The following is a 70,754-nucleotide window of genomic DNA, read 5'->3' on the forward strand; positions in this document are numbered from 1 at the left end:
GCAAGGGCCCTGCTAAACCAGCACCACAGAAACCTCAGAAGGACCCAGGTAAGAGGAACCCCCTCCCCCCACCCGAGCCCCCCCCTGCCCCTCCGGTGTCGGAGGCCGCCCCCCCTGCCCCTTGCTCTCCTGCCCCCCCTGCTTCTCGCCCTCCTGCCCTCCCTGCTCCTCGCCCTCCAACCCCCCTCCCCCCTGCCCAACCCCTCCCGGGCCCGGTTCCACCCCCCCTGACCTGTCCTCACAGGAGGATTTCCCGCCCCTTCCCTCTGCCACCCCTGCCTGCAGCTCTGCGACAGGGAACAGGAAGCGGAAGAAGGAGCAGGCAAGCCCAGCGGCGGAGGACCCCTCCTCCTCCACCAAACGGCCTGCTGTCCTCCAGAATGCCGCAGGTTCCGACACCGTGGTGAGGACCTCGACACGCTGGAGGAGGAAGAGGTGGAAGAAGAGATGGCTCTGACCCGGTCGGAGCCAGATCTCTCCACCGACTTCGATGAGGTCCTCAACCAGATCGGACTGAGCCAGGACATTGGTCAGGCTGCAGAGGTCACCCCCCCTCTCCACGGTAGGTAAGTACAGCCCCTGCCGACTAACCCCTTCATCTCCTTCCCATGATGGCTGAGATCTCTATCTTTTCCATTAATGTGAGGAGCATCAAGGATGCGTCTAGGAGGCAGACTGTGCTGACCTTTCTCTCCACACAGCAGATTGATGTCTACATGCTTCAGGAGTACGCCCTTCCCCCTCTGAGGAGGTACACTCATTTGTCCTCCCAGTGGACCCACGTTCCCTCCTACTGGTCTGGGGGTGGCGATTGCAAGTCTGCAGGGGTAGCGGTTCTTATCAGGGGAGGTCGTTTCACTGTTGACTCCGTCCATGAGCTCGTCTGTGGCCGCCTTTTGGTCATAGACGGCTCGTGGACGGGGGAGCCCGTTAGGCTCATCAACGTGTACGCCTCCCCGGAGAAGAACGCGCGGCTGGAGCTTTTCCAAACCCTGCGGACGCAACTCGTCACAACGAGAACAGTAGTGATCGGCGGTGATTTTAACTGTCCAATAGAGGAGGACGGGCACAGCTCCAGCATGTACGCTAAACTCAATGCCACCTCAAAGCTTCTCCGGGAGGTGATTGCGGAGGCTTCCCTGCAGGACGCCGTGGGATCCGTGGGGCGCGGCTCCGTGAACTACTGATGGAGCCGCCCCGATGGATCTGTGCGTTCCAGGATTGACTTTGTGCTCACCTGTAGGGCAGTCAAGCACCGCGGGTTCTCCATGGTTCCCTGCTTTTTCTCTGACCACAGGGCCATTCACTTTCGGGGTGACCTGGGAGAGGGCTTTGCCCCCGGCCCGGGCTCCTGGAAGCTGAATTGCACCCTGCTGGACGATGAGGAACTGCTAGAGGAGCTCAGGGAAACCTACGGTGCCTGGAAGGAGGAGAAGTCTTTCTTTCCCAAGGTAAGCGACTGGTGGGAGTTTGTGAAAGTCAAGCTGCGCAGCTTATTTCAGGCCAGGGGACGCCAGCAAGTGTGTGCCAGGAGGAGGGAACTCAGGAGACTGCAGCGTCAGCTGCAGTCCCTTCATCACTGTGGCTGGGACGTGAGGCAAGACCTGGAGGACACCAAGAAAAGCTTGAAAAAGCACTTTGAGGAAGAATCCAGGCACATTGTCTTCCGTGCCAAGGTGGAGCATCTAGAGAAAGGTGAGAAGTGTAACTTTCTTTTTCAGGAAACTCCACTCAGGACACACACCCCTGTCGGAGCTGCGTGACAAGACCGGAACACTCCAGAAGGGGAAGGAGGCAGTGATGGAAGTGGTCAGCGACTACTACTTCGACCTCTACTCCCCCAAAGAAACAAACGCGTCAACAGCCGACAGATTCTTGTCAGGTATCTCTAACACTATAGATCCTGCAGGTTTGTCGGCCACCAACGCCCCCTTGACGTTGGAGGAACTGCACTCTGCCGCTAAATCCTTTAGGCGGGGCAGGACCCCGGCTGCGACGGTCTCCCAGCAGAGCTCTATGTAGCGCTGTGGGACCTCGTGGGCCCGGACCTGCTCGAGCTGTACGAGGAGATGGTGGTGGAGGGCAGGATGCCTCCTTCATTGAGGGAGGGGATGATCACGATCCTGTACAAGCGTAAGGGGGAGAGATGTGACTTGAAAAATTGGCGTCCCATCTCTCTTCTGAACGTGGACTACAAGATCCTCGCCAAAGTCCTGGCGAACAGGCTGAAGGCTGTCATCGGACAGATCATCCACCCGGATCAGACTTGCGGCATTCCTGGCCGCAGGATTGCGGACAGCCTAGCGCTTGTCCGGGACACGATCCAATACATCAAGGACCGCCGTGTGCACGCGGCCCTGGTCAGTCTTGATCAGGAAAAGGCCTTTGACCGTGTCTCCCATGGGTTTATGTGCAGAGCCCTGCGCAGGTTTGGTCTCGGGGAAATGTTTTGTTCATATGTTGACATCATGTATAACGATATTTGCAGTTCAGTGCAGGTGAACGGCTGGAAAACTGACCCCTTCCCGGTCCTCTCCGGGGTCAGACAAGGCTGCCCTCTTTCACCTCTGCTTTTTGTTTGCTGTATAGAGCTCTTCGCCGAATGCATCAGACGGAATCCAGAGATCGGGGGAATCACCGCACCGGGACCAGACAGAAGGGAAGTGCTCGCTCTACATGGACGACGTGACTGTGTTCTGTGCCAACCAGCGCTCCATCGACCTGCTCGTCCAGACCTGCGAGGACTTCGGCCAAGCTTCGGGGGCAAAAGTCAACTGTGGGAAGTCGGAAGTCATGCTCTTCGGAAAGGGGTTCCTGCCTTCTTCTGCATCCATGCCCTTTGGCATCAAGACAGACTTCATGAAAATTCTGGGAGTTTGGTTTGGTGTCGAGGGCGCAGCCCTGAAGTCTTGGGAGGAGAGACTAGCAAAGATGAGACTGAAATTTGGACTTTGGAGCCTCAGAGACCTCACCATCGAAGGAAAGACACTGGTACTCCGCAGCGAGATTCTCCCTGTGTTGCAGTACCTCGCCCAGGCCTGGCCCCCACGGGTCAACACCTGTAAGGCCATCACCAGGGCGGTGTTTCACTTCATCTGGGGCTCCAAGATGGACAGAGTGAAGCGGGCAGTCATGTTCAAGGAACCCCTCAAGGGCAGTAAGGGCGTGCACGACAACGCCACCCAACTGAGGGTGTTCTTTGCTTGCAACTGCATCCGCAGAACTTTGCCCAAAAGGATTATGGACTCTGGCGGGAACGCAATGTCACGCTTCTTCCTGTTGCCTCTCTGGAGGTCCCTCGGATGGGACAATTGGGACAGTTCCATCCCCTACAACTGGGACACTCCTTGGTACTACTTGGATACCTTCAAGTTAATCAGGGAGCAGGGGCTGCAGGGAGTCAAGCCTGACTTGTGGAAACCAAAGACCATTTACAAGCTCATCAGAGCAAGCGACATTTTGGAGTCGGTTCCAGGCCTGCCTTCAGACACCTGCAAGGTGGTCTGGAGGAATGTTTCTTCAAACATTCTCACCAACAGGCACAAAGACCTGGCATGGATGGCAATCCAAGGGGGGTTGCCTCTCAGGACATTTATGCATGCCAGGAACCTGAGCAGATACAGACACTGCCCCTTCTGCATCATCCATGAGGAAACGTCTCATCACGTTTTCTGGGAGTGCTCTTTTGCTCAGGCCCTGTTGGGGGCCCTGGAACCTGAACTCAAGGACTTTGTACCACAGACAGCCATCACTCACTTTGGGGTGTTGAATGGACTATTCTGTGGAACTTTTTCTCTGGAGGACATTGACGGCACCTGGCGGGTGCTGTGTTGTTTTAAGGACGCTTTATGGTGCGCCAGGAAGCGCCTCATCCACCAGAGGGAGAGGATGTCCATTGAGGACTGCCGCAGACTGATCCTCAGTCTGCTCAGAGACTATTCCTTGATGGACTTTAAGGAGGAAGAGGACGTCTGAAGATCTCCCCTTCCCCCTACTCCCCCTTGCGTGTCTTTGCCCCTTCAATAAAGCTACGGGCCTGTGTCCCCTCCTTTTTCCCCTTCCCCCCCACACACCCGATGCTTATTGTAAAGTGTAACATTCGGTTTTTGATTTTGCATGACTTTTTGATTTTAGGAAATGTACTTTGTATTAGGATGCTATGGTTTCGGGGTAAGCGGCAGTATGCATGACGTGTTGGTCTGGGGATTCGTCCGCCACGCACAGCACGTCAGGCATCATACCGCCGAATGAATGTACTTATTTATTGTTTGAATGTATTATTCGTATTCTTGGAACTGTTTTGCAATGTGGTGCGCTGCGTCGCAGTATAGGGTGAGATGTACCCCGATAACGAGTATCATGTTGTTTTTTATACTTCTGTAATAAAAGTATCTTTTCAATCAAAAGTGTTGAGGGAGGTTTATTATAAGGTATGCTAAGTGGGATAGATGTCTGTATAGCGGAGATGCCACTACAAATTGCATCAATCTTGTTTTTGAAATGATTTGCAATCTCTTAAGCAGTGAGTGAGGTACTGGGTGGAGAAAGTAGAGAGTTAAGAGATGAGACCAGGAGGACTGGATGACAAGGTATTAATAAAAGTGACAAAGTAGGCTTGATTGGCAGCATGGAAGGAGGAATTGTATGTTAGGAAAGCAGATTTATATCAAGTGAAAGCTTGCTGAGATTTGGTTTTACGCCACAATCACTCCAGTGCACGACTATATCGCTTAAGATTTGGGGCATCGTCAGTCTGCCACGGTTGTAATGGTCGGGGCCTGATACTTCGTGTAGTTAGGGGAGCAAGTGAGTTTAATGCAGATGAAAGCTAACTGTTGTAGACAGCAGTGGCCAGATCAGGGCAGGACGGGGGGGAGATTCTTTCAGAGACGGTCAGATGCAGAATGGAAAAGAGAAGGGTTTCAGTTGTGAAGGTTTTGGTGGGTAATTGTTTCTGTTCAGAGGGATAGGTGTTTGATCACAATCTCATCACCTTCAGTGTCATCTTCAGAGAGAGGAAAGGGGTGTTTGTTTTCTCCAATCTTGGCACTCCCTACAACCTCACAAGGTCTAATGTATTCCCATGAGAGTCAATGGAGGACCGTGTCCATTGTGTTAAGGTAAAAGATGAGGTTAGGTTGAAGAGTTGGGATGTAGCCGGGTTGTTCACATTAATAGGGATTTTAAAATCTACAAGGTTGATAGTGGGTATTTCAGAGGGGAGAAAGGGTATCCAGGCAGAGAAGTCATCAAGAAAGTGTGACACCGGTCCAGGAGGCTGATAGACCACTGCAATCCTCAGAGAAATGGGAGAAAAAAAAGCTGAAAGCAGAGTCTGGAAAGAAAAGGATAGAGAGGGAGGGTTAGGGAGGACTTGAAAAGGTGCTCAGTGGGGATAGAAGCAAACCAACTCCACCTCCTTTCCTACCACTGGGTCTGGGTGAGTGAGACCAGAGAAGGCCTCCATAGGAAAGTGCTGCAGGAGAAACAGAATTTGCTGCTTGAAGTCAGTTTCTGTAATTGCTTGTAGGTTAAGGGAGTGGGAGACACAAAGGTCATGGACAGAAGTGAGCTTATTACAGACAGAGAGGGCATTCCAGAGTGCACATGGAAAAGGGAGGGTGGTTTTTAGGAGAATGGAGATTGAGATTAAATTGAGTGGATCACAGCTATTCCTGGAGGAAGGAGGGTGCCTGGTGTTGGGGGTGAGATACTGGAGGACTAGGGTTTGGGGAGATATCCCCAGAGGCTAGGAGAAGCATGGTGAAGAAAGTATCATGGGAGCAGGATGTATGAGTGCACATGCCTTCCTATCCTGGTGTTGGGTCAGCTGGTGAGTAAAGTAAAGCAGGAGATGAGAGCAGTAGTAGGGAGATGGTAGGAGGGTGTGATGTATAAATTAAGGTGGAGGAGAGGGATAAAGAAAGGAGATTTTGAGAGCAAATGATAGTAATATGAGTAGAGGTGGCATATTAAAAAGGTACATGGAGTGGGAATCAGACTTGTAAACGATTCTCAGGGTGTTTGCCCGCACTCCATCCAGCGTGCAGTAGAGTTCTTCCTGCTGCTTGAGTTATCCTGCTGTGTTCAACTACTTCACACTCCAGAGAAAATGCCCTCACAGGACAGAGCCATCTGTGACGTCCCCCATAAACTGGTCTACATTTATAGGGAGATGATCAAATGTGCAACTCTTCTCCACCCTGATTAGGAATTAAGGATCACATTTGGGGGGGGGGGGGAGTTTTATCTAAACCAGACAGGACAAAGCCATAAACCATGATTGATTCTCTGATCACAGAAAGGCCCAAGGAGGTGAGAATCAACCACCACAAACAGACTAATTATCCTGAGATTTGCAGAACGTCGAAGCATTGCAGGGAGACAGCTTCAGGTGTAGATGAGACAGCAGCATTTATCCCAACCTACTAGCTGCTGGTAACAGAACCACCCATGACGTCATTGATAAGGACATGGGGCCCCTGCACAGCATCCTTGCCTGCCCCTGTCAGCAGTGAGGTCACATTAGCCGAGACCGAAACCCGGCAACTGAGGGAGAAAATAAACTATTTGCTTTGGAAGAATAAAAAGAAAGTCCCAAGTCCCCTCCCCCATCGGGCGCCCCCAATGTACAGACGGCGCTGCGTTGTGTAAACCGGTTTAGTTCCTTACATGTTGTAATGGGCGCCTCCAGATTGCGCTGAATTGTAAAAGGCGCCGTGAGGGGGAAAGGCGGAGAAGTCCCGGTACAGAGCTCTGTGTGGGGGGAGGTTGTGGCTCTGAGAAGAGCCGTTGGTTGGCGGGTTGTGTGGAATGTCTGTTGCGGGGGGTCTAGGCCCTCTCTCCGCGGATGCGGCGTGCCAGCTGGATGTCTTTGGGCATGATGGTGACCCTCTTGGCGTGGATGGCGCAGAGGTTGGTGTCCTCGAAGAGTCCGACGAGATAAGCCTCTGCGGCCTCCTGCAGAGCCATGACGGCGGAGCTCTGGAAGCGCAGGTCGGTCTTGAAGTCCTGGGCGATCTCTCGGACGAGGCGCTGGAAGGGCAGCTTGCGGATGAGCAGCTCGGTGGATTTCTGGTAGCGGCGGATCTCTCGGAGAGCCACGGTGCCGGGCCTGTAGCGGTGAGGCTTCTTCACTCCGCCGGTGGCCGGGGCGCTCTTGCGGGCGGCTTTGGTGGCCAGCTGCTTGCGGGGAGCTTTCCCTCCGGTGGACTTACGGGCGGTTTGCTTGGTACGAGCCATCTCTACTCCTCTCTTGCCGGGAACTGCGAATAAAATGCGCCTTCTCTCTGCTCAGCGATTTATACACATCTCTTCCCTCTGATTGGAGAACTACGCCACGCCCCTTATAATGATTGGGTTACATAAAAAGAGCGGGATTTTCAAAATACCCTCCAGGATCTGCACGTTATCTGTGTAGGTAGAGAAGCCCGCTGTGTCAGGGGTGGGGGAGGGGAGGTCCTCCACATCATACAATGCTCGGAGCTCTCCTTACTACCAAAGAAGAGAAGATTAATCAGAGATCTGCTAATAATCAGAGATCAGAGACTCCCTGTACAATGTAACAATTACATCCATTGACATCGGACTGGATTCCTCCATAATACAGTGAATGGGATGACAGAAGATCCTCCTCCGATCTCACGGATCCGATGATTCCTCTGTTCGGGACTAAGAAGCAGAACGTTTGTCGCCCATCTCGGTCCATCCAGCACAATTGTGGACTAACAGGGACAGTCAGAAGGGCTGCAATGTATTGTCTATAGAAGAGCGAGATGACAAGAGACATGACTTGTGTGCGGATCTGGGAGGAGATACAATGTGATTTCTGGCTTTTCTCTCCGAATCCCACTTCCAAGGACAATCAGATCCCGGCGAGGACAGTGTGGACTTTGATGGCACAATGACAATCTATCGCTGAGGATGTGAGGAGGCGGACATCTAGTCTGCAGCAATTCAGCCCATTCATTTTACATTTACGAGTTTATTTGTAACAAACATTTTATGTGTCTATTTTCAGAATGTTTTTTTTTTTAAATTCCCGCCAAGATCTGCGTTATCTCTGTTAGCAGAATATCCCGATCTCTCTGGGAGCTCCTTACTGCCAGATGGGAAAACATTGATAAGAAAGATGTTTATTAGAGATGAGCGAAGAAATGAAAAATTCGATTTGACTGATTCGGCGAATTCGTGGACAATATTCGATTTGAGTCGAATAAATTCGCTGTGAATTTAACTTAAAAAAGGGTGTTTCTAGGCTTCAGAGAGACTTAATATTAGTGCAGAACACAGTACCTTTAATTTAAATGCCCTTGGAGTCTGCTGGGGAAGAGAAATAATACTGTCACTCAGTATGACATGCAGATGAGTGCCGTCGATCTTAGAATCACTGCACACTTCACTCATTTGGCCAGTCACGGGGCCAAAACCAGTGTTTGGAGCCACAGTGTGGCGCTGGAGGCAGCAGCAATGGGAGGCCATACAGCAACCTATGACAAAATGGAAACCAGCAGGAGTGTGAGGAGACCTGAAAGTGGCACATGGCAAAGTGGGAGCAATGGGAGGCGGTTCAGGGACCCAGGTCACACTGTGGGCCCAGCAGCAGCGTGACCAGGCGGTACGGGGGCCCATGGCAGATTTGGGGCCTGGCAGCACCTATGGGAGGCCTGTAACCTGCCAGCAACCTATGACAAAATGGAAAACCGCAGGAGTGTGAGGAGACCTCAAAGTGGCACATGGCAGAGTGGGAGCAATGGGAGGCGGTACAGGGACCCAGGTCACACTGTGGGACCAGCATCAGCGTGAACAGGCGGTACGGGGGCCCATGGCCGATTTGACCTCGTTCATCCCATAGTCCTGCCGACTCACGAATAGCGTGGCCTCCTCAAAGGGCCTGAGCAAGCGCAGGTGTCACGCATGAGCTGACAATGGCTGACATCTAAGTTACACAGGGAGTACCTTTATCCGCTTTTAACATCAGGAAATCTGTGATGGCCTTTCGCTGTTCGTAAAGGCGGTCTAACATATGTAGTGTTGAATTCCACCTTGTTGCAACGTCACAGCATGAGGAGTCGGTACGGGGGCCCATGGCAGATTACGTGCCTGGCAGCAGCAATGGGAGGCCCGTAATCTGCCAGCACCCTATGTCAAAAAATTGAACACACCAGCAGTGTGAGGAGACCTCAAAGTGGCACATGGCAGAGTGGGAGCAATGGGAGGCGGTACAGGGACCCAGGTCACACTGTGGGCTCAGCAGCAGAGTGACCAGGCGGTACGGGGGCCCATGGCCGATTTGGGGCCTGGTGGCACCTATGGAAGGCCTGTAATCTGCCAGCAACCTATGACAAAATGGACAACCGCAGGAGTGTGAGATTTCAAAGTGGCACATGGCAGAGTGGAAGCAATGGGAGGCCGTACAGGGACCCAGTTCACACTGTGGGCTCAGCAGCAGCGTGACCAGGCGGTACGGGGGCCCATGGGCGATTTGGGGCCTGGCGGCACCTATGGGAGGCCTGTAATCTGCCAGCACCCTCTGACAAAATGGAACCCTGGGCTGGGGCAGGCAGAACCGCCGTATCTTTATCACGATTTTCCCAGGCCACCGAATGGCGACGCTGCATATGCTGACGCAACGCTGTAGTCCCAACATGGGCCCCCTGGCCACGCTTGACTTTCTGGCCACATAGTCGACATACGGCTACGTTTACTTCCTCGGGCGGCTTGACGAAAAATTGCCACACCGCAGAGTAGGAAACTTTGCCTCCGCTACTCCTCACTGGCTGACTGCTACTTCCTCCGTGCACACCGGCACCACTACTGGCCGTGGTGGTAGGCTGCAGTGGAGCTGGTGCTCTACTCCGTGGCCGTTTGCCTCCACTGACACTGCTGCGACCCTGCTGCCTCCTGGCAGCAGCAATGGGAGGCCGTACAGGGACCCATGAGAGACTCTGGACTTGGCAGCAGCATGAGGAGGCGGTATATAGGGGCCCATGGCAGATTAGGGGCCTGGCAGCAGCTATGGGAGGCCCGTAATCTGCCAGCACCCTATGTCAAAAAATTGAAAACACAAGCAGTGTGAAGAGACCTGAATGTGGCACATGGCAGAGTGTGGCGATGGAGACAGCAGCAATGGGAGGCCTTACAGGGACCCATGAGAGACTCTGGACCTGGCAGCAGCATGAGGAGGCGGTATATAGGGGCCTGTGGCAGATTAGGGGCCTGGCAGCAGCTATAGGAGGCCCGTAATCTGCCAGCACCCTATGTCAAAAAATTCAACACACCAGCAGTGTGAGGAGACCTGAAAGTGGCACATGGCAGAGTGTGGCGATGGAGACAGCAGCAATGGGAGGCCGTACAGGGACCCATGAGATACTCTGGACTTGGCAGCAGCATGAGGAGGTGGTATATAGGGGCCCATGGCAGATTAGGGGCCTGGCAGCAGCTATGGGAGGCCCGTAATCTGCCAGCACCCTATGTCAAAAAATTCAACACACCAGCAGTGTGTGAGGAGACCTGAAAGTGGCACATGGCAGAGTGTGGCGATGGAGACAGCAGCAATGGGAGGCCGTACAGGGACCCCTGAGAGACTCTGGACTTGGCAGCAGCATGAGGAGGCGGTATATAGGGGCCCATGGCAGATTAGGGGCCTGGCAGCAGCTATAGGAGGCCCGTAATCTGCCAGCACCCTATGTCAAAAAATTCAACACACCAGCAGTGTGTGAGGAGACCTGAAAGTGGCACATGGCAGAGTGTGGCGATGGAGACAGCAGCAATGGGAGGCCGTACAGGGACCCATGAGAGACTCTGGACTTGGCAGCAGCATGAGGAGGCGGTATATAGGGGCCCATGGCAGATTAGGGGCCTGGCAGCAGCTATAGGAGGCCCATAATCTGCCAGCACCCTATGTCAAAAAATTCAACACACCAGCAGTGTGTGAGGAGACCTCAAAGTGGCACATGTTTGAGGCATGATTCATGGCGGATTTAGTCAGTTGTGTCAGGAACTGGTGGTTTGAAATCCAGACTAATCCACGCCTGATTCATTTTCACAAACGTGAGTCTCTCCACACTTTGGGTGGACAGTCGTGTCCTCCGCGGAGTTACAATACCTCCTGCCGCACTAAACACGCGCTCCGATGCCACGCTACTGGCCGGGCATGACAGCCTTTCAAGGGCAAATTCAGCTAGTTGGGGCCAAAGGTCAAGTTTTGTTGCCCAGTAGTCAAGGGGATTGTCTACCTCGGTTGGCAGGGTGCTGTCCAAGTAGGCCCAAGCCTGTTGTTTGAGGTCCTGCTCCAGGTCCACCTGATGCTGCTGCTGCTGCAGCTGGTTAGTAGTTTCCTCACTGCGCTGGTGAAGAAAGCTACTCATCATCGACTGCAGACTGAGTCAGCCGCTGCTGGTGGAGCTGCCACTGCTCCTACCACCCCACCCCTCCTTTGCTGCCATGGCAGCGGAACGCGAGTGCACAGGGCCCACAGTGTCTGAGGATGGACGTTGGCGCACAAAGGCAGAGACCAACTGACTACATAGGTGGTTTTTATAGTACGTTATTTTGGCCTCCCTTTCAGCAGGTGTGAAAAAGGCCACCATTTTTGAACGGTAGCGAGGGTCCAACAAGGTGGACAGCCAAAAATCATCCCTCTGTCTGATGGTTCTTATTCGGCTGTCGCTACGCAAGCAACCGAGCATGCTATGGGCCATTTGTGCCAAGGAATGCGAGGGACTCCCTGACTCCATCTCCACAGCATACTGCCACGGTGCGTCTGGGTCCTCTGTCTCCTCCTCCTCTACCAGATGCTCCTGCTCCTCCACTCCTGTCCGCTGAGTGGAAAAACCACCCATTTCACTCAATAATTCCTGAGCACCAATGTCCTCCTCTACCTCCTCCTCTTCTTTATGTCCTGCCCCCACAGGGGTCATGTGGCGTTGAGATCTGTGCGCCACGTCTACCGCACCCTGACCAGCCATTGTTAACAGCATTTGTTCAAGGACGTGCAACAGAGGAATGACGTCGTTCATCCCATAGTCCTGCCGACTCACGAATAGCGTGGCCTCCTCAAAGGGCCTGAGCAAGCGGCAGGTGTCACGCATGAGCTGCCAATGGCTGACATCGAAGTTACACAGGGGAGTACCTTTATCCGCTTGTAACATCAGGAAATCGGTGATGGCCTTTCGCTGCTCGTAAAGGCGGTCTAACATGTGTAGGGTTGAATTCCACCTTGTTGCAACGTCGCAGATCAGGCGATGATGTGGAATTCCGTTCTGCCGCTGCAGCTCAAGGAGGGTGTGCTTTGCGGTGTAGGAATGGCTGAAATGCATGCAAAGTTTACGTGACATTTTAAGGATGTCTTGCAGTGGGATGGTGGATTTTAGGAACCGCTTGACAACCAGATTGAACACGTGAGCCATGCATGGCGCATGGCACAACCTTCCTTGACGCAGAGCAGACACCATGTTCTTTCCGTTGTCGGTCAACATGGTTCCGATTTTCAGTTTGCGCGGAGACAGCCATCTGTCGATTTCTCTGTTCATTACACTCAGAAGTTCCTCCCCTGTGTGACTACGTTCGCCAAGGCATACCAGGTGCAGAACAGCGTGACACCGTTGCGCCCTGCACATGTGATATGCCGGTCGGGTAATGGGACTTGGCACGTGGGTGGCGGCTGAGGACACGGCGGAAGAAGAGGTGGTAGAGGCGGACATCTTTTGTGGACCAAGGACGTGCAAACGTGGAGGCAAAAGCGGCGTGACCTGTCCAAGTTGCTGGTGCGGCTGTGACGGCACCACGTTCACCCAGTGGGCCGTAAATGACATGTACTGTCCCTGACCGTAGTTACAGCTCCACACGTCGGCGCTGCCGTGCACTTTGGCAGAGACCGACATGCTCAAAGACTGGCCCACCATGTCTTCTACATGTGAATGCAGGGCTGGCACTGCCTTTTTGGCGAAGAAATGACGGCTTGGCACTCTCCACCGCGGCGCGGCACAAGCCATCATTTCTCGGAAAGGTGCTGAGTCCACCACTTGGAAAGGGAGGGACTGCAGCACCAGCAACTTGGACAGGAGGACGTTCAGCTTTTGCACCGTCGGGTGCGTGCTCGCAAACTGTTGTCTCTTGGAAACGGATTCCAAGAAAGACTGCTGACGGAATCCGTGAAGAGGAGTAGCAGGAGAAGGAGCATCTGAACGAGCGGAAGATGCCAACGAGCGACAACTCCCCTCAGCAGAGGTGTTGGAGCCTTGACTGGCTGATGGAGGGCGATTGACGTCGGGTGACGGAGCAAGTAACGGAGCGGGTGATGGAGCGGGGGCTGGGGCGGGCAGAACCGCCGTATCTTTATCACGGTTTTCCCAGGCCACCAAATGGCGACGCTGCATATGCTGCCGCAACGCTGTAGTCCCAACATGGGCCCCCTGGCCACGCTTGACTTTCTGGCCACATAGTCGACATACGGCTACGTTTACTTCCTCGGGCGGCTTGACGAAAAATTGCCACACCGCCGAGTAGGAGACTTTGCACCCGATACTCCTCACTGGCTGACTGCTGCTTCCTCCGTGCACACCGGCACCACTACTGGCCGTGGTGGTAGGCTGCAGTGGAGCTGGTGCTCCACTCCGTGGCCGTTTGGCTCCACTGACACTGCTGCGACCCTGCTGCTGTCTCCTGGGCAACCCACCGACTGTTTCGCTCACTGCCAAGCTGCCACCCTCTTCTCCTGATGATGCGGAAGAAATTGCCTGATGACGACAAGGCTGCCAAGTGCGATCAACCTCCTCATCATCAAGTAGGGTCTCCGCCTCACTACTAGCCCCCTCGGCTGCGTCTGGGTCAGGAGACAGACCTGTCTCTAGACGGGCTACCGGGCCACTCTCCTCGCCACTACTTCTTCGCCTGGCTGCTGAAAAGGCGGATGTCTCCCCCCGTTCCTGACCGCCCTCTGTTAGCTCTTCCTCACTGTACAGTGGGGCTGAGCCCACAGCATGCGATACTTCGCTTGGTGAGGGAACACCAAAGGACAGGGGCAGGTAGAGGACACGTGATTTCAGTGGGCTTGGTCCCGGGCCATGCCAACTAACGGTTGTGTCTGACGTACCCACCGACCGTTGGCTGTAGGTGTCAGAGGTGACCTGGGAAGAGGAAGACGACTGAGCCAACCAATCGATGACGGCAGGGTTGTCGGTGGAGACACGACCGCTGGATGACACTGGGAGCACTGGCCTCTGGCTGCGAATAGTGCTGCCTCGACCCCTTCCTCTGCTGCCACGTCTGCTCGCTCCTAAAACATTGCCTCCTCTGCCACTCCTCTGCATGTTGTCTGACATACTCTTTAATTCAACGATTCTGTGTCCCTGAGTAACAATTCTGTGTCTGTCCCTGATTAACAATTCTGTGGCCCTAAGTAACGGTTCTGTGGCCCTCAGTAACAATTCTGTGTCCCTGAGTAACAATTCTGTGTCTGTGCGAGTAACAATTATGTGGCCCTAAGTAACAGTTCTGTGGCCCCCAGTAACAGTTCTGTGTCCCTGAGTAACAATTCTGTGGCCCTAAGTAACGGTTCTGTGGCCCTCAGTAACAATTCTGTGTCCCTGTGTAACAATTCTGTGTCTGTGCGAGTAACAATTCTGTGGCCCCAAGTAACGGTTCTGTGGCCCTCAGTAACAATTCTGTGTCCCTGAGTAACAATTCTGTGTCTGTGCGAGTAACAATTCTGTGGCCCTAAGTAACAGTTCTGTGGCCCTAAGTAACAGTTCTGTGGCCCCCAGTAACAGTTCTGTGTCCCTGAGTAACAATTATGTGTCTGTGCGAGTAACAATTCTGTGGCCCTAAGTAACAGTTCTGTTGCCCTCAGTAACAATTCTGTGTCCCTGAGTAACAATTATGTGGCCCTAAGTAACGGTTCTGTGTCCCTGTGTAACAATTCTGTGTCTGTGCGAGTAACAATTCTGTGGCCCTAAGTAACAGTTCTGTGGCCCTCAGTAACAGTTCTGTGTCCCTGAGTAACAATTCTGTGTCTGTGCGAGTAACAATTCTGTGGCCCTAAGTAACAGTTCTGTGGCCCTCAGTAACAATTCTGTGTCCCTGAGTAACAATTCTGTGGCCCCAAGTAACGGTTCTGTGGCCCTCAGTAACAATTCTGTGTCCCTGTGTAACAATTCTGTGTCTGTGCGAGTAACAATTCTGTGGCCCTAAGTAACAGTTCTGTGGCCCTCAGTAACAATTCTGTGTCCCTGAGTAACAATTCTGTGTCTGTGCGAGTAACAATTCTGTGGCCCTAAGTAACAGTTCTGTGGCCCTCAGTAACAATTCTGTGTCTGTCCCTGAGTAACAATTCTGTGGCCCTAACTATAGTTTCTGTGGCCCTAAGTAACAGTTCTATTGCCCTCAGGAACAATTCTGTGTCTGTCCCTGAGTAGCAATTCTGTGGCCCTAACTAAAGTTTCTGTGGCCCTAAGTAACAATTCTCTGGCACTCAGTAACAATTCTGTCTGTCCCTGAGTAACAATTCTGTGGCCCTAATAACGTTTCTGTGGCCCTAGGTAACAATTCTCTGGCACTCAGTAACAATTCTGTCTGTCCCTGAGTAAGAATTCTGTGGCCCTAACTAGCGTTTCTTTGTCCCTAAGTAACGATTCTGTGGCCCTCATTAACAATTCTGTGTCCCTGAGTAATGGTTCTCTGTCCCTAAGTAACGTTTCTCTGTCCCCAAGTATCGTTTCTGTGGCCCTAACTCTGTCCCTAATACAGAGCGGTCTGCCTCTGTTCAATGACTGCAGGCAAATGAAGAATTCCAAAATGGCCGCTATTTATAGCTCGACCATTACACAGTGCTGGCTGGCTGGCTGCTGATTGGCTGATGCGATCACATGTCATTGAGGAATGCATTATGGGTCAGCACGCCTTCCCAGACATCCCCGCTCCGTCGCCGCACATGTCCGCCGCCATTTTCGGAAAAATTTTGATTCGCGCGTCCGAAGTAGGCTATTTTTCCGATATTCGACTCGAATTCCACTTCGGCTACTTCGATTCGCTCATCTCTAATGTTTATAATTATATATTCAAACGTCTTATCAATGTAAGAATTGCAATCTCTGAGAGAGGACTATTTCTGTCCATAATTCAGTAAATTAGATGACAAAGTAAAGGGGGAGGGAAATAAATCGGCCCAATTAAAATGTAATAGCTTCAATTGGCTAAATTTTAATTTCCCGCCGGAGTTCTATGGACCGTTACCGACAATCTGCATCCATTTACCGTTTTATCTGGGAAGATCGATCATTCCGAGCATTGCAGATATTCATATGAAATGTTTTATTTGTACTCAAAACCCGACAAGATGGAGTTCCGTTTACTAATTTTGTTGAACTTCCAGCACTATGAATAGGGATCTCCGGATACATTTCTTTGAACGACTTGTAAGAAAAGCATTATTGGCTGATGGAAACAACGCCCACAACTGTGATTGGCTCAGGTTCAAAATCCAGCCCTATTATACCTCCGACTCGGGAGAACAAAACACCAATACTTCCAAAGCAGATTCATCGGTCAGTAATGTATAGTGAATCATGTAAAATCTTTCAATTCTTTTAGAGACTTAACTAAAAAATCCAGATTGTTGTGAAATGACCGGTAGAAATAAGTAATCCTGACCCTCTCAGATACATATGTTCAATGAATAGAGGAAATTACATGTCTGAAGAATCAAATCTGTTTCCGTTGTAGCTAAAAATCAGCAAAATGTTTGCAAGTTTCTAAATATGCAGATAGCGGCTTCCATCCTCCGCCAGAAGCACAGATTGATGATCTCGAGATTTCTATCGATAGCCCTTTGTATGAGAAGGTGGGCGGCCCTGAGAAGAGCCTTTGTGACGATGAGTGTGGGGGCGGTTATGAAGATTTATCCTCCGAATCCGTAGAGGGTGCGTCCCTGCCGTTTGAGAGCATAGACGACATCCATGGCGGTGACGGTCTTCCTCTTGGCGTGCTCGGTGTAGGTGACGGCATCGCGGATGACATTCTCCAGGAAGACTTTCAGCACTCCGCGGGTTTCCTCATAGATGAGGCCGGAGATGCGCTTGACTCCCCCTCTGCGGGCCAAACGGCGGATGGCGGGTTTGGTGATGCCCTGGATGTTGTCCCGCAGCACCTACCTGTGGCGCTTGGCGCTGCCTTTCCCCAGACCCTTCCCTCCTTTACCGCGACCAGACATAACGATTTTTCTCTGCTGCAAACACCGACTGAGCTCTGGGCTGGGCCCGCCTTCCTTTTATAGAGCCTGAGCGGACCTGATGGGAACCATCCTGGGAAGAGGCGGAGTCACACCCATTCTTTACACACAATACAATTGGATTCATTTCTAACCATTATACACATTCTGCGGTTTTCAAATATATAGACATCTCCAGGAGAGAAATCTCTTCATTCTTCTCAATGGTTTTCTGTTTCTTCCTCGGAGATTACACAGAAACATTCATCTTTCACATTTCAGAACACAAACCATCATCACCAGTTACTATTGTTAACAGCAATTTAATATTGATAAATATGACTTTGAAATAAACAACACAAACATTTATACCGATGCCCCACGTTCCTGTTTAGAATTCCGAGCGGACCTGAAGGGAGACTGATGGAAAGGGGCGGGGTCACAGCCATTCATTCCTCTGCAGAGAATTTCATTGATTTAGACCCTTGTAAACATTTGGATGATTTTTAGTGACTAATTTGGAGGAAGAAACCGATTTGGTTCCTCAGACATGTCATATGTTCTCTCTGGATACATTGTCCGTATTTCTCTGGCAGTCTCCTTATTTCTACCAGTCATTTCACATTTGTTTTTATGAATATTCTGGATGTGATATGGGGGGAGGGGGATCTGTAACTGCTACATGTCTGAAGGAGGGACACATAAATATCGGTCAGTGACATGATCGTATACAGATCTGATCATGAAATCTACAATACTTGTATTCACAATGTGTTACATGATTCGGTAAATATGGAAATCCATCTCCAGACTCATCAATACATCTACTTGGGATGAAAGCGATGATAATACTTCTCGGATAAATGTCTCATCTGATCAATTCTCAGGTCGGATTTGGCGGTATAATCGGGCGGAATATTTGTCTGGAACGATCTACACAATCCCGGCGGGCAGAATGTGATGACAGCGATTTGAAATCTGAGCCAATCACAGATGTGGGCGGTTCCTTCATCAGCCAGTAATGTTTGTCTTACGAGAAGTCCATAGAAATGTATCCGGAGATCTCGGTGTCGATGTTTCTAGTGCAGGAAGTGTTTTCTTGTTCTGTAGACTTTTCATTGATCTCTTCTCTACAACTAAATCAACAGACTAATAACTAGATCTTGTCGGGTTTTGTATTCTGAGGGATTGGAGGGAAAACATAAATCTTAATAAACGTTCTTTATATGAATATTTGCAATGTCCTTATAATGATGTTTGGCTGATCGCAGAGCCTGGAATGAATGGAAGGGTTGATCGATCTTCCCAGATAAAACGGTAAATGGATGCGGTCGGTTCTCCGTATCGGATTTGGCGGTAAGAGGGCGGATTGTCTGTGACGTCACATAGAATTCCGGCGGGAGATTTGAATGAAGCAATTAGAAAGTTGAGCCAATGACAGTTATAGACGTTTCCTTCAGATAGTAAAACATCTTTTTTTCTGTGTGAAGGAGGCGATGAGATCTGTTTCCCTTTCAGTTGGGAGGATCGTTGTTCGGTATATATTGAACGATCTCTGATCTTCAGGAGAAACTCATCACAACTAAAGGAAGGCGGATAAGATCAGTCCCTGGAATAAGATGTCATTTCTCAGAGTCTCACACTGAAAGCATTTTCTATTATTAATTTATAATTGTCATCATAATTAAAGTGTATAATATATTATCATAAAATAATTATAACATTTTAACATTTAAATTATAATAACACATTTTTAAAAAAAGTCAGTTATTTTAGATTTTGCAACAACATAACTTGAGGATAAATGACATGGGGGAAGACACATAGCTCCATCCTATAGCAGAATTACTCCCTGAGGGCTCCCTGCACAAAATCACATGCATATATACATGACTTGTGCTCCTGCATTGTTCGCAGGCCATGGGCGCGCACCTGCCGATCCAGGGGTGTCACGGTTCCGTGCCCCACCAATCACTCAGCAGATTTAGGCCAGTGATATCTGGCCTGGATTTGCTGATTGATCCCTGCCCTAGCAGTGATCTTCCTGTACTTGTGAGTACACTTACACAGGTACAGGAAATGATGCAATCTTCTCTCCCTGGGCACATTCTGTTCAAGAGAGAGAAGAAAGCAGATCCACGTGGGTCAAAAGCATTACACTTTTACAGTAAAAGCACAACTAGGTCACATTTAACCCCCTGATCTCCCCCCTGTTAACCCCTTCACACCTCTGTCACCAGTGTCTTTAGTACAGTGTACAGATTGTTTTACTGATCGCTGTATTAATGTCTCTGACATCTTCAGCTAGCATTAGCGTCCCTCCCAGATAGCGTCAGATTGCCCACCACTACATCAGTCATCACATTTAACCCTTAATGTACTATGTTCACATGTTATCAGTAAAAGATCATCGGTTATCAATCATCGACTCGTTACTGTGTGCACATCAAAGGTTATACTGCCTGTAACCCTCTGTAACCCTTTCATAACTGCAGAGAAGGCGGGACAATAGTGTCTGAATGGATAAATATATTTGATCACATTAGAACTATACCTGCGTTCACAATAGTATAGTGTCCCCAAAAATACAGCGTTAGCAGGATCAGCCCCACCACCTTCCAGCACCTGCGTTTAGCCCCTACTCCTACCCCACTTCTCCCCCAGCAAGTGCAGTGTAAGTAAATCACTGTCACTTATGCATTGCACAGAAAACTGCAGTGTTAGCAGAATCAGACCTGATCTCTGTTAGCACATGCAGGTATTTTTTTGTAGCGGTTCAAGCAGTTCCTGACAGCCAGATGCTCTTTTTCCCATGAGTCACACTTGGTACCCATAAATTTAGTGGTCAACATGTCCAACAAATGGTACTTTACTGAAAAGACCTACAGAATTCTGAGCATGTCAGATGAGAGCAAAAGGGAAACCTCACTGACCGATTCTGCCTTAGAATACACATCTGTAGACAGAAGCGGCACCCTGACAGATAGCTCAGGCGATGGAGTAGAGGTCCCTTTTAAGGTCAGGCATACCTGACCCCATTCCAAGGTTGCTGAGGTGGTACAATCGCATGATGACTCTCATATGCAGCAGACTGCCAGTACTAGTGCCTCTCTAGCATTTGGTGAACTGGCAAACACTAGCGGCCTAGTACATCCTGGTCTTTCACATACCAGCACTGCAGTATCACTTGGTGAAGTGGCGAGTCCCATAAGTGCAGTGGCGAGCACAAGTAGTGTCCTGCATCCACCAAGAATTTGCACACAGACCCTTAGAGCCGCTTGTGTCCTTCCAGATCCTGATTGGCAGCGCACAAATTCTGCGACACCCATACGTTCCCCATTCATTTCCCAACCTGGAATTCAGGTGGAAACAGCAAATTTAACTAATCCCCTTGCTTTTTTTTATGGAAGATCTGTGTGCATTGATTGTGGATTAAAGTAATTTATATGAACAATAATTTATCGCCGCCAACCCATAATCAAACCTTGCCAGGATATTTGCATGGAAACCCATTACGGATTCCAAATTTAATTTTTTTTTTGGGGGGGGGCTTAACCCTCATCATGGGCATTACTAAAAACAATGAATTGCGGCTGTATTGGTCCACAGACCCGATTCCTCATATGCCCGGGTTCTCTTTTGCAATGGTCAGTCATAGATATGAGAATATAATGCGATTTATGCATTTCAACAACAATACACTCTGTTGTCCTTGGGGTGACCCTGAATTTGACCGGCTCTACAAAATTTGGCCCTTCATAATCATTTTAACCACACATTTGCAGATGACTATACTCTCCAGCAAAATATATGCGTTGATGACTTCCTTGTTAATTCTTGTGTCCGCCTTCCATTCAAACAATTTCTCCCCAGCAAGCGTGCCAGATATAGGGTAAAAATATATAAATAAATATAAAAGATATACAGGCTATACATGTAATTTTTGGATTTATGAGGGAAAAGATAGTCACATGGGGAGCAGTGGTAAGATTAGATACTTGGGGGCACGGTGTCACCATTTCTCCATATAGGGTACCACTTATATGTGGACAAATTTTATGCAAGCTTGCCACTATTTAGCCATTTATACAATCTTGAAATTGGCACCTGTGGCACCGTGCAATCTAATTGCCAGGGCTTCCCCCAACGGCTTGTAGATACCCTTCTTAGAAAGGGGAAAAAGCCTGCTTGAGAAATGATGAATTACTTGTAGTAAAGTGGAAGGACAAACGGGATATTTTCGTCCTGTCTTCCATTCACGCAGACAGGACCATCCAAATTTCCATAACAGCTAGTGTTGTTGAGAAGTCCCTGTCACGGATCGAACGATCGCCACCCTCAACATGCGACAATCCCACGACCATGACCACCAATACGTCACGATCGCAGCGTCAGACTCCAGACCTTCTCACCAAACTCGTGACCGAAGGACTGGCCAATCTAAAACCGTGATGTGACGTGCGTAACAATGCCACACCCAGCTGTACCCTGCACAACTATTTTCCAGCTAATGGACAACAATCTATGTACCGGCAGCCTGAATGCGCTTGTTACTGGGTCAGGTTAATTACGCAACTAACCCTTCTTCACACTGCCACCACCTCCTTTTTTATCAGAGAAAGAGGAAACTCAGGGTTCAGCTATAACACTATAATGATTGAAATAATTGTCTGTATAAAACAGTCTGCAGGCCGGTTATACAGAGGTTAAAACAAACAGTAGCGTCTCTTCAAAGGCAGGGATTCGTGAATTGCGATTAAGAGCTATAGGAACAGGTCAACACTTTCAGAAGAAAGATTTATTACTAAAAGGGTCAAACAGGTGCAATAAAAATATTTTCAAAGAAGATGTAACTAAGATATATTTATATATACATAGAAAACAGCGCAGCACAGCAAAGAGATAACAGGGAGAAGTTAAAGGGTTCAGTTACTTGCCATTTAAGCCTTTGATGTAAGAAGATCCAGGTTTTTTAGAACAGAATGGTGCTTTGATCTCCTGCTGTTACGATGGAAAAATAGGAGATGTCTTCAACTTAACACACTGAGGCCTGCTAGCCTGTTTTTTCAAGTCCCCCAGCAGGGGGGTGGCTCTGAGTAAATGAACAATACTCTGTTTAGGGAGGGATTGGCAGACGGAACCTAAAATTAGAACCAGCATCTTTCATAATTCATATTCTGGCCTATAACTTCCCAGCTGCACAAGCAACAATCTCTCTGGGAGTATTTTATTATGCAGATAAGTCTAAGGATCATGTAGATATGAATTATGAAATTGTACGTTACACGGTGTACAAGTTCTATGTTTTGGCTCCCCTGATGATCTGAGGTGGACGAGTGACCCATCAAAATGTACTTCGGCACATTGGCCATCTGACGAGGTACCCGGTTTTTATGTAAGTCTTCCAGATTTCAAGATATTAATTATAGGGGAAAAACTGATTTTACCAGAAGTTATCTGATCCTGCCACCTACGCTGAGCTAGGTTTTATGAGGTTACAATTCTTTCAATTCCTGGGAAAGCTGCCTTATCTCTGTTACGAGGTGAGAGATTACACAGGTTCTTGGGCAGAGAGGCTCTGTCTCTCTGGGGGACTTTTGTAGCTCTGGGCCCCTTGCTGCTCTAGCCTGCCAGTGACCCACAACCAGATGTTGCTGTGGCTGAACAGAGAGGAAAGTGGGGAGAATGCAGGAAAAAATATTTCAGGAAGGTTAGTCCCTTCACCAAGATGGAGGTTGAAACCAAAACCGCGTCCATCTCTGAGGCGCGCTTTTGCGACAGTCTCTATAACCTTAACATGGGAGGAGTGGACTTCAACGACCAGATGATAAAGCCGTACTAAGACACTTTTTTGTACCAGTGTCTGGCTTTTCAGGAAACTGTTTATTTATTTCAATTGGCCCTATATAACGCTTTTGTGCTTTACAAAGCAACTGGTCAAAGTTGATCCGTCCTAAAATTCCAGGAAGAGATCATCATGGCCCTTTTGTATCCAGAAGGTGCTGTGGCCCATACTCCTAACACAGTGAGCCGGCTGCATGAGAGACATTTTCTCAATGCCATTGCTGGTATCCCAACCCAAAAAGGCACCCCAAAAAAGATGTCATGTTTGTAGTAGACGTAGAATTAGTTGTGACACCCACTTTTTTTGTCCCTCCTTTCCTGGCCAACCTGGTCTCTACCTCATGGACTGCTTCTGTCGCTACCATACACTAGTGTACTATTAGTATAGGGTGCAGCATGGCAAAGTGTAGGGCACATATATGCACAGAGTCTCAAAAGATGTTAGGTAGTGAGGAAACTGGCTATAACATTTTGAAAGACCCTATCATCTAGTTAAAATAAAAAAAAAACCAAGTTTAAAAGAGTTAAAAAAAATAAAAAGTAAACAAAACCCCTTAAAAAAAAAAAAAAAAATAGTTGTTTATTGTTGTCAATTTATTGTTTTACTGTTATGGTTTTATTGTTACAGTTTAATTGTTACCTAGTGCAATTTATTTGCAGGAATGCTTTTCAGGAGCAGCACCAATTTGTTTATTATGACAGCAACAGGGTCTTGCTCTCAGAATATACATAAGTAAGTGTGTGCAGTGCTGTTGGATGAGATTTGTCATCCGCAGTTAAAAAGAGCATACAGGCGTGGTCTGCCGCGGCTGGAAGATGGCCGCATAGTGAGGGGGCTCCCGCCGGCCGGATCCCTCTGAATCGCCGCACAACAGAGCGGGGTGAGAGAGAGCTGCCACAATATGGGGAAGAATGACCGGACCTCATCCGGTGCCCAATCGCGCTCCCCACGGAGCCAGGGTGTGCAGGGGAGACACATACAGGAGCTCTTCCGCTCCCAGCAGCAAAGGGAAGGGCCGCAGCCATCTCCTTCTCCTGCTGTTTCCCCCTCCCCCCCCCCTCTCTACGGCTGCTGACACACTCCACCCTCCCTGCTCTGACATGCAGGCAGCCCCAGACACAGTGCCTCAGCATGATGTCCCCCCTGCCTCACAATCTCTGTCCCTACGAGATCTTCAGGCTGTGGCAGCTGACATTAAGGCCACCCTGACAGCTACACTCACTGCAGCATTGGGGGATCTGCATAATGATTTAAGGGCCTTGGGTTCGCGATTGGAACACGTGGAATCCGCATCCAGGCAAACTGGCTCCACCATCTTTGATTTACAACATCAGTCAACGATACACGCTTCCACTATCAGAGAGCTCCACAGGCATATTGAGGATTTAGATAACCGTGGCCGCAGGCGTAATATCAGAATCCGCGGTCTCCCAGAATCAGTAGAAAATACCGATATTCCCAAGGCAGCAATGGCCATATTCAATAACCTCCTTGGTCGCCCGCCAGTAACCCCGATTGACATCGAACGTGTGCACAGAGCGATCCGCCCCAGAAGGGGAGATGCAGACCCACCCAGGGATATAGTTTGCTGCCTAGTAAGTTTTCAGCTCAAAGAAGATGTCCTCCGATGTGCTAGAGACAGAGGGCGCCTTCTATATGAGGGGACAGAAATACAATTGTTTCAGGACTTATCCAGCACCACCCTACGCCAACGGCGCGCTTTACGCCCTCTTCTGGATACGCTACGTTCGCGTAACATTCCGTACAGATGGAGGTTCCCCTTCTGTCTCTCTGTACAAGTTGGTGGTCGTTCTTACAACCTGCGAACCCCTGAAGAACTGCCCTCTTTCTGTGCCTCCATAGACATCCCACTGATTGACCTGCCTGATTGGTTCAGCTCCATGAGACTACCGCTATCCCAGGATTTGGTAGCCGAGGATAGTGCTATGGATTGGCGCGGTCAGTCTTATCGTAGAGGGCGGATGGCCCCATCGACCCCTCCGAGACCCCTCATAGGGGACACCACGACTACCTTTAGCCCGACGGCCTCTCCAGCGCACAGGAGGCCACGACGCAAAACCTAATGGTCCCTGTCCTTCCCTCAACACTGCTTCTTCGATGCATACACTGCTGAGTGTTTACGTTCTACTGCGACTGCGCACCTTTTTTCGTCCACTCGCCCCACATGTTCCAGTTGCGCACTGGCGCTCTATGATCAATGCTCGTCGGACTCCTACTTTACTGCCTTTCCTACTTATCCGTCAAGATTACAGCCTGCGATTCATGGGACTCTGTCACTATCCTATACGAAAAATTTTGGGCCTCCACAGTTCCTTCCTGCCTTCCAAGAGGTCGGGCGGTGACCACATTCTAACTGACTCGTCCTCTCACAAGAGGGAACAGTTTCTGGGCTCTGCCTTGCTATTCGTCACCTAGTTCTCCGCATCCCACAGCGAGTCCTCCGCCTCCAGTTGGTTATCGATTTGTGCCGTCTCCCAGCCTTCTATCTCCAATTACCATCCGGATGCATCCTGGGCAATGAAAGTCCTCCAGCCTCGTCTTCCTGGCAAGCTCTGAACTTCGAATATTTGAAAGAAATCTTGCGAGCCAGAAGACCAAATAATATATATAAACAATCTATATGTTGGATCGCAAACCTCTAACACATAACTACCAATGTGAAAAACGTGAAATAAAAATATATATAGTGTTGCGCTCTCAATCCTTCAATCAATATATATTAAAAAATGTGTATTAATAAACATAGATACTTATACTTGTGAATCTTTTTGAATCAACTCAAATAACCAGTGTACATGGGGCAATGATAAATAAATAAACAAATAAAAAAATAAAAAATTTAAATAATATAAATATATAATGTATAATTATATATAATATATACCGTATTTGCCAGCGTATAAGACGACTGGGCGTATAAGACGACCCCCCTACTTTTCCTGCTAAAATGTAGTGTTTGGGCTATACTCGCCGTATAAGACTACCCCTCTTCCAATGCACACCAGTGGGAGGAATAGTGTCCCATCATTGGTATCAGTGGGAGGAATAGTGCCCCATCATTGATGTCAGTGGGAGGAATAGTGCCCCATCATTGGTATCAGTGGGAGGAATAGTGCCCCATCATTGGTATCAGTGGCAGGAATGGTGCCCCATCATTGGCATCAGTGGGAGGAATAGTGCCCCATCATTGGTATCAGTGGGGGGAATAGGTGCCCCATCATTGGTATCAGTGGCAGGAATAGTGCCCCATCATTGGTGTCAGTGGGGGGAGGAATAGTGCCCCATCGTTGGTGTTAGTGGGGGGGGGAATAGTGCCCCATCGTTGGTGTCAGTGGGGGGGAGGAATAGTGCCCCATCGTTGGTGTCAGTGGGAGGAATAGTGCCCCATCGTTGGTATCAGTGGGGGGGAATAGTGCCCCATCGTTGGTGTCAGTGGGGGGGAGGAATAGTGCCCCATCGTTGGTGTCAGTGGGAGGAATAGTGCCCCATCGTTGGTATCAGTGGGAGGAATAGTGCCCCATCGTTGGTGTCAGTGGGGGGGAGGAATAGTGCCCCATCGTTGGTGTCAGTGGGAGGAATAGTGCCCCATCGTTGGTATCAGTGGGAGGAATAGTGCCCCATCGTTGGTATCAGTGGGAGGAATAGTGCCCCATCGTTGGTGTCAGTGGGGGGGAGGAATAGTGCCCCATCGTTGGTGTCAGTGGGAGGAATAGTGCCCCATCGTTGGTATCAGTGGGAGGAATAGTGCCCCATCATTGGTATCAGTGACACCAATGATGGGGCACTATTCCTCCCACTGACACTTGCTGACCCTGTTCTAGTACGGTGCTGCTGCAGCCAGCATATGTGGTTGCAGCAGCACCTCTACACAGAGCACTTACCTGCTGCTCCGGCACTCAATTTTCGCGGGGCCGCTCGGCTCCGCCCCCTCGCCGGTGATTGGCCGCCTGTGTGCCTTTCCTGAGCTTCAGTTCTGGCGGCCAATCACCGGTGAGGAGGCGGAGCCGCGCAGCCGCACGAACATCCAGTGGCCGAACTGAAGGAGACGCCGCGCTTCCTGGTCCGGATCGTCGTGGGACTGGATCCAGGTAAGAGACGTCAGCCCCTGCAAACCCCTGTACTTAATGCCGCAGCCCCCCTAACATGTGTACCGGCGTATAAGACGACCCCCGACTTTTGAGAAGATTTTCAAGGGTCAAAAAGTCGTCTTATACGCCGGCAAATACGGTAATAAATGTCCCAAAAAGTGACTTTGTGCTGAAAAAATCTTCAAATGGCATAAAATCGGTGACTGCTTGTGACTCCTCCCTCAAGTGAAGATATGCGCTCACCTCATAGGTAGCCTGCAATTAGGCTATTAAAGCTTGCGGTTCACCTCCTTTGGAACCTGCTTGTTACGAACTCCTATTACAAGAAATCCATGGAATGCGACATATATTATGGAATAAATCTCCTCTCCTAGGGTGCCACTCCTCTATCTTCCTGTCTCCATGCGGTTCTCCATATATAAAAAAGATCCTGACATGGTGCTTTATCGTTTTTAAAAAAGCTTGCCTTTTATTTGCTTTCAAATGTGACACTCACATGTATTCGGATAGTGGTAGTACAAATGTAATCTCAGACTGCCGCTGACTGCCGGAGCTGTGCGCTCGTGGTCCGGCTGACGGACTGACTCCCTCCGAGTGACGTTCACAGTCCCACCCCTACGCGTTACGCCACTGGTCACGTGGCTTCATCAGGGGGATTTGATTCAGTTGGTTATCGATTTGTGCCGTCTCCCAGCCTTCTATCTCCAATTACCATCCGGATGCATCCTGGGCAATGAAAGTCCTCCAGCCTCGTCTTCCTGGCAAGCTCTGAACTTCGCCCTCACGTCTTTGCGGACGTCCTGCTGCTCGCTTGGGGCTGCTTTGTGATGATTTGTTCACCCCCCCCACCTTCTCCGTGGACATTGGAACGCCTGGCCTTCCCAATCCTTCGGAAGTGATTACTGCTCAATTTGTAACGTATATTTTATATTTTCTGTGTGCATATGTTAGTGTCTCTAAAATTCCACCGGGGGGTGGTCTGAGGGGAGGTGGTTATTGTAGGCGGGGACGGGTAACTGCTTTTTTTTTTTTTTTAGGGGAGTGTTATTGTTCGTATAGTCAGTGGAGTTTGGTTGGGTGGATGAGCGCCACCTCTCCCCGCTACTGGTTAGCCATTTCAACATGGGACCATATCATTCTCTCCAGCCCGGCTTTCACTTGGCCAAAATGGCGTACCTGAGGGCCTGTGTGCCTTTGCTCACCCCCATGCTCACTTCCCTCCGCCTCCTCCTCCCCACTCCTACGCCATTCCGAGAGAGGTGATGCTCACCCCCTTTGCTTCCCTGAGGGCGCCAGCTACTATAATTGTGTGTGGGGGAAGGGGGAGGGGGGTTTCCTGTGTCTTATTTAGTCCCCTTGATACTTATATTTTTGTGGGTATGATGACGGGCCTTGATCTTAGGGGGCTTCATTGGTAACTGCTGAACAGGGGCTTATTGACGTTTTATCTGTTCTTGTCATGCTCATTCATGTTTTGATAATGTTGACTTGTTATGTTTTTGCCTTGTGATGCGGTTTGCCTGTAATATGTGCAGGGGTCTTTCGCTGTTCTCCGTTTAGCGAGGTGCCCCTTTACTGTCTTGCGCTCACCTTGGTTTAGGCTGTCCTTCCCAATGCGTTCGCTCTGTATGTGCCTTTACACTTCTTTAATACTAAGTGTAGCTAGACCCCTTGCTCGGCAACATTTCACTTGCGATACTTCTAATAAATCTGCCCAGGTCTTCTTCTTCTGCATGTTACATAACACTTCATCCCCCACGGAAGACCGGTACCCAAACCTTCTCTGTGCTCCACCCCTGCGGACTCCTGACACCACTTATCTCTCTCGAACTCCGCCCCCTTATTCTTGCCTTTTTTTTTTTTAATTTCCCATAGGGGGCTACCGGCCAGCGGATGTGCACTTCCTGGTTTTACGCCCACCTCGTTCCCCACAGAGTGAGCTCGGCGAGCTTCCACTGATCCTTTTCTTTCGGCTTCTATCTTTATCTTTTTTCTGAGCTTCTCTTTTATCTTTGTGCTTCTCTTCCTTTTTCCCGTCCTTTTCCCCTTTTCCTGTTTCTCTTTCTCTCACGTGGAACAGCGGGTCTGTTCCTCCAGCCGTATCCTATCTATAATCTTCTTTTCCACCCCCTCCCCCTTTTTTTTTTTTTTCTCTTTCCCCTCCCCCCTTCCTTTTCCCATCCCCCGAATCCTCGGCATACTGAAGCATCGGACTCAGGCTTCGCCTTCCAGCAGTCATGCTTTCTTCCACCTCACAGCCGGGACAATTGTCTCTGAAACTCCTTTCACTTAATATCAAAGGTCTGAACATACCCGAAAAGCGCTCCATGCTCCTCTCTTACTTACACAAACAGAAAGCGGATGTGGTCTTTTTACAAGAAACGCATTTTCGCCAAGACTCCATTCCAAAGCTTTACAATTTCTGCTTCCCCACAGTCCTCCACGCCACCAACCCCCTGGCTAAGTCTAAGGGGGTTGCGATACTGTTTGCCAGACACCTTCAGTTTCATGTAACAGATTCCATGGTGGATCCTGAGGGTAGATACCTGTTTATAAAGGGAGTATTCGCTAACAGACCTATCACATTCGCCAATGTCTATGCCCCCAATGTTCAACAGGTCTCCTTCCTGCGCTCAATCGTCTCTGACCTAGCCGCTTTCCAGGAAGGGTTACTGGTACTTGGAGGCGATCTGAATGTCCCTTTGAGCCCTCTGCTAGACTCCTCCTCGGGTAGTTCTTTTTTACCCTACAAGTCCCTCAGGCAAATACATATCCAATTACAGCTTCTACAATTACATGACACCTGGCGTACACTTTACCCCACTGTTAAAGATTATACTTTTTTTTCCCCACCACACAATAAGTATTCTAGGATAGACTATTTTTTTTTGTCGCAACCAGATCTCCCTCTCCTCCATGCTGCTACCATAGAACCGATGGTCCTTTCCGATCATCATCCCATCACCATGAAGCTACGGTTTCCCATCTCTCACCCGCGCTCCAAATACTGGCGTTTGGATGCTTCCCTTCTTGCAGATGCCGCTATTGTTCAAGAGCTCCGCTCTAATATGGCTGAATATTTCTCCTTGAATAGCTCGTCAGACACCTCACCCATCACACGATGGGAGGCCCACAAGTGTGTCATTCGGGGCAACCTCATAGCCATTGCGACGAGACGTAAGAAAGCCAAACAGGAGCGTCTGAAGCTCCTCTCAGATAGGATCCGCTCTTTGGAAAGAGTACACAAACAGACTCTGGCTGCGTCGACCCTTTTGGAACTCACGAGTACACTCACACAGCTTCTCACGGAACTGGGTAAGGTGGTTAGAAAAAGATACATTCTTTCACATAAGCTGTATTACGAGTTCGCAAACAAGAGCGGGAAATTTCTAGCCAGAGCTCTTCGTGAAAAACGGGCTAGTATGACGGTGCATAAAATCAGAGGCTCTGATGGCATTGAGGCTACATCCAACCCCGATCTTGCCGCCCATTTTGAACGCTACTATAAATCTTTGTACAACCTCCCCCTATCCATTTGGACAAATCTAGAACTGCCTTGATCTCTGAATTTCTCCATCTCTACGGTTCACCCGCCCTCTCAGAGGATCTGGTGCACGCTTTGGAAAATGATCTCACCTTACTTGAACTGCAATCCGCAGTAAAACAGATGAAACCGGGGAAGAGCCCGGGCCCTGATGGTTTTTCAGCAGCCTATTATAAATCTTTTTTAGATATACTGGGTATTCCATTTCTCGCTGCTTTTAACACTCTCGCTCAACCTTCAGGGTCGCCTAACCACCTGTTGGAGGCTCACATTACAGTTATCCCCAAAGACGGGAAGGACACCACCCAGGTCTCCAATTATAGACCCATTTCCTTGCTGAACGTGGACGTCAAACTATTCGCTAAGATCATTGCTAATCGTCTTCTTCCCTTGCTTCCCTCCATGGTCGATTTTGACCAGGTAGGATTTATCCCTGGTAGAGAAGCAAGGGACAACACTATCAAGGCCCTTAATCTCCACCACTGGCTTCGCAGGTCTAACACTCCGGGTTTTTTCCTCTCCTTGGATGCAGAAAAGGCCTTTGACAGGATTGCCTGGGATTACTTGAACGCATCTTTAGTGGCACTGGGTCTGGGTGAGAAGATGCTTAACTTTATAATGGCCCTCTATTCTGCACCTACTGCCCGGGTCGGGTGAACGGTCATCTGTCAGACTCCTTTCATCTACGGAACGGTACACGTCAGGGATGCCCCCTCTCCCCGCTTTTGTTTGTCCTATCCCTTGAGCCCCTGTTGCGGAAAATTCGTTTAAACCCTGATGTTAAAGGAATCACGGTGACAGACAAGGAATATAAGCTTGCAGCTTATGCGGATGATATTCTCTTGTTCCTGGCGGACCCTCACATCACCCTCCCGAACCTACTGAAAGACTTTGCCCTTTTCAGATACTTGTCGAATTTTAAAATTAATTTTTCCAAATCTGCCGCCCTTAACATTAATTTGTCTGCTGAGTTAGTCTCTGCTTGTGAGGCCCAATTCCCATTTCACTGGGAAAGGGATTCCCTAACTTATCTCGGTATCCAGCTCACCAGTAACCTTGATGACCTTTATGTGAAAAACTATCTTACCGCTCTTCGCTCTATGCAAGAAGACCTCAATAAATGGCACCGTCCCTGTTTTTCGTGGTTTGGAAGGGCAGCGATCATTAAAATGAATGTACTTCCCCGTCTCCTGTATCTCTTCCAAACATTACCAATTCACTTACCTCTTGCTTTTTTTGCTTCTTGCAAAAGACTGTGTTCACTGTTCCTTTGGAGCCACAAACGTCCGCGTATTGCCTACTCCCAATTAACCCTCTCTAAACTTAAAGGGGGTATAGGATTTCCTGATCTTTACCGCTACTATTGGGCTTGTCATCTTTCCCGGATAGTTGATTGGCACGTTCATACTGCCTCTAAAGACTGGATATCTATAGAGAATGCTTGCTCGCCCTTCCCCCTGGCATCGATTCCTTGGCTCTCGCCGAAACACACGCCACAAGCTCTTCTCACCCATCCCTTGGTGGGACCTACAGTTGCAAGAAAAAGTATGTGAACCCCTTGGGATTACGTGGAGTTTTGCATGAATTGGGCATAAAATGTGCTCTGAATGTCATCTAAGTCACAACAATAGAAGAACACAGTCTGCTGAACATAATACTATACAAACATTAGATGTTGCCATGGTTTAATTGCACATAACATGTAAACATTCACAGTGCAGGGAGGAAAAAGTATGTGAAGCCCTAGCTTAATGACTTCTCCCAGAGCTAATTGGAGCCAGGAGTGAGCCAACCTTGACTCCAATCAGTGTGATGATATTGGATGTGTTGCTGACAGCTGTCCTGCCCTTAAAAAACACACACCTGTTTTGGGTTTACTGGTTTCAAGAAGCACTGTCTGATGTGGACCATGCCTCGCAGAAAAGAGCTATCAGAAGACCTACGATCAAGAATTGTTGACTTGCATGAAGCTGGAAAGGGTTACAAAAGTATCTCCAAAAGCCTTGATGTTCATGTGTCCATGGTAAGACAGACTGTCTACAAATGGAGAAAGTTTAGCACTGTTGCTACTCTCCCTAGGCATGGTCGTCCTGTAAAAATGACTGCAAGAGCACAGCGCAGAATGCTGCATGAGGTAAAGAAGAATCCCAGAGTGTCAGCTAAAGACCTACAGAAATCTCTGGCACATGCTAACATTTTTGTTGACACATCTACAATAAGGAAAACATTAAACAAGAATGGAGTACATGGGAGGACACCACGGAGGAAGCCATTGCTGTCCAAAAAGAATATTGCAGCACGTTTGAAGTTTGCAAAAGAGCACCTGGATGTTTCACAGCACTACTGGCAAAATATACTGTGGATAGATGAAACGAAGATTGAGTTGTTTGGGAAGAACACACAACACTATGTGTGGAGAAAAAAAGGCACAGCACACCAACATCAAAACCTCATCCCCACTGTAAAACATGGCGGAGGGAGCATCATGGTTTGGGGCTGCTTTGCTGGCTCAGGGCCTGGATGGATTGTTGGCATTGATGGGAAAATGAATTCCAGAGTGTATCAAGACATTTTGCAGGAAAACGTACGACCATCTGTCCGCCAACTGAAGCTCTGCAGAGGATGGGTGATGCAACAGGACAATGACCCAAAGCATACAAGTAATTCAACAAAACAATGGCTGCAACAGCACAGAATACGTCTTCTGGAGTGGCCCAGTCAGAGTCCTGACCTCAACCCGATTGAAATGCTGTGGCATGACCTAAAGAGAGCGATTCACACCAAACATCCCAAGAATATTGCTACACTGAAACAGTTTTGTGAAGAGGAGTGGTCCAAAATTACTCCAGATCGTTGTGCAGGTCTGATCTGCAACTACAGGAAACGTTTGGTTGAGGTTATTGCTGCCGAAGGAGGGTCAACCAGTTATTAAGTCCAAAGGTTCACATACTTTTTCCTCCCTGCACTGTGAATGTTTACATGTTATGTGCAATTAAACCATGGCAACATCTAATGTTTGTGTAGTATTATGTTCAGCAGACTGTGTTCTTCTATTGTTGTGACTTAGATGACGTTCAGAGCACATTTTATGCCCAATTCATGCAAAACTCCACGCAATCCAAAGGGGTTCACATACTTTTTCTTGCAACTGTACTCTGTTTGATGTAATGTTTGTTACCCATGTTAAATTTAAATAAACCAAAGTTATTAAAAAAAAAGAAAAGAAGTCCAGTATGGGATCGACACCTTACCACATAGCTCCTGGAGCTCTCCTTTGGACTTAACTCCCCCACGTTTGAGGCAATGAGTCACCAGCAGAGATAAACCTATCTCATGCATTGGAATCACCCCAGTCTCCAACCCAGGGGGGAACTCTGGATTACCAGCAATAGGAGTGAGAGGACCCGGAGAACTAGGAAAACCCAAAGTCATGAAATCAATCTAACGCTGTGCCAATTAAGGGGTGTGCTAACAAATGCTTTGTATAAGAAGATTGACAGCCGCGGTAAAAATAATAAAGGATCTAAAATGTAAGAACTTTCCAGGGAAACCCTTGGCATGACAATTCCAATCTATAATTCTGGTAAAGTGAGTAGCGTAGGTAATACTTTTTAAAGTCTGGTAACCCCATACCTCCAGAACTCTTGGTGCATGTGATGAGTTGAAATTGAATACGTGTTTTTTTATTGGACATACGTCACCTGTTTGTCTACTTCCTGGTGACGTATGTCCGGACACAGTGGCCATATTGGATTCCCCCAGGTGCATGCATATCTACCCACAGGCTGGGAAAAACGCTTTTTTATGGAAAGGAGCATGTGAGTGGAATACTTTGTAATTTTTAACTTTGCCTATTAAATTTACTACACTATGGAAGGCTTTCTTGTCTTTTTATGAGTTGCATAAGAGAGGAGGAGGAATAAGGAGTCTGCCAGAGGAATATACCACTGAGGTGGTAACTGCTTTGAGGCCCTGTGTGGGTCGAGGAAGGGAGGTGAGCAGGCATTGCTGCCATTTGAAGGAGAGTACTTGCACTTAGAAGTGGAGATCACGTGTGTGTTCCAGCTTAAAGCACAGTCACATGCATGGAATATTTTTTTCACCTTTGATATTGTCTTGTTCACCTATGGCATATATCATTTATGTATAATTTAGACACCATTGTATGTGGCCAATATTCTGTTTTCACGTATATATATATTCTGTTCATTATATTTGATTTATGCACTATATATTTAGTTTCCTAATGTGTGTTATTTAGCTATTTTGGTTGACACTATTTTTTCTTTTCACTAGAGGGAGTCAACACACATTTATTATATATAGTGGTCACTTTGATTTATAATTACACTATATGGAGATACATGATTGTATTCATGTGATACAAGCGCTTCACTAATTTTTAATTTTATTTTGCACTTATTGGTATCAGCTAAGTGACAGCAGCTGTATTTTGTCAATTATTCCCATGAGCGCAGGAGGATCCCTTATTATTTAAATAATGGTATATTACTGAGCTTTGGGGTGTAGGCCTTTTGAGGATTGTAAGAAGGAGGTCTAGGAGTTGGTGGAGGTTCGAAGAGTGTAAGAAAGAGCGGGGAAAGTGATGTCCCAGCCAAAGAGCACCTAATAGATATTCAGGTTGTGAGTCCAGTGTAGTTGTTTCAATTTGGAGTCAGGGAATTTGATGGTTTGAGGTCCACCAATTTTTAGTTTGGTCTAGAATAGTAGCCTTGTAGTATTTCTTGACATCTGGAGCTCCCAATCCATTGAGAGTTTTAGGAATACATAGTTTAGAGGCTTTTAATCTTGTTTTTTTGTCCACCCAAAAACAGTGGTTGATAACGGCCTGTAGCTTTTGTAGATCAGATACTAAAATAGGAATGGGCAAAGTTCTGAAAAAGTAGAGGTGGTGGGGTAGTAGAAACATTTGGTTGAGTGCTATACACCCTGCCAATGAAGCTTTTGATGGTGTTGAGGTCTTTACTGAGATTTTGAAGTTTAGTGACTAATTCAGATAGATTATTTCATAGGAGATTAGAAAAGTGAACACTGAGTTGGATACCCAGGTATGTCATGAAGGAGTTTGGTGCCCAGGAGAAGGGGGAAATCTTGGTTATGGCCTCTTTAGTATCTGTTGGTAGGGAGACTCCTAACCAGGGGTGGACTGACCATTCGAGCACTCAGGCATTGCCTGAGGGCCCGGGGGTTAGTAGTGGGCCCCATGAAATGCTCCTTGTACCTTTTTATAGGTTTTTTTTTGGGTGTGCTTTAAGTGTGGGCAAGGACACTGGGGCCCCATGATCCCCTATTGCCCGGGGGTCCCATGAGTTGTCAGTCCACCCCTGCTCGTAACATAGCAGATTTGGTGTAGTTGAGTTTATAGAGGGATATTTTAGAGAATTGATCAAGGAGTGAGCATAGGTGGGGCAAGGAATGTTCCAGATCTGTCAAAGATATAATAATATCGTCGACATAGAGGCCTATTTTACGTGAAGTGTGACCAACTTGTATTCTTTTGACCTGTGGGTGGGTACACATGGCCTGTACTAAGGGTTAAATAACCATGGCAAAGATCAAGGGTGAGAGAGGACATCTGGCGTGTGCCATTTGTTATTGGGAAGGGGTCTGATAATAAATCTGATGTCCAGACTTTGGCGCCAGGGTTTGAGTACAGCCCCATGATCGCCCGGAGGAGAGTACCAGAAATGCCAAATTTTAGGAGTACTGCCTCTAGATATTGCCAGTGAAAATTATCAAATGCCTTCTCCGCATCTAGGGAGATAAGTTGAGAAGGCAAGTGATGGCGCTCGGCCCATTGAATGAGGTTGAGGTATCGTCTGGTGCCAACCGAGGACTGTCTGTTGGGTATGAAGCCCACTAGGTCAGGATGAATAAGCTGTGATATATGAGAAGCAAATCGGGAGGCAAGTAATTTAGCGTAGATTTTTAGATCTGTATTGAGAAGCGACATTGGGCGGTAGTGTGCTGAGTCGTGAGGGGACTTAACCAGTTTAGGGATGGTGACAATAATGGCTTCTAGGGAAGTCACTTGTAGCTAGAAATTTATTAAGAGAGTTTATTAAGTGAGGTACTAGTTGGTCAGGGTAGGTTCGGTAATATTAATTACAATACCCATCCGGCCCTGGGGCTTTGTTGTTAGGTAGGGATTTATTGACAGCGCTAGGTTAAGGCTCAGTAAAGGGTTGAGAGATCTGTTGTAGTTGATTAACCATTAAGGATGGGAGTTGTAGGTATTCTAGGAAAGTCCTGATTGCTCTAGTAGTGGGTTGAGGGCTAGAAGGGGAAGAGTTAAGGTTATATAGTTTTGAATAGAAGGATGGAAATACATTGGCTATATCTTTTTCAGGTGAAATCCACCAGATACGTGATTTTAGTTTGGGCAGCTCTACGCTTATACTGTTGTGCCAGAAATTTGCCAGGCTTGTTACCTTGAGTGTAAGGCAAAGGCGTTGGACATAAAAATCAAAGCCAGTGCAAAGGTATGAAATAAGGGAGGTATGGACGGAGCGCAGTTCAGTCATGAGAGAGTCAGTGGGGGTAAGTTTGGTACGGGTCTCGAGTGAGCAAATTTGGGCTAGATGGGTATTAATAGTCATTTCCCATTTCCGCTTCTCCTGGGCACCAAGTTTAATACATAAGTCCCTTATGATAGACATATGAGCATTTTATAAGATAGTGGGGTTAGAGACAGAACCTAGGTTGGTAGCATAGTACGTCTCAATTTCTGATTTCATCTGTTCCTGATACTCCAGTTGACTAATGATAGGTGTGTTCATATGCCAAATAGAGTGGCCTACTGGACTTATTTTCAAATACACAATTATTTAACTAACCGCAGATGGAAGGCAACTTTTTTCTAGGCCACTCATAACTCTGGAAACACTCTGCATAAAGGGGAAAGCCATCGACAAAACCACCTGTTTGGCCTTTTCATGGCTTCAAAACACTCTCTCTGAACCCCCTGACAACTTTTGGATGGGTTGGAAATCAAACCTTCAGGTAGAGTTCTCTGATGAGCAATGGAGAAAAGCCTGTATTTTTGCTCACAAATGCTCAATCCTCATTAGGACTCAAGAAACCTATGATGGTGCTGTAAATCTGCCGAGGGCTCCTTGTAATATATTTGGTGGCAATGCCCAAGACTTATGCCATTGTGGGTCAAAGGTCCCGGTTGATATACTCTATTACTGAGACTGCATTACCCTTAACCCCTGAATGTTGTCTCCTCCAAATCTCTGAGTGCTCTTTGAAGTCGTACAATCAATCATTGGTATGGCACCTTTTGAATGCGGCCAAGCCCCTAATCCCCAGTCATTGGAAGACCTCTCAGGCCCCCTCGATTCAACACTGGATAAGAGAGGTTAACGTCATTCAGGAGTTGGAAAGAACATTGACTATGACCGATGACATAGTTGCCAGATTCCATAAACTATGGTCGATTTGATATGCTTTCACTTTTTCAGAAACATATAAAGGGCTGATGGGCGATTAACACTTTTCTACTTTTCAATGTGCGTATCATGCTGGTGGATACTTGACTCTGCTTGCGGAATTAGATCTGTTTTTACGACTTCTGTTCTCTTTCTTTCTCTGCTAAATATCCTTTTTCTATTCATGCACGTTATGTCAGATTTGATGTTTGTACTTTCAATTTATAAACATTTTAATCTGTGAATGCCTCATGTAGACCAATGATCTGATTGCACTAAGTTTTTCCAGAGGCCAGCATTTGTTACTGTGTACTACATGACTTCATAACATGCAAATCTTTTTTTGTAGTTCATTGATGTTATATGTTCTGCTCTCTATGAATAAAAAATATTTGTTAAAAAAAATACTCCACCCATAATCCCCATATAGAAAAAAATATATTATCCTATTATCAGAAAGGGGTACAATGTGTTCCTAGGCATGTATAACTATAATATTCCACCCATAATACCCATACAGAAAAATAACTATATCCATATTCTTAGGAGAAACAGGTCAAATATAAATGTTGACATGTGTATCTGCAATCATCCACCCATAATACCCATGTAGAAAAATATTTATGCCCATAATCTTTTCAGAAATGGGTGAAATATGGTTCCATAATAACAATGTAGAAAAAAAAAACATTATTCTTATTAGAAAGAGGTCAACTGTGTTCCTAGACGTGTTTACCCATATTTCACACACAATTACCATGTAGAAAAATAACTATACCCATATTCTTTGGAGAAACCATTCAAATATGGTCTTTGAAATGTGTATCTGCAATCATCCACCCATAATCCCGATGTTATAAAAAATAATATTTTCATATTATCAGAAAGGGATCAAATGTGTTCCTAGGCATGTTTAACTATGACATTCCATCCATATTCCCTGTGCTGAAAAATAACTATGCCCATAATCTTTTCAGACATAGATGAAATATGATCCTTGGCATGTGTATCCACAAACATGCACCCATACATCTCATGTAAAAAAATAATTATATATATTTACTTATCCGATATAGGTTAAAAGTTACCATGATATTCCCCCTTAAAACAATGTTACCCATATATTTATTTAAAAAGGTGAAATGTAATGTGTATGGGATGTGTAACCATTACAGGTGAAACGCGAAAAATTAGAATATCGTGCAAAAGTTCATTTATTTCAGCAATGCAATTTAAAAAGTGAAATTAATATATGAAATAGACTCATTACATGCAAAGCAAGATAGTTCAAGCCGTGATTTGTCACAATTGTGATGATTATTGCTTACAGCTCATGAAAACCCCAAATCCACAATCTCAGAAAATGAGAATAATGTGAAAAGGTGCAATATTCTCGGCTCAAAGTGTCCCACTCTAATCAGCTAATTAAGCCATAACACCTGCAAAGGGTTCCTGAGCCTTTAAATGGTCTCTCAGTCTGGTTCAGTAGGAATCACAATCATGGGAAAGACTGCTGACCTGACAGTTGCCCAGAAAACCATCATTGACACCCTCCATAAGGAGGGAAAGCCTCAAAAGGAAAATTGCAAAAGAAGTTGGATGTTCCCAAAGTGCTGTATCAAAGCACATTAATAGAAAATTATGTGGAAGGGAAAAGTGTGGAAGAAAAAGGTGCACAAGCAGCAGGGATGACCGCAGCCTGGAGAGGATTGTCAGGAAAAGCCATTCAAAAGTGTTGGGGACTTTCACAAGGAGTGGACTGAGGCTGGAGTCAGTGCATCAAGAGCCACCACACACAGACGTATCCTGGACATGGGCTTCAAATGTTGTATTCGTATAGTCAAGCCACTCCTGAACAACAAACGTCAGAAGCATCTTACCTGGGCTAAAAAAAAAAACAGACCTGGTCTGTTGCTCAGTGGTCCAAAGTCCTCTTTTCTGATGAGGGCACCTTTTGCATCTCATTTGGAAACCAAGGACCCAGAGTAAGGAGGAAGAATGAAGAGGCCCAAGGACCCAGAGTATGGAGGAAGAATGGAGAGGCACACACTGCAAGATGCTTGAAGTCCAGTTTGAAGTTTCCACAGTCTGTGTTGATTTGGGGAGCCATGTCATCTGCTGGTGTTGGTCAACTGTGCTTCATTAAGTCCAGGGTCAATGCAGCCATCTACCAGATTTTGGAGCACTTCATGCTTCCTTCTGCAGATGAGCTTTATGGGGATGCTGACTTCATTTTCCAACAGTACTTGGCACCTGCCCACACTGCCAAAAGCACCAAAACCTGGATCAATGACCGTGGGATTACTGTGCTTGATTGGCCAGCAAACTCACCTGACCTGAACCCCATAGAGAATCTATGGGGCATTGCCAAGAGAAAGATGAGAGACATGAGACCGAACAATGCAGAAAAGCTGAAGGCCGCTATTGAAGCATCCTGGTCTTCCATAACACCTCAGCAGTGCCACAGGCTGATAGCTTCCATGCCACGCCACATTGAGGCAGTAATTGCTGCAAAAGGGGCCCAAACCAAGTACTGAGTACATATGCATGCTTACACTTTTCAGAGGTCCGATATTGTTCTATGTACAATCCTTGTTTTATTGATAGCATGTAATATTCTAATTTTCTGAGGTTGTGGATTTGGGGTTTTCATGAGCTGTAAGCCATAATCATCACAATGATGACAAATCACGGCTTGAACTATCTTGCTTTGCATGGAATGAGTCTCTCATATATTAGTTTCACCTTTTAAGTTGCTGCACTGAAATAAATGAACTTGTGCACCATATTCTAATTTTTGTTTCACCTGTATATTCCTCCCATAATCCCCATGCAGATCCATAAAAACCACATTGTTATCAGAAATGCATTCATTTTTTTTTTTTGGAATTTGTGATTTTTAATCTTCATTTTTTAAAAGGTTCCCAATAAAACTGTTGAAATGTAGAGCTTTCCACATCTCGTACTATATGAAATCAGTAAATCTGTTCCTAGTAATATATGGAGTAATGTCTCCATGATTTCTGTATAATTTCCTATGATGCCATGTTACAGCCGCACATATATCAGTCAGTGAAGAGTTAAACATTCGCCTCTACTACGTGTAACAATGTATCAAGCAGAGCAGAAAAGAGAAACAAGAAAATCCTTCCCGTCTATGTGTGTAATATAGTGACACCTAATGGGAGTGTTGAGCATTGCAGCCAATCCTCCCATCCCCCCAATGTGCAGGTTAGTCCGTCCCTAGAACGAATGTCCAGTGTAAGTGTGACGTGTGGGGGACCTCTAGCGGCAATACAATGTGATGACAGCTCAGTGATTGGAATGGTGGGCGGCTCTTAGAAGAGCCTTTGTGTCCTTGTTGGGATGATGGGGCCCCGGGGGGCGGGGGGATTACTTGGCGCTGGTGTACTTGGTGACGGCCTTGGTGCCCTCGGAGACGGCGTGCTTGGCCAGCTCTCCGGGCAGGAGGAGGCGGACGGCGGTCTGGATCTCCCGGGAGGTGATGGTGGAGCGCTTGTTGTAATGAGCCAGGCGGGAAGCTTCGCCGGCGATGCGCTCGAAGATGTCATTGACGAAGGAGTTCATGATGCTCATGGCCTTGGACGAGATGCCGGTGTCGGGGTGGACCTGCTTGAGCACCTTGTACACGTAGATGGCATAACTCTCCTTCCTAGTCTTCCTCCGCTTCTTGCCGTCCTTCTTCTGGCTCTTAGTCACGGCTTTCTTGGAGCCCTTCTTGGCCGCCGGCGCAGCCTTGGCTGGTTCAGGCATGATCAGGGTTCACCACTGCTTGGCTGGCTGCGGGGAAAGTGTGCTGGAGTCGCCCTCATGTGCTGCTTTTATAGGCGGCCTATGCAAATGAGTCTCATCCCACCTCACTCTTCTATTGGAGGACTCGGTCAAGTGATGGAAAGGGACGTCTTTCTTCCATTCCTGGAGTATAGATTGGTGTAGAATGAAGTCTGACCGCTATTAGCTGAATTCAAAAGCAACCAATCCCAGCGTGTGACGTCAGAGCATGGAGTGTATAAAGGAGAGGAAGCGGCTGCTGGGGCCTATCTGTGTGTGATTCGTCAGTCATCCAATCATGTCTGGTCGCGGCAAACAAGGAGGCAAGGCTCGGGCTAAAGCCAAGACCCGATCGTCCCGGGCTGGTCTGCAGTTCCCCGTCGGTCGTGTTCACCGTCTGCTCCGGAAGGGCAACTATGCCGAGCGGGTCGGGGCCGGAGCTCCCGTCTATCTGGCCGCCGTCCTGGAGTATCTGACGGCTGAGATCCTGGAGCTGGCCGGCAACGCCGCCCGAGACAACAAGAAGACCCGCATCATCCCCCGACACCTCCAGCTGGCTGTCCGCAACGACGAGGAGCTCAACAAGCTGCTGGGCGGCGTCACCATCGCCCAGGGAGGAGTCCTGCCCAACATCCAGGCCGTGCTGCTGCCCAAGAAGACCGAGAGCCACAAGGCCGCCAAGAGCAAGTAATCCCCCCACAGGATTCCCTTCTATCCGCCAACACAACGGCTCTTCTCAGAGCCCCCCACATCTCCATACAAAGGGCGGACATACGGCTTCTATGGACACCAATCCCACACTCCTCTCTATCTCCCGCTTCTATGGGATGGAGTTTGGGGGAGGAGAAGTCGGAGATCATTTACTTACATTGACGCAAGATGTAAAGTAACTGATTTTATAATTATAAAGACTAATAGAAAATGCTTTCAGTGTGAGACTCTGGGGAAATGACATCTCATTCCAGGGACTGATCTTATCCGCCTTCCTTTAGTTGTTATGGGGGGGAGGAGGAAAGTCGGCGACTTCTTCCCTCCGTCCTGCTCTGTAGATCTCGGATTAGTAAAGGACGTTCTGGGATGGAAGCTGTCACGTGTTTGTAATGACAATTCGAAAAGGTGGAAATCCTTCCCGCCGTCCGGACAGTAAGTCTCCTCTACATCCGGGTGTCATCTCTGCTTCTCCATAGGAAGAGGTTTGGACGCCGGGAAGGATTTCGATGTTGAACTTTCTGGGGAGAAAGTGATCTCGGCGCCCCGGGATTGGGCGGGTTATTTGTAGCTGATAACCGGTTTACACATCCGAATTCTAAATGGTAAAAATAGAAAAGGATTTCAGTGAGATTATCACATTTCCTGATCAGATCATTTCCTCTCTACATTTTTTGTCTTATTTGAATAATAAACTGTCATTGCTTCCATTGTCTAATACATTCCAATTTCCCGCCGGAGTTCTATGGACCGTTACCGACAATCTGCATCCATTTACCGTTTTATCTGGGAAGATTGATCAATCCTTCCATTCATTCCGAGTAGAGATGAGCGAATCGAACCAGGCGAACCGGAATTCGATACGAATTTCAGGAAAAATTCGATTTGCGGCGAATCCGAATATTTGCCTACTTCGGGTGCGCGAATCGGATTTTTCCCGATCAGCCGGCAAAAGTGTCCCTGCAGAGAGCTCCGCTATTTCTGACAGTTCTCTGACAGTTCCTTCACATGTACAGCGGTTGAAACATTGTATCTATTAGTTTCCATTTAGGATACAGATGTTTCAACCGCTGTACATGTGAAGAAGCTGTCAGAGAACTGTCAGAAATAGAGGAACTCTGCACATACACTTTTTGCCGGTTTGGAATTCTTATTTTCATCCTACTTCTTCTTCTTCATCCTCATCCTCATAAGAAGAAGAAGTAGGATGAAAAGAAGAATTCCAAGCCGGCAAAAAGTGTATCTGCAGAGCTCCGCTATTTCTGACAGTTCTCTGACAGTTCCTTCACATTTACAGCGGTTGAAACATTGTATCTATTTGTTTCCGAATAAAAAACATCTGTATCCTAAATGGAAACAAATAGATACAATGTTTCAACCGCTGTAAATGTGAAGGAACTGCGAGAGAACTGTCAGAAATAGCGGATCTCTGCAGGGACACTTTTTGCCGGCTGTAGAAGGGATGAAAATCGGACGATCGGGGAAAATTTGATTCGTGCATCCGAAGTTGGCTGAATCCTGAAATTCGAAACAAATTCCACTCTGCCTGGTTCGATTCGCTCATCTCTATTAATCACCCATTGTCCCTCTATATGTTTCTGAGAAAGTGAAAGCATACCAATTGGACCATAGTTCATGGAATCTGGCAACCATGTCATCGGTCATAGTCAATATCCTTTCCAACTCCTGAATGACCTTAACATCTCTTATCCGGTCAGAATTGAGGGGACATGAGAGGTCTTCCAATTCCTGGAGATTCGGGACTTGGCTGCATTCAAAAGGTGCCCTACCAAAGATTGCTTGTACGACTTAAAAGAGCACTCAAAGATATGGAGAAGACAACATTCGGGGGTTAAGGGTAATGCAGTCTCAATAATAGAGTATGTCAACCGAGAACGTAGTCCCACAATGGCATAAGCCTTGGGCATTGCCACCAAATATGTAACAGGGGGCCCTCAGGTGATTCACAGCACCAACATAGGCCTGACGTCTGGGGGAACCCCCTCCTTAACCTATCCGGTATAGCATAACATCTTGTTAAAAATTTGTAGGAGGTTTCTTGAGTCCTAGTGCTGATGGAGAATTTGTGAGAAAAAATGCAAGCTTTTCTTCATTGGCACATATTGATGTTCCATCCTGGAGGAGTTGGACTGCCTGTGCAACCTCTGTAGGGGCCAGGTATCACTTCATGCCATGTCCTCATGTCAGTAGTGACACTGACCCTAGCCAAATGCAAAACTAGTGACAAACAGAAAAGATGTCAGTAGCCTCCACCTATAAATCCATTTCTGTTTAGGGGATTGTCTTATTGTTGCCCATCTAGTGCACCTGTTTATTTCATTATTACAAAAGCAGATGAAACTGATTAACAATCCCCTCGGCTACTTAACAGACCAGATCAATATTGCAGAAGTTTAAATGACTTGAGGCTATACTCTGGTTAAAAAAAGTTTTCCTTGTTTTGAACAGTGTATATAAATATACACGCACACACTATATTGCCGAAAGTATTGGAACACCCCTCCAAATCATTGGATCCAATCACCTCCATGGCCACAGGTGTATATAATCAAACACCTAGGCATGCAGACTGCTTCTACAAACATTTGTGAATTATTATTATACAGGATTTATATAGAGCAGACAGTTTCCTTAGCGCTTTAAAATATAAAGGGAGACAATACAGCAATGTGACAGTTCAATACTGTAGGGTTAGCAGGGCCCTGCTCCTTAGAGCTTACAATCTAAGAGATTTGTGAAAGAATGGGTCACTCTAAGGAGCTCAGTGAATTCAATTCAAGCGTGGTCCCGTGATAGGTGGCCACCTGTGCAATAAGTCCATTCGTGACATTTCCTGGCAACTAAAAATTCCACGGTACACTGCTAGTGGGATTATAACAAAGTGGAAGCAACTGGAAAAAACAGCAACTCAGCCACCAAGTGATAGGCCACGTAAAATGACAGAGCGGGGTCAGCGCATGCTGAAGAGCACAGTGCACAAAAGTCGCCAACTGTCTGCAGAGTCATTAGCTTAAGACTAGAGATGAGCGAAGAAATGAAAAATTCGATTCGACTGATTCGGCGAATTCGTGGACAATATTCGATTCGAGTCGAATAAATTCGCTGTGAATTTAACTTAAAAAAGGGTGTTTCTAGGCTTCAGAGAGACTTAATATTAGTGCAGAACACTGTACCTTTAATTTAAATGCCCTTGGAGTCTGCTGGGGAAGAGAAATAATACTGTCTGTCAGTATGACATGCAGATGAGTGCCGTCGATCTTAGAATCACTGCACACTTCACTCCTTTGGCCAGTCACGGGGCCAAAACCAGTGTTTGGAGCCACAGTGTGGCGGTGGAGGCAGCAGCAATGGGAGGCCATACAGCACCCTATGACAAAAATGGAAACCACCAGCAGTGTGAGGAGACCTGAAAGTGGCACATGGCAGAGTGTGGCGATAGAGACAGCAGCAATGGGAGGCCGTACAGGGACCCATGACACACTCTGGACCTGGCAGCAGCATGAGGAGGCGGTACAGGGGCCCATGGCAGATTACGGGCCTGGCAGCAGCATGAGGAGTCGGTACGGGGGCCCATGGCAGATTACGGGCCTGGCAGCAGCAATGGGAGGCCGTACAGGGACCCATGACACAATCTGGACCTGGCAGCAGCATGGGGAGGCGGTACAGGGGCCCTTGACAGATTAGGGGCCTGGCAGCAGCTATGTGAGGCCCGTAATCTGCCTGCACCCTATGTCAAAAAATTTAACACACCAGCAGTGTGAAGAGACCTGAAAGTGGCACATGGCAGCAGAGTGTGGCGATGGAGACAGCAGCAATGGGAGGCCGTACAGGGACCCATGAGAGACTCTAGACTTGGCAGCAGCATGAGGAGGCGGTATATAGGGGCCCATGGCAGATTAGGGGCCTGGCAGCAGCTATGTGAGGCCCGTAATCTGCCTGCACCCTATGTCAAAAAATTAAACACACCAGCAGTGTGAAGAGACCTGAAAGTGGCACATGGCAGCAGAGTGTGGCGATGGAGACAGCAACAATGGGAGGCCGTACAGGGACCCATGAGAGACTCTGGACTTGGCAGCAGCATGAGGAGGCGGTATATAGGGGCCCATGGCAGATTAGGGGCCTGGCAGCAGCTATGTGAGGCCCGTAATCTGCCTGCACCCTATGTCAAAAAATTAAACACACCAGCAGTGTGAAGAGACCTGAAAGTGGCACATGGCAGAGTGTGGCGATGGAGACAGCAGCAATGGGAGGCCGTACAGGGACCCATGAGAGACTCTAGACTTGGCAGCAGCATGAGGAGGCGGTATATAGGGGCCCATGGCAGATTAGGGGCCTGGCAGCAGCTATGTGAGGCCCGTAATCTGCCTGCACCCTATGTCAAAAAATTTAACACACCAGCAGTGTGAAGAGACCTGAAAGTGGCACATGGCAGCAGAGTGTGGCGATGGAGACAGCAGCAATGGGAGGCCGTACAGGGACCCATGAGAGACTCTAGACTTGGCAGCAGCATGAGGAGGCGGTATATAGGGGCCCATGGCAGATTAGGGGCCTGGCAGCAGCTATGTGAGGCCCGTAATCTGCCTGCACCCTATGTCAAAAAATTAAACACACCAGCAGTGTGAAGAGACCTGAAAGTGGCACATGGCAGAGTGTGGCGATGGAGACAGCAGCAATGGGAGGCCGTACAGGGACCCATGAGAGACTCTAGACTTGGCAGCAGCATGAGGAGGCGGTATATAGGGGCCCATGGCAGATTAGGGGCCTGGCAGCAGCTATGTGAGGCCCGTAATCTGCCTGCACCCTATGTCAAAAAATTTAACACACCAGCAGTGTGAAGAGACCTGAAAGTGGCACATGGCAGCAGAGTGTGGCGATGGAGACAGCAGCAATGGGAGGCCGTACAGGGACCCATGAGAGACTCTAGACTTGGCAGCAGCATGAGGAGGCGGTATATAGGGGCCCATGGCAGATTAGGGGCCTGGCAGCAGCTATGTGAGGCCCGTAATCTGCCTGCACCCTATGTCAAAAAATTAAACACACCAGCAGTGTGAAGAGACCTGAAAGTGGCACATGGCAGCAGAGTGTGGCGATGGAGACAGCAGCAATGGGAGGCCGTACAGGGACCCATGAGAGACTCTGGACTTGGCAGCAGCATGAGGAGGCGGTATATAGGGGCCCATGGCAGATTAGGGGCCTGGCAGCAGCTATGTGAGGCCCGTAATCTGCCTGCACCCTATGTCAAAAAATTTAACACACCAGCAGTGTGAAGAGACCTGAAAGTGGCACATGGCAGCAGAGTGTGGCGATGGAGACAGCAGCAATGGGAGGCCGTACAGGGACCCATGAGAGACTCTAGACTTGGCAGCAGCATGAGGAGGCGGTATATAGGGGCCCATGGCAGATTAGGGGCCTGGCAGCAGCTATGTGAGGCCCGTAATCTGCCTGCACCCTATGTCAAAAAATTTAACACACCAGCAGTGTGAAGAGACCTGAAAGTGGCACATGGCAGCAGAGTGTGGCGATGGAGACAGCAGCAATGGGAGGCCGTACAGGGACCCATGAGAGACTCTAGACTTGGCAGCAGCATGAGGAGGCGGTATATAGGGGCCCATGGCAGATTAGGGGCCTGGCAGCAGCTATGTGAGGCCCGTAATCTGCCTGCACCCTATGTCAAAAAATTAAACACACCAGCAGTGTGAAGAGACCTGAAAGTGGCACATGGCAGAGTGTGGCGATGGAGACAGCAGCAATGGGAGGCCGTACAGGGACCCATGAGAGACTCTAGACTTGGCAGCAGCATGAGGAGGCGGTATATAGGGGCCCATGGCAGATTAGGGGCCTGGCAGCAGCTATGTGAGGCCCGTAATCTGCCTGCACCCTATGTCAAAAAATTTAACACACCAGCAGTGTGAAGAGACCTGAAAGTGGCACATGGCAGCAGAGTGTGGCGATGGAGACAGCAGCAATGGGAGGCCGTACAGGGACCCATGAGAGACTCTAGACTTGGCAGCAGCATGAGGAGGCGGTATATAGGGGCCCATGGCAGATTAGGGGCCTGGCAGCAGCTATGTGAGGCCCGTAATCTGCCTGCACCCTATGTCAAAAAATTAAACACACCAGCAGTGTGAAGAGACCTGAAAGTGGCACATGGCAGAGTGTGGCGATGGAGACAGCAGCAATGGGAGGCCGTACAGGGACCCATGAGAGACTCTAGACTTGGCAGCAGCATGAGGAGGCGGTATATAGGGGCCCATGGCAGATTAGGGGCCTGGCAGCAGCTATGTGAGGCCCGTAATCTGCCTGCACCCTATGTCAAAAAATTTAACACACCAGCAGTGTGAAGAGACCTGAAAGTGGCACATGGCAGCAGAGTGTGGCGATGGAGACAGCAGCAATGGGAGGCCGTACAGGGACCCATGAGAGACTCTAGACTTGGCAGCAGCATGAGGAGGCGGTATATAGGGGCCCATGGCAGATTAGGGGCCTGGCAGCAGCTATGTGAGGCCCGTAATCTGCCTGCACCCTATGTCAAAAAATTAAACACACCAGCAGTGTGAAGAGACCTGAAAGTGGCACATGGCAGCAGAGTGTGGCGATGGAGACAGCAGCAATGGGAGGCCGTACAGGGACCCATGAGAGACTCTGGACTTGGCAGCAGCATGAGGAGGCGGTATATAGGGGCCCATGGCAGATTAGGGGCCTGGCAGCAGCTATGTGAGGCCCGTAATCTGCCTGCACCCTATGTCAAAAAATTTAACACACCAGCAGTGTGAAGAGACCTGAAAGTGGCACATGGCAGCAGAGTGTGGCGATGGAGACAGCAGCAATGGGAGGCCGTACAGGGACCCATGAGAGACTCTAGACTTGGCAGCAGCATGAGGAGGCGGTATATAGGGGCCCATGGCAGATTAGGGGCCTGGCAGCAGCTATGTGAGGCCCGTAATCTGCCTGCACCCTATGTCAAAAAATTTAACACACCAGCAGTGTGAAGAGACCTGAAAGTGGCACATGGCAGCAGAGTGTGGCGATGGAGACAGCAGCAATGGGAGGCCGTACAGGGACCCATGAGAGACTCTAGACTTGGCAGCAGCATGAGGAGGCGGTATATAGGGGCCCATGGCAGATTAGGGGCCTGGCAGCAGCTATGTGAGGCCCGTAATCTGCCTGCACCCTATGTCAAAAAATTAAACACGCCAGCAGTGTGAAGAGACCTGAAAGTGGCACATGGCAGAGTGTGGCGATGGAGACAGCAGCAATGGGAGGCCGTACAGGGACCCATGAGAGACTCTAGACTTGGCAGCAGCATGAGGAGGCGGTATATAGGGGCCCATGGCAGATTAGGGGCCTGGCAGCAGCTATGTGAGGCCCGTAATCTGCCTGCACCCTATGTCAAAAAATTTAACACACCAGCAGTGTGAAGAGACCTGAAAGTGGCACATGGCAGCAGAGTGTGGCGATGGAGACAGCAGCAATGGGAGGCCGTACAGGGACCCATGAGAGACTCTAGACTTGGCAGCAGCATGAGGAGGCGGTATATAGGGGCCCATGGCAGATTAGGGGCCTGGCAGCAGCTATGTGAGGCCCGTAATCTGCCTGCACCCTATGTCAAAAAATTTAACACACCAGCAGTGTGAAGAGACCTGAAAGTGGCACATGGCAGCAGAGTGTGGCGATGGAGACAGCAGCAATGGGAGGCCGTACAGGGACCCATGAGAGACTCTAGACTTGGCAGCAGCATGAGGAGGCGGTTTATAGGGGCCCATGGCAGATTAGGGGCCTGGCAGCAGCTATGTGAGGCCCGTAATCTGCCTGCACCCTATGTCAAAAAATTTAACACACCAGCAGTGTGAAGAGACCTGAAAGTGGCACATGGCAGCAGAGTGTGGCGATGGAGACAGCAGCAATGGGAGGCCGTACAGGGACCCATGAGAGACTCTGGACTTGGCAGCAGCATGAGGAGGCGGTATATAGGGGCCCATGGCAGATTAGGGGCCTGGCAGCAGCTATGTGAGGCCCGTAATCTGCCTGCACCCTATGTCAAAAAATTAAACACACCAGCAGTGTGAAGAGACCTGAAAGTGGCACATGGCAGCAGAGTGTGGCGATGGAGACAGCAGCAATGGGAGGCCGTACAGGGACCCATGAGAGACTCTGGACCTAGCAGCAGCATGAGGAGGCGGTATATAGGGGCCTATGGCAGATTAGGGGCCTGGCAGCAGCTATAGGAGGCCCGTAATCTGCCAGCACCCTATGTCAAAAAATTAAACACACCAGCAGTGTGAGGAGACCTGAAAGTGGCACATGTTTGAGGCATGATTCATGGCGGATTTAGTCAGTTGTGTCAGGAACTGGTGGTTTGAAATCCAGACTAATCCACGCCTGATTCATTTTCACAAACGTGAGTCTCTCCACACTTTGGGTGGACAGTCGTGTCCTCCGCGGAGTTACAATACCTCCTGCCGCACTAAACACGCGCTCCGATGCCACGCTACTGGCCGGGCATGACAGCCTTTCAAGGGCAAATTCAGCTAGTTGGGGCCAAAGGTCAAGTTTCGTTGCCCAGTAGTCAAGGGGATTGTCTACCTCGGTTGGCAGGGTGCTGTCCAAGTAGGCCCAAGCCTGTTGTTTGAGCTCCTGCTCCAGGTCCACCTGATGCTGCTGCTGCTGCTGCGGCTGGTTAGTAGTTTCCTCACTGCGCTGGTGAAGAAAGCTACTCATCATCGACTGCAGACTGAGGCAGCCACTGCTGGTGGAGCTGCCACTGCTCCTACCACCCCACCCCTCCCCTGCTGCCATGCCAGCGGAACGCGAGCGCACAGGGCCCACAGTGTCTGAGGATGGACGTTGGCGCACAAAGGCAGAGACCAACTGACTACATAGGTGGTTTTTATAGTACGTAATTTTGGCCTCCCTCTCAGCAGGTGTGAAAAAGGCCACCATTTTGGACCGGTAGCGAGGGTCCAACAAGGTGGACAGCCAAAAGTCATCCCTCTGTCTGATGGTTATTATTCGGCTGTCGCTACGCAAGCAACCGAGCATGCTATGGGCCATTTGTGCCAAGGAATGCGAGGGACTCCCTGCCTCCATCTCCACAGCATACTGCCACGGTGCGTCTGGGTCCTCTGTCTCCTCCTCCTCCTCCTCTACCAGATGCTCCTGCTCCTCCACTCCTGTCCGCTGAGTGGAAAAACCACCCATTTCACTCAATAATTCCTGAGCACAAATGTCCTCCTCTACCTCCTCCTCTTCTTCCTGTCCTGCCCCCACAGGGGTCATGTGGCGTTGAGATCTGTGCGCCACGTCTACCGCACCCTGACCAGCCATTGTTAACAGCATTTGTTCCAGGACGTGCAACAGAGGAATGACGTCGTTCATCCCATAGTCCTGCCGACTCACGAATAGCGTGGCCTCCTCAAAGGGCCTGAGCAAGCGGCAGGTGTCACGCATGAGCTGCCAATGGCTGACATCTAAGTTACACAGGGGAGTACCTTTATCCGCTTGTAACATCAGGAAATCGGTGATGGCCTTTCGCTGCTCGTAAAGGCGGTCTAACATGTGTAGGGTTGAATTCCACCTTGTTGCAACGTCGCAGATCAGGCGATGCTGTGGAATTCCGTTCTGCCGCTGCAGCTCAATGAGGGTGTTCTTTGCGGTGTAGGAATGGCTGAAATGCATGCACAGTTTACGTGACATTTTAAGGATGTCTTGCAGTGGGATGGTGGATTTTAGGAACCGCTTGACAACCAGATTGAACACGTGAGAAATGCATGGCGCATGGCACAACCTTCCTTGACGCAGAGCAGACACCATGTTCTTTCCGTTGTCAGTCAACATGGTTCCGATTTTTAGTTTGCGCGGAGACAGCCATCTGTCGATTTCTCTGTTCATTACACTCAGCAGTTCCTCCCCTGTGTGACTACGTTCGCCAAGGCATACCAGGTGCAGCACAGCGTGACACCGTTGCGCCCTGCACATGTGATATGCCGGTCGGGTAATGGGACTTGGCACGGGGGTGGCGGCTGAGGACACGGCGGAAAAAGAGGTGGTAGAGGCGGACATGCTTGCTGGACCAAGGACGTGCAAACGTGGAGGCAAAAGCGTCGTGACCTGTCCAAGTTGCTGGTGCGGCTGTGCCGGCACCACGTTCACCCAGTGGGCCGTAAATGACATGTACTGTCCCTGACCGTAGTTACAGCTCCACACGTCGGCGCTGCCGTGCACTTTGGCAGAGACCGACATGCTCAAAGACTGGCCCACCATCTCTTCTACATGTGAATGCAGGGCTGGCACTGCCTTTTGGGCAAAGAAATGACGGCTTGGCACTCTCCACCGCGGCGCGGCACAAGCCATCATTTCTCGGAAAGGTGCTGAGTCCACCAGTTGGAAAGGGAGGGACTGCAGCACCAGCAACTTGGACAGGAGGACGTTCAGCTTTTGCACCGTCGGGTGCGTGCTCGCAAACTGTTGTCTCTTGGATACGGATTCCAAGAAAGACTGTTGACGGAATCCGAGAAGAGGAGTAGCAGGAGAAGGAGCATCTGAACGAGCGGAAGATGCCAACGAGCGACAACTCCCCTCAGCAGAGGTGTTGGAGCCTTGACTGGCTGATAGAGGGCGATTGACAACGTCGGGTGACGGAGCAAGTAACGGAGCGGGTGATGGATCGGGGGCTGGGGCAGGCAGAACCGCCGTATGTTTATCACGGTTTTCCCAGGCCACCGAATGGTGACGCTGCATATGCTGACGCAACGCTGTAGTCCCAACATGGGCCCCCTGGCCACGCTTGCATTTCTGGCCACATAGTCGACATACGGCTACGTTTACTTCCTCGGGCGGCTTGAGGAAAAATTGCCACACCACCGAGTAGGAAACTTTGCCCCCGCTACTCTTCACTGGCTGACTGCTACTTCCTCCGTGCGCACCGGCACCACTACTGGCCGTGGTGGTAGGCTGCAGTGGAGCTGGTGCTCTACTCCGTGGACGTTTGGCTCCACTGACACTGATGCGACCCTGCTGCTGTCTCCTGGGCAACCCACCGACTGTTTTGCTCGCTGCCAAGCTGCCACCCTCTTCTCCTGATGATGCGGAAGAAATTGCCTGATGACGACGAGGCTGCCAAGTGCGATCAACCTCCTCATCATCAAGTAGGGTCTCCGCCTCACTACTAGCCCCCTCGGCTGCGTCTGGGTCAGGAGACAGACCTGTCTCTAGACCGGCTACCGAGCCACTCTCCTCGCCAGTACTTGTTCGCTTGGCTGCTGAAAAGGCCGATGTCTCCCCCCGTTCCTGACCGCCCTCTGTTAGCTCTTCCTCACTGTACAGTGGGGCTGAGCCCACAGCATGCGATACTTCGCTTGGTGAGGGAACAGCAAAGGACAGGGGCAGGTAGAGGACACGTGATTTCTGTGGGCTTGCTCCCGGGCCATGCCAACTAACGGTTGTGTCTGACGTACCCACCGACCGTTGGCTGTAGGTGTCAGAGGTGACCTGGGAAGAGGAAGACGACCGAGCCAACCAATCAATGACGGCAGGGTTGTCGGTGGAGACACGACCGCTGGATGACACCGGGAGCACTGGCCTCTGGCTGCGAATACTGCTGCCTCGACCCCTTCCTCTGCTGCCACGTCTGCTCGCTCCTAAAACATTGCCTCCTCTGCCACTCCTCTGCATGTTGTCTGACATACTATTTAATTCAACGATTAGGTGTCCCTGAGTAACAATTCTCTGGCACTCAGTAACAATTCTGTCTGTCCCTGAGTATGAATTCTGTGGCCCTGAGTAACAATTCTGTGTCTGTGCGAGTAACAATTCTGTGTCTGTGCGAGTAACAATTCTGTGTCTGTGCAAGTAACAATTTTGTGTCTGTGCGAGTAACAATTCTCTGGCACTCAGTAACAATTCTGTCTGTCCCTGAGTAACAATTCTCTGGCACTCAGTAACAATTCTGTCTGTCCCTGAGTAACAATTCTCTGGCACTCAGTAACAATTCTGTCTGTCCCTGAGTATGAATTCTGTGGCCCTGAGTAACAATTCTGTGTCTGTGCGAGTAACAATTCTGTGTCTGTGCAAGTAACAATTTTGTGTCTGTGCGAGTAACAATTCTCTGGCACTCAGTAACAATTCTGTCTGTCCCTGAGTAACAATTCTCTGGCACTCAGTAACAATTCTGTCTGTCCCTGAGTATGAATTCTGTGGCCCTGAGTAACAATTCTGTGTCTGTGCGAGTAACAATTCTGTGTCTGTGCAAGTAACAATTTTGTGTCTGTGCGAGTAACAATTCTCTGGCACTCAGTAACAATTCTGTCTGTCCCTGAGTATGAATTCTGTGGCCCTGAGTAACAATTCTGTGTCTGTGCGAGTAACAATTCTGTGTCTGTGCAAGTAACAATTTTGTGTCTGTGCGAGTAACAATTCTCTGGCACTCAGTAACAATTTTGTCTGTCCCTGAGTAACAATTCTCTGGCACTCAGTAACAATTCTGTCTGTCCCTGAGTAACAATTCTCTGGCACTCAGTAACAATTCTGTCTGTCCCTGAGTAACAATTCTCTGGCACTGAGTAACAATTCTGTGTATGTGCGAGTAACAATTCTGTGTCTGTGCAAGTAACAATTTTGTGTCTGTGCGAGTAACAATTCTCTGGCACTCAGTAACAATTCTGTCTGTCCCTGAGTAACAATTCTCTGGCACTCAGTAACAATTCTGTCTGTCCCTGAGTAACAATTCTCTGGCACTCAGTAACAATTCTGTCTGTCTCTGAGTATGAATTCTGTGGCCCTGAGTAACAATTCTGTGTCTGTGCGAGTAACAATTCTGTGTCTGTGCAAGTAACAATTTTGTGTCTGTGCGAGTAACAATTCTCTGGCACTCAGTAACAATTCTGTCTGTCCCTGAGTAACAATTCTCTGGCACTCAGTAACAATTCTGTCTGTCCCTGAGTAACAATTCTCTGGCACTCAGTAACAATTCTGTCTGTCCCTGAGTAACAATTCTCTGGCACTCAGTAACAATTCTGTCTGTCCCTGAGTAACAATTCTCTGGCACTCAGTAACAATTCTGTCTGTCCCTGAGTATGAATTCTGTGGCCCTGAGTAACAATTCTGTGTCTGTGCGAGTAACAATTCTGTGTCTGTGCAAGTAACAATTTTGTGTCTGTGCGAGTAACAATTCTCTGGCACTCAGTAACAATTCTGTCTGTCCCTGAGTAACAATTCTCTGGCACTCAGTAACAATTCTGTCTGTCCCTGAGTAACAATTCTCTGGCACTCAGTAACAATTCTGTCTGTCCCTGAGTATGAATTCTGTGGCCCTGAGTAACAATTCTGTGTCTGTGCGAGTAACAATTCTGTGTCTGTGCAAGTAACAATTTTGTGTCTGTGCGAGTAACAATTCTCTGGCACTCAGTAACAATTCTGTCTATGCCTGAGTAACAATTCTCTGGCACTCAGTAACAATTCTGTCTGTCCCTGAGTAACAATTCTCTGGCACTCAGTAACAATTCTGTCTGTCCCTGAGTAACAATTCTCTGGCACTCAGTAACAATTCTGTCTGTCCCTGAGTAACAATTCTCTGGCACTCAGTAACAATTCTGTCTGTCCCTGAATATGAATTCTGTGGCCCTGAGTAACAATTCTGTGTCTGTGCGAGTAACAATTCTGTGTCTGTGCAAGTAACAATTTTGTGTCTGTGCGAGTAACAATTCTCTGGCACTCAGTAACAATTCTGTCTGTCCCTGAGTAACAATTCTCTGGCACTCAGTAACAATTCTGTCTGTCCCTGAGTAACAATTCTCTGGCACTCAGTAACAATTCTGTCTGTCCCTGAGTATGAATTCTGTGGCCCTGAGTAACAATTCTGTGTCTGTGCGAGTAACAATTCTGTGTCTGTGCAAGTAACAATTTTGTGTCTGTGCGAGTAACAATTCTCTGGCACTCAGTAACAATTCTGTCTGTCCCTGAGTAACAATTCTCTGGCACTCAGTAACAATTCTGTCTGTCCCTGAGTAACAATTCTCTGGCACTCAGTAACAATTCTGTCTGTCCCTGAGTAACAATTCTCTGGCACTCAGTAACAATTCTGTCTGTCCCTGAGTAACAATTCTCTGGCACTCAGTAACAATTCTGTCTGTCCCTGAGTAACAATTCTCTGGCACTCAGTAACAATTCTGTCTGTCCCTGAGTAACAATTCTCTGGCACTCAGTAACAATTCTGTCTGTCCCTGAGTATGAATTCTGTGGCCCTGAGTAACAATTCTGTGTCTGTGCGAGTAACAATTCTGTGTCTGTGCAAGTAACAATTTTGTGTCTGTGCGAGTAACAATTCTCTGGCACTCAGTAACAATTCTGTCTGTCCCTGAGTAACAATTCTCTGGCACTCAGTAACAATTCTGTCTGTCCCTGAGTAACAATTCTCTGGCACTCAGTAACAATTCTGTCTGTCCCTGAGTATGAATTCTGTGGCCCTGAGTAACAATTCTGTGTCTGTGCGAGTAACAATTCTGTGTCTGTGCAAGTAACAATTTTGTGTCTGTGCGAGTAACAATTCTCTGGCACTCAGTAACAATTCTGTCTGTCCCTGAGTAACAATTCTCTGGCACTCAGTAACAATTCTGTCTGTCCCTGAGTAACAATTCTCTGGCACTCAGTAACAATTCTGTCTGTCCCTGAGTATGAATTCTGTGGCCCTGAGTAACAATTCTGTGTCTGTGCGAGTAACAATTCTGTGTCTGTGCAAGTAACAATTTTGTGTCTGTGCGAGTAACAATTCTCTGGCACTCAGTAACAATTCTGTCTGTCCCTGAGTAACAATTCTCTGGCACTCAGTAACAATTCTGTCTGTCCCTAAGTAACAATTCTCTGGCACTCAGTAACAATTATGTCTGTCCCTGAGTATGAATTCTGTGGCCCTGAGTAACAATTATGTGTCTGTGCGAGTAACAATTCTGTGTCTGTGCAAGTAACAATTTTGTGTCTGTGCGAGTAACAATTCTCTGGCACTCAGTAACAATTCTGTCTGTCCCTGAGTAACAATTCTCTGGCACTCAGTAACAATTCTGTCTGTCCCTGAGTAACAATTCTCTGGCACTCAGTAACAATTCTGTCTGTCCCTGAGTATGAATTCTGTGGCCCTGAGTAATAATTCTGTGTCTGTGCGAGTAACAATTCTGTGTCTGTGCAAGTAACAATTTTGTGTCTGTGCGAGTAACAATTCTCTGGCACTCAGTAACAATTCTGTCTGTCCCTGAGTAACAATTCTCTGGCACTCAGTAACAATTCTGTCTGTCCCTGAGTAACAATTCTCTGGCACTCAGTAACAATTCTGTCTGTCCCTGAGTATGAATTCTGTGGCCCTGAGTAACAATTCTGTGTCTGTGCGAGTAACAATTCTGTGTCTGTGCAAGTAACAATTTTGTGTCTGTGCGAGTAACAATTCTCTGGCACTCAGTAACAATTCTGTCTGTCCCTGAGTAACAATTCTCTGGCACTCAGTAACAATTCTGTCTGTCCCTGAGTAACAATTCTCTGGCACTCAGTAACAATTCTGTCTGTCCCTGAGTAACAATTCTCTGGCACTCAGTAACAATTCTGTCTGTCCCTGAGTATGAATTCTGTGGCCCTGAGTAACAATTCTGTCTGTGCGAGTAACAATTCTGTGTCTGTGCAATAACAATTTTGTGTCTGTGCGAGTAACAATTCTCTGGCACTCAGTAACAATTCTGTCTGTCCCTGAGTAACAATTCTCTGGCACTCAGTAACAATTCTGTCTGTCCCTGAGTAACAATTCTCTGGCACTCAGTAACAATTCTGTCTGTCCCTGAGTAACAATTCTCTGGCACTCAGTAACAATTCTGTCTGTCCCTGAGTAACAATTCTGTCTGTCCCTGAGAATGAATTCTGTGGCCCTGAGTAAGAATTCTCTGGCACTCAGTAACAATTCTGTCTGTCCCTGAGTAACAATTCTCTGGCACTCAGTAACAATTCTGTCTGTCCCTGAGTAAAAATTCTGTGGCCCTAATAACGTTTCTGTGGCCCTAAGTAACAATTCTCTGGCACTGAGTGAAAATTCTGTCTGTCCCTGAGTATGAATTCTGTGGCCCTAACTAGCGTTTCTTTGTCCCTAAATAACGATTCTGTGGCCCTCATTAACAAGTCTGTGTCCCTGAGTAATGGTTCTCTGTCCCTAAGTAACTTCTCTCTGTCCCCAATTCTCGTTTCTGTGGCCCTAACTCTGTCCCTGTCCCTAGTACAGAGCGGTCTGCCTCTGTTCAATGACTGCAGGCAAATGAAGATTTCCAAAATGGCCGCTATATATACCTCGACCATTACACAGTGCTGGCTGGCTGGCTGCTGATTGGCTGATGCGATCACATGTCGTTGAGGAATGCATTATGGGGCAGCGCGCCTTGTCTGCGCGCCTTCCCCGACATCCCCGCTCCGTCGCCGCACATGTCAGCCGCCATTTTCGGAAAAATTTCGATTTGCGCGTCCGAATTAGGCTGTTTTTCGGATTCGGCACGAATCAAAATTTTTCCGATATTCGACTCGAATTCCACTTCGGATACTTCGATTCGCTCATCTCTACTTAAGACCTTCAAACTTGGTGTGGCCTTCAGATTAGCACAACAACATGAATAGAGAGCTTCATGGAATGGGTTTCCATGGCCGAACAGTTGCATCTAAGCCTTACATCACCAAGTGCAATATAAAGCATCAGATGCAGTGGTGTAAAGCACACCGCCACTGAACTCTAGAGTAGTGGAGACGTGTTCTCTGGAGTGACCAATCATGCTTCTCTGTCTGGTAAAAAAACATGGATGAGCCAGTTTGGGGTAGAGGAACTTGACTGGCCTGCACAGAGTCCTGACCTCAACCCCATAGAACACCTTCTGGATGAATCAGAGGGGAGACTGTGAGCCAGGCCTTATCATCTGACATCAGTGTCTGACCTCACAAATGCACTTCTGGAAGAATGGTCAAAAGTCACAATAGACACCCTCCTAAACCTTGTGGACGGCTTTCCCAGAAATGTTGAAGCTGTTATAGCTGCAAAGGGCGGGGCCAACTCAATATTGAACCCTACAACTAAGACTGGGATGTCAAAAATTCATTTGTGTGTAAAGGCCGGCCGACCAATACTTTTGTCAATATAGTGTATATGTATGTATCTTTTTTTTTTCCTCTTTTTCATTTGAGCATTCGTTGAATTTAAGGTGCATTAGATTAATACACAGAATGGAAAGTGGAGGTTATAAATTGTAATACGGTTATCATGAATGGGAAGGTGGGGGGGGGGTGTAGATGCATTGGACCAATTTATTTCCCTCCCCCTTTACTTTACATCATCTAATTTACTGAATTATGGACAGAAATAGTCCTCTCTCGGAGATTGCAATTCTTACATTGATAAGAGGTTTGAATATATAATTATAAACATCTTTCTTATCAATGTTTTCCCATCTGGCAGTAAGGAGCTCCCAGAGAGATCGGGATATTCTGCTATCAAAGGTAACCTGCAGATCTTGGCGGGAATAAAAAAAAAAAACATTCTGAAAATATAAGACACATAAATAAAATAATGTTTGTTACAAATAAACTCGTAAATGTGAAATGAATGGGATGAATTGCTGCAGACTAGATGTCCGCCTCCTCACATCCTCAGCGATAGATTGTCATTGTGCCATCAAAGTCCACACTGTCCTCGCCGGGATCGGATTGTCCTTGGAAGTGGGATTCGGAGAGAAAAGGCAGAAATCACATTGTATCTCCTCCCAGATCCGCACACAAGTCATGTCTCTTGTCATCTCGCTCTTCTATAGACAATACATTGCAGCCCTTCTGACTGTCCCTGTTAGTCCACAATTGTGCTGGATGGACCGAGATGGGCGACAAACGTTCTGCTTCTTAGTCCCGAACAGAGGAATCCTCGGATCCGTGAGATCGGAGGAGGATCTTCTGTCATCCCATTCACTGTATTATGGAGGAATCCAGTCCGATGTCAATGGATGTAATTGTTACATTGTACAGGGAGTCTCTGATCTCTGATTATTAGCAGATCTCTGAATTATCTTCTCTTCTTTGGTAGTAAGGAGAGCTCCGAGCATTGTATGATGTGGAGGAACTCCCCTCCCCCACCCCTGACACAGCGGGCTTCTCTACCTACAGAGATAACGGGCAGATCCTGGCGGGCTTTTTGAACATCCCGCTCTTTTTATGTAAACCAATCATTAGAAGGGACGTGGCGTAGTTCTCCAATCAGAGGGCAGGGATGTGTATAAATCTCTCCGCAGAGCGGCTTCAGTTCCCATTCCCAGCCCAGATCTGAGAAGTAATGGCTCGTACCAAGCAGACCGCCCGTAAGTCCACCGGAGGGAAAGCTCCCCGCAAGCAGCTGGCCACCAAAGCCGCCCGCAAGAGCGCCCCGGCCACCGGCGGAGTGAAGAAGCCTCACCGCTACAGGCCCGGCACCGTGGCTCTCCGAGAGATCCGCCGCTACCAGAAATCCACCGAGCTGCTCATCCGCAAGCTGCCCTTCCAGCGCCTCGTCCGAGAGATCGCCCAGGACTTCAAGACCGACCTGCGCTTCCAGAGCTCCGCCGTCATGGCTCTGCAGGAGGCCGCAGAGGCTTATCTCGTCGGACTCTTCGAGGACACCAACCTCTGCGCCATCCACGCCAAGAGGGTCACCATCATGCCCAAAGACATCCAGCTGGCACGCCGCATCCGCGGAGAGAGGGCCTAGACCCCCCCCCCGCAACAGACATTCCACACAACCCGCCAACCAACGGCTCTTCTCAGAGCCACAACCTCCCCCCACACAGAGCTCTGTACCGGGACTTCTCCGCCTTTCCCCCTCACGGCGCCTTTTACAATTCAGCGCAATCTGGAGGCGCCATTACAACATGTAAGGAACCAAACCGGTTTACACAACGCAGCGCCGTCTGTACATGGGGGGCGCCCGATGGGGGAGAAACTTTTTTTATTCTTCCAAAGCAAATAGTTTATTTTCTCCCTCAGTTGCCGGGTTTCGGTCTCGGCTAATGTGACCTCACTGCTGACAGGGGCAGGCAAGGATGCTGTGCAGGGGCCCCATGTCCTTATCAATGACGTCATGGGTGGTTCTGTTACCAGCAGCTAGTAGGTTGGGATAAATGCTGCTGTCTCATCTACACCTGAAGCTGTCTCCCTGCAATGCATCGACTTTCTGCAAATCTCAGGATAATTAGTCTGTTTGTGGTGGTTGATTCTCACCTCCTTGGGCCTTTCTGTGATCAGAGAATCAATCATCGTTTATGGCATTGGCCTGTCTGGTTTAGATAAAACTCCCCCCCCCCCCCCCCCCCCCCATGTGATCCTTAATTCCTAATCGGGGTGGAGAAGAGTTGCACATTTGATCATCTCCCTATAAATGTAGACCAGTTTATGGGGGACGTCACAGATGGCTCTGTCCTGTGAGGGCATTTTCTCTGGAGTGTGAAGTAGTTGAACACAGCAGGATAACTCAAGCAGCAGGAAGAACTCTACTGCACGCTGGATGGACTGCAGGCAAACACCCTGAGAATCGTTTACAAGTCTGATTCCCACTCCATGTACCTTTTTAATATGCCACCTCTACTCATATTACTATCATTTGCTCTCAAAATCTCCTTTCTTTATCCCTCTGCTCCACCTTAATTTATACATCACACCCTCCTACCATCTCCCTACTACTGCTCTCATCTCCTGCTTTACTTTACTCACCAGCTGACCCAACACCAGGATAGGAAGGCATGTGCACTCATACATCCTGCTCCCATGATACTTTCTTCACCATGCTTCTCCTAGCCTCTGGGGATATCTCTCCAAACCCTGGTCCTCCAGTATCTCACCCCCAACACCAGGCACCCTCCTTCCTCCAGGAATAGCTGTGATCCACTCAATTTCATCTCAATCTCCATTCTCCTAAAAACCACTCTCCCTTTTCCATGTGCACTTTGGAATGCCCTCTCTGTCTGTAATAAGCTCACTTCTGTCCATGACCTTTGTGTCTCCCACTCCCTTAACCTACAAGCAATTACAAAAACTGACTTCAAGCAGCAAATTCTGTTTCTCCTGCAGCACTTTCCTATGGAGGCCTTCTCTGGTCTCACTCACCCGGACCTAGTGGTAGGAAAGGAGGTGGAGTTGGTTTGCTTCTATCCCCACTGAGCACCTTTTCAAGTCCTCCCTAACCCTCCCTCTCTATCCTTTTCTTTCCAGACTCTCTGCTTTCAGCTTTTTTTTCTCCTATTTCTCTGAGGATTGCAGTGGTCTATCAGCCTCCTGGACCGGTGTCACACTTTCTTGATGACTTCTCTGCCTGGTTACCCTTTCTCCCTTCTGAAATGCCCACTATCAATCTTGGAGATTTTAAAATCCCTATTAATGTGAACAACCCGGCAACATCCCAACTCTTCAACCTAACCTCATCTTTTACCTTAACACAATGGACACGGTCCTCCATTGACTTTCATGGGAATACATTAGACCTTGTGAGGTTGTAGGGAGTGCCAAGATTGGAGAAAACAAACACCCCTTTCCTCTCTCTGAAGATGACACTGAAGGTGATGAGATTGTGATCAAACACCTATCCCTCTGAACAGAAACAATTACCCACCAAAACCTTCACAACTTAAACCCTTCTCTTGTCCATTCTGCATCTGACCGACTCTGAAAGAATCTCCCCCCCCTGTCCTGCCCTGATCTGGCCACTGCTGTCTACAACAGTTAGCTTTCATCCGCATTAGACTCACTTGCTCCCCTAACTACACAAAGTATCAGGCCCCGACCATTACAACCGTGGCAGACTGACGATGCCCCAAATCTTAAGCGATATAGTCGTGCACTGGAGTGATTGTGGCGTAAAACCAAATCTCAGCAAGCTTTCACTTGATATAAATCTGCTTTCCTAACATACAATTCCTCCTTCCAATCAAGCCTACTTTGTCGCTTTTATTAACACCTTGTCATCCAGTCCTCCTGGTCTCGTCTCTTAACTCTCTACTTTCTCCACCCAGTACCTCACTCACTGCTTAAGAGATTGCAAATCATTTCAAAAACAAGCTTGATGCAATTTGTAGTGGCATCTCCATTACATAGACATCTATCCCACTTAGCATACCTTATATTAAACCTCCCTCAACACTTTCCTCTTTTGACCTTGCTACTACTGAAGAGGTCACTAAAGTTTTCTCAGAAGCCCGTCTCACCACCTGCCCCCTGGATCCTGTCCCCTCACAACTATTATGGTCCCCCTCCTCTTCCATCCTATGCTCCCTCACTCACATCTTCAATCTCTCCCTCTCTAACGGTGCCTTCCCTTCCCCTCTAAAGCATGCACACATCACTCTTATACTTAAAAAAAAAAAAAAAAAAAAAAAAAAAAAAGCCCTCCCTGGACCCCACCAATCTGGACAACTTAAGACCCATCACCCTGCTCCCCTATCCCTCTAAACTCTTAGAACGCTTAGTGAGGTAGGAGCTCAGGCGATTGTAGACTGACAACAACCTTCTTGACCCTTAAGTCTGGCTTTCGCTCACTACACTCCAATGAAACTGCCCTACTAAAACTCATTGATTTACTAACTGCTTAAACCAATGGCCACTACTCCATACTCATCCTAACCAATGGCCACTACTCCATACTCATCCTAACCAATGGCCACTACTCCGTACTCTTACTACTTGACCTCTCTGCGGCTTTTGATACTGTTGACCATCCCCTCCTCAAAAAAAACCTCCACTCTTGGCCTCAGAGACTCCGCTCTCTCCTGGTTCTCTTCCTGCCTATTGCAGCGCTCCTTCAGCATTACCTATAACTCTGGCTCCTCCACTCCCTCAAGGTTCTGTCCTTGGACCCCTTCTCTTCTCCATCTACACCTCCTCCCTTGGTCACTTGATAAACTCCCATGGCTTTAAGTACCATCTCTATGCTGATGATACACAAATCTATCTTTCTACTCACCCTTTCAGTCTCCTCTCGAATTACTAACCTACTAAGTGACATATCGGCATGGATGTCACTCCACTTCCTCAAACTCAATCTTTCCAAAACTGAGCTCACAGCTTGTTGCTGATCATTCTAACCTGTCCAGAGGATGATGCGTCTCCCGATCATTAGAAGGATTCTCATTAGAACGTTCAGAATGGCAGCATTGCCTGAGCTATGTCTGATGGAGACAACGCCCACAGCTGTGATTGGCTCAGATTTCAAATCGCTGTCACCACATTCTGCCCGCCGGGATTGTGTAGATCGTTCCAGACAAATATTCCGCCCGATTATACCGCCAAATCCGACCTGAGAACTGATCAGATGAGACATTTATCCGAGAAGTATTATCATCGCTTTCATCCCAAGTAGATGTATTGATGAGTCTGGAGATGGATTTCCATATTTACCGAATCATGTAACACATTGTGAATACAAGTATTGTAGATTCCATGATCAGATCTGTATACGATCATGTCACTGACCGATATTTATGTGTCCCTCCTTCAGACATGTAGCAGTTACAGATCCCCCTCCCCCCATATCACATCCAGAATATTCATAAAAACAAATGTGAAATGACTGGTAGAAATAAGGAGACTGCCGGAGAAATACGGACAATGTATCCAGAGAGAACATATGACATGTCTGAGGAACCAAATCGGTTTCCTCCTCCAAATCAGTCACTAAAAATCATCCAAATGTTTACAAGGGTCTAAATCAATGAAATTCTCTGCAGAGGAATGAATGGCTGTGACACCGCCCCTTTCCATCAGTCTCCCTTCAAGTCCGCTCGGAATTATAAAGAGGAACGTGGGGCATCGGTATAAATGTTTGTGTTTATTTCCAAGTCATATTTCTCAATATTTACTTGTTGCTAACAATAGTAACTGGTGATGATGGTTTGTGTTCTGAAATGTGAAAAATTAATGTTTCTGTGTAATCTCCGAGGAAGAAATAGAAAACCATTGAGAAGAATGAAGAGATTTCTCTCCTGGAGATGGATTTCTATTGTCATTAAGGGATCTGAAAAGGGCGGAACGTGGAGAAAGCTTCCAAATGAATCCAATTGTATTGTGTGTAAAGAATGGGTGAGACTCCGCCTCTTCCCAGGAAGGTTCCCGTCAGGTCCGCTCATGCTCTATAAAAGGAAGGCGGGCCCAGCCCAGAGGTCAGTCTGTGTTTGCAGCAGAGAAGAATCGTCATGTCTGGTCGCGGTAAAGGAGGGAAGGGTCTGGGGAAAGGCGGCGCCAAGCGCCACAGGAAGGTGCTCCGGGACAACATCCAGGGCATCACCAAACCCGCCATCCGACGTTTGGCCCGCAGAGGGGGAGTCAAGCGCATCTCCGGCCTTATCTATGAGGAGACCCGCGGAGTGCTGAAAGTCTTCCTGGAGAATGTCATCCGCGATGCCGTCACCTACACCGAGCACGCCAAGCGGAAGACCGTCACCGCCATGGATGTCGTCTATGCTCTCAAACGGCAGGGACGCACTCTCTACGGATTCGGAGGATAAATTACAACCGCCCCCCCCCGTTTTCTCGTCACTAAGGCCCTTCTCAGGGCCGCCCACCTTCTCATACAAAGGGCTATTGATAGAAACCTCGAGATCATCAATCTCTCGGGGAATATTTAGAAGCTCAAACATTCTTTTCATTGTACATATTTATTTGGCAGTGTTAGGAGTTATTTCCAACAATCATTTCGTCAATATTCTAGATGTGAGACCTGTAACAGCTGCAACTCTTTAATAAATCTGATATTGAAAGGATTCAGTAACCAGAATCCAGTTGCAGACTTTCATTCCAAGCAGATTTATCGATTAGTCAGGAAAGTGGTGTTTGTGCGCCAATAAATGTCTCATCTGATGATCTTTATTCTCCGGCTCGGATTTGGCGATATAATAAACTCGAAAGAGCAGGGCCCTCGAATCCTTCGTGTATCGCATTGTATTGGTACTGTTCTGTCCCCCTGTGTACAGCGCTGAGTGAACTATCGGCGCTTTATAAATACTGTATAATTTCTCTGGAACGATCTACACAATTCCGGCGGCAGAATTTGAAATCTGAGCCAATCACAGCCGTGGGCGTTGTCTCCATCAGCCAGTAATGCATTTCTTACGAGAAAAAAAAAATATAATGCTGGAAGTTCAACAGAATCAGTAAACTGAGAACTCCATCTTGTCGGGTTTTCAGTACAAAAACATTTCACATGAATATCTGCAATGCTCGGAATGAATGGAAGGATTGATCGATCTTCCCGGATATAACGGTCAATGGATGCAGATTGTCTGTAACGGTCCATAGAACTTCGGCGGGAAAGTGGAATTTATTATACAATTGAAGCAATGACCGTTTAATAGAGACAAATTGTTTGGGAGTAAATTATCTGATCAGGATTGATAAACGATTTTAGGAAAATTATCTTTTAGAATTCGGATGTGTAAACCGGTTATCAGCTACAAATAACCCGCCCAATCCCGGGGCGCCGAGAGATCACTTTCTCCCCAGAAAGTTCAACATAGAAATCCTTCCCGGCGTCCAAACCTCTTCCTATGGAGAAGCAGAGATGACACCCGGATGTAGAGGAGACTTACTGTCCGGACGGCGGGAAGGATTTCCACCTTTTTAAAATCGTCATTTTCTCCTCCACCCCCCCAAAAAAAAAAATCTTATAGAAGCGGGAGATAGAGAGGAGTGTGGGATTGGTGTCCATAGAAGCCGTATGGCCGCCCTTTGTATGGAGATGTGGGGGGCTCTGAGAAGAGCCGTTGTGTTGGCGGATAGAAGGGGATCCTGTGGGGGGATTACTTGCTCTTGGCGGCCTTGTGGCTCTCGGTCTTCTTGGGCAGCAGCACGGCCTGGATGTTGGGCAGGACTCCTCCCTGGGCGATGGTGACGCCGCCCAGCAGCTTGTTGAGCTCCTCGTCGTTGCGGACAGCCAGCTGGAGGTGTCGGGGGATGATGCGGGTCTTCTTGTTGTCTCGGGCGGCGTTGCCGGCCAGCTCGAGGATCTCAGCCGTCAGATATTCCAAGACGGCAGCCAGATAGACGGGAGCTCCGGCCCCGACCCGCTCGGCATAGTTGCCCTTCCGGAGCAGACGGTGAACACGACCGACGGGGAACTGCAGACCAGCCCGGGACGATCGGGTCTTGGCCTTAGCCCGAGTCTTACCTCCTTGTTTGCCGCGACCAGACATGATTGGATGACTGACGAATCACACACAGATAGGACCCAGCAGCCGCTTCCTCTCCTTTATACACTCCATGCTCTGACGTCACACGCTGTGATTGGTTGCTTTTGAATTCAACTAATAGCGGTAAGACGTGTTTCTACACCAATCTATGCACGAGGAAAAGAAGCATGACGTCACTTTCCATCACCTGACCGATTCCTTCAATAGAAGAGTGAGGAGGGATGAGGCGCCTTTGCATAGGCCGCCTATAAAAGCAGCACATGAGGGCGGCTCCAGCACACTTTCCCCGCAGCCAGCCAAGCAGTGGTGAACCCTGATCATGCCTGAACCAGCCAAGTCTGCGCCGGCGGCCAAGAAGGGCTCCAAGAAAGCCGTGACTAAGAGCCAGAAGAAGGACGGCAAGAAGCGGAGGAAGACTAGGAAGGAGAGTTATGCCATCTACGTGTACAAGGTGCTCAAGCAGGTCCACCCCGACACCGGCATCTCGTCCAAGGCCATGAGCATCATGAACTCCTTCGTCAATGACATCTTCGAGCGCATCGCCGGCGAAGCTTCCCGCCTGGCTCATTACAACAAGCGCTCCACCATCACCTCCCGGGAGATCCAGACCGCCGTCCGCCTCCTCCTGCCCGGAGAGCTGGCCAAGCACGCCGTCTCCGAGGGCACCAAGGCCGTCACCAAGTACACCAGCGCCAAGTAATCCCCCCCGGGGCCCCATCATCCCAACAAGGACACAAAGGCTCTTCTAAGAGCCGCCCACCATTCCAATCACTGAGCTGTCATCACATTGTATTGCCGCTAGAGGTCCCACACACGTCACACTTACACTGGACATTCGTCATTCTGTAGTACAAGGGCCTCCCTCATTGGATACACATTGGAGGGGGCACCTGGTTTGGGGGAATCTACAGGAAGGTTGTAGAATGTATGGCCGGCCTTCCATGGGTCATGACATCGGTCATTGTCGTACAATCTGATTGGAAGGTATAAATCTGAAGATGTATTCTAGGTAGAAGAAATCCATCCGAGTCCCACATTCCCCTTATTCCGGAATGTCTGATGTTTTCCCTCTTGGAGATGTAAAGGTTCTCATTTGTACATTAAATATTGTCTGCTAGTGGGAGCCGGAAAATAAACCGCCCGATCGCATTGTATATCTTCCCCGATACAGAAGTCAGTATTTCCCATCCTATGGAGGGCGATCCTATAGTATCCAGGAATATAGATCTATAGGGGTCATGGGGGGGACAGGTTCGCTTTGTGTTTGATGACATATGTAGGACTATGCACAGAGCAGGCTCATGTCTGGAGATGTGTATACAGGGGGATGCTGCTGGGGGATGGGGGTCATTGTCAGTATACAGGGGGATGGGGGACATTGTCAGTATACAGGGGGTGCTGCTGGGGGAGGGGGGGGCATTGTCAGTATACAGGGGGTGCTGCTGGGGGATGGGGGACATTGTCAGTATACAGGGGGGTGCTGCTGGGGGATGGGGGACATTGTCAGTATACAGGGGGATACTGCTGGGGGAGGGGTGACATTGTCAGTATACAGGGGGATGCTGCTGGGGGAGGGGGGGCATTGTCAGTATACAGGGGGATGCTGCTGGGGGAGGGGGGACATTGTCAGGATGGGGACTTCTGGACACACTTGGACTAGTTTAGGGCTCTTGTTTTATATATATATATATATATATATATATATATATATATTGTCGGATTTTGTATTATGAGGGTTTTCAGTGATTAAAAAAAAGAAATCGATCTTCCCAGATAAAACGGTAAATGGATGCGGTCGGTTCTCCGTATCGGATTTGGCGGTAAGAGGGCGGATTGTCTGTGACGTCACATAGAATTCCGGCGGGAGATTTGAATGAAGCAATTAGGAAGTGGATCCAATGACAGTTATAGACGTTTCCTTCAGATAGTAAAACATCTTTTTTTTCTACGTGGAGTGTGAAGGAGGTGATGAGATCTGTTCCCTCAGTCGGGAGGATCGTTGTTCGGTATATATTGAACGATCTCTGATCTTCAGGAGAAACTCATCACAACTAAAGGAAGGCGGATAAGATCAGTCCCTGGAATAAGATGTCAGTTCCCCAGAGTCTCACACTGAAAACATTTTCTATGAATGTATAACATTCGTCCTTTTCGCTCCGGGCAGTAGACGCTCAATAGCCTTTTCAAAGGCTAAGCAAGAGTGAAGCCGCCGAGGAAGAAGGAGAAGGAATCCGCTGAAGATCTCTGGGAAGCCCTCCTGAGAACTCCTCTGCGACAAGATTGGGAAGAGGCAAACCACCAAGAAGCCGCTGACCGCCGCCACCGCCCCTGCCAAGATCCCGGGAGAAGCCCCATCCACCTCAGAACGCTCCGGCCCTGCAGACGGTCTCCCCCCCCTGGAGCCCTGGATTAAGCAGACAGTCGTGCTGCGGCTGAAAGAAGTGGAAGGCAGAGTCCCGGACATGATCCCGGAAGTCTTCGGCAAGAAGATGATCCTTGAACAAGGATTCAGCAAGGCAGAGACCCTGTCGGTGCAGTCCTTCATGAAAGGTATTTTCTTCGTAACTTTTGTATTATTACAGGTATGCAGAAGGTACTGGGAGGCAGTGAAGACCTCTGGGCCCGATTCCCTTTTCCGCAAGTTCATTGCGAATTCTCCCATTCAAAGGGATGAAAGGAGGATCACGGTGTCCATGAGGAACCCTCACGTCCCTGGAAGAGACATCGCCACCTACCTCCAAAGGTTTTGCGTCGTGTTGAAGGACCCAGTCCGGATACTAGACGCCAACGGCTTCTGGACAGGTAAGTGGTCTGTGTTTTGCAGATTGCTGAGAGATCGTCCCGCTGGAGATCTCCAACACCTGCAACAGTGCTTCTCC

General features: G+C 48.4%; 7 protein-coding genes and 1 pseudogene across 7 annotated transcripts; 4 read left to right on the forward strand and 4 right to left on the reverse strand.

Annotated features, from left to right (window-relative positions):
* Positions 1-6,771: 6,771 nt before the first annotated feature.
* LOC149449504 (histone H3) lies at positions 6,772-7,242 on the reverse strand. The gene has a single exon (XM_089693124.1). The coding sequence runs from the start codon at positions 7,240-7,242 to the stop codon at positions 6,832-6,834; it is 411 nt and encodes a 136-aa protein (XP_089549250.1). The 3' UTR covers positions 6,772-6,831.
* Positions 7,243-16,296: 9,054 nt separating this feature from the next.
* Positions 16,297-17,209, reverse strand: LOC149449505 (histone H4-like; annotated as a pseudogene).
* A 24,277-nt stretch (positions 17,210-41,486) lies between these two features.
* Positions 41,487-41,932, reverse strand: LOC149449506 (histone H2B 1.1-like). The gene has a single exon (XM_089693125.1). The coding sequence runs from the start codon at positions 41,930-41,932 to the stop codon at positions 41,552-41,554; it is 381 nt and encodes a 126-aa protein (XP_089549251.1). The 3' UTR covers positions 41,487-41,551.
* A 293-nt stretch (positions 41,933-42,225) lies between these two features.
* LOC149449507 (histone H2A type 2-B) lies at positions 42,226-43,366 on the forward strand. Its single transcript, XM_089693139.1, has one exon. The coding sequence runs from the start codon at positions 42,249-42,251 to the stop codon at positions 42,639-42,641; it is 393 nt and encodes a 130-aa protein (XP_089549265.1). The 5' UTR covers positions 42,226-42,248; the 3' UTR covers positions 42,642-43,366.
* A 17,628-nt stretch (positions 43,367-60,994) lies between these two features.
* Positions 60,995-61,417, forward strand: LOC149449508 (histone H3). Its single transcript, XM_089693126.1, has one exon. It carries the CDS (start codon positions 61,005-61,007, stop codon positions 61,413-61,415), a length of 411 nt encoding a protein of 136 aa, XP_089549252.1. The 5' UTR covers positions 60,995-61,004; the 3' UTR covers positions 61,416-61,417.
* Positions 61,418-65,867: 4,450 nt separating this feature from the next.
* On the forward strand, positions 65,868-66,195 carry LOC149449509 (histone H4). Its single transcript, XM_089693128.1, has one exon. It carries the CDS (start codon positions 65,884-65,886, stop codon positions 66,193-66,195), a length of 312 nt encoding a protein of 103 aa, XP_089549254.1. The 5' UTR covers positions 65,868-65,883.
* A 1,232-nt stretch (positions 66,196-67,427) lies between these two features.
* On the reverse strand, positions 67,428-67,901 carry LOC149449510 (histone H2A type 1). The gene has a single exon (XM_089693129.1). It carries the CDS (start codon positions 67,876-67,878, stop codon positions 67,486-67,488), a length of 393 nt encoding a protein of 130 aa, XP_089549255.1. The 5' UTR covers positions 67,879-67,901; the 3' UTR covers positions 67,428-67,485.
* Positions 67,902-68,170: 269 nt separating this feature from the next.
* LOC149449511 (histone H2B 1.1-like) lies at positions 68,171-69,180 on the forward strand. The gene has a single exon (XM_089693130.1). The coding sequence runs from the start codon at positions 68,195-68,197 to the stop codon at positions 68,573-68,575; it is 381 nt and encodes a 126-aa protein (XP_089549256.1). The 5' UTR covers positions 68,171-68,194; the 3' UTR covers positions 68,576-69,180.
* Positions 69,181-70,754: the final 1,574 nt, after the last annotated feature.

Source organism: Staurois parvus, unplaced genomic scaffold, assembly GCF_062004578.1.
Source record: "Staurois parvus isolate SC_StPar_1 unplaced genomic scaffold, SC_StPar_1.0 ptg000615l, whole genome shotgun sequence".
Classification (NCBI taxonomy): Eukaryota; Metazoa; Chordata; class Amphibia; order Anura; family Ranidae; genus Staurois; species Staurois parvus.

Excerpts from the sequence above, each read along its gene's own strand:
- LOC149449507 (XM_089693139.1), top strand. The coding sequence starts at position 42,249 with ATGTCTGGTCGCGGCAAACAAGGAGGCAAGGCTCGGGCTAAAGCCAAG.
- LOC149449511 (XM_089693130.1), top strand. The coding sequence starts at position 68,195 with ATGCCTGAACCAGCCAAGTCTGCGCCGGCGGCCAAGAAGGGCTCCAAG.
- LOC149449506 (XM_089693125.1), bottom strand. The coding sequence starts at position 41,932 with ATGCCTGAACCAGCCAAGGCTGCGCCGGCGGCCAAGAAGGGCTCCAAG.
- LOC149449509 (XM_089693128.1), top strand. The coding sequence starts at position 65,884 with ATGTCTGGTCGCGGTAAAGGAGGGAAGGGTCTGGGGAAAGGCGGCGCC.
- LOC149449508 (XM_089693126.1), top strand. The coding sequence starts at position 61,005 with ATGGCTCGTACCAAGCAGACCGCCCGTAAGTCCACCGGAGGGAAAGCT.
- LOC149449510 (XM_089693129.1), bottom strand. The coding sequence starts at position 67,878 with ATGTCTGGTCGCGGCAAACAAGGAGGTAAGACTCGGGCTAAGGCCAAG.
- LOC149449504 (XM_089693124.1), bottom strand. The coding sequence starts at position 7,242 with ATGGCTCGTACCAAGCAAACCGCCCGTAAGTCCACCGGAGGGAAAGCT.